The sequence below is a fragment of the Aegilops tauschii genome, chromosome 1, assembly GCF_002575655.3.
Source record: "Aegilops tauschii subsp. strangulata cultivar AL8/78 chromosome 1, Aet v6.0, whole genome shotgun sequence".
Classification (NCBI taxonomy): domain Eukaryota; kingdom Viridiplantae; phylum Streptophyta; class Magnoliopsida; order Poales; family Poaceae; genus Aegilops; species Aegilops tauschii.
In genome coordinates this window covers 308,735,074-308,806,544 of record NC_053035.3, presented here as the reverse complement: position 1 = coordinate 308,806,544, position 71,471 = coordinate 308,735,074, and the positions used below count along the sequence as shown (strand labels likewise).

At 47.5% G+C, this 71,471-nt stretch overlaps 3 protein-coding genes across 3 annotated transcripts; all 3 read right to left on the bottom strand.

The window, feature by feature from the left end:
- Positions 1-45,539: 45,539 nt before the first annotated feature.
- LOC141030123 (uncharacterized) lies at positions 45,540-47,024 on the bottom strand. The gene is made up of 2 exons (XM_073506158.1): positions 46,735-47,024; positions 45,540-45,957 (listed from the first exon to the last, which is right to left on the bottom strand). The coding sequence occupies exons 1-2, from the start codon at positions 47,022-47,024 to the stop codon at positions 45,540-45,542; spliced, it is 708 nt and encodes a 235-aa protein (XP_073362259.1).
- Positions 47,025-49,387: 2,363 nt separating this feature from the next.
- On the bottom strand, positions 49,388-50,817 carry LOC141030107 (uncharacterized). Its single transcript, XM_073506157.1, has 2 exons — positions 50,471-50,817; positions 49,388-49,811 (listed from the first exon to the last, which is right to left on the bottom strand). The coding sequence occupies exons 1-2, from the start codon at positions 50,815-50,817 to the stop codon at positions 49,388-49,390; spliced, it is 771 nt and encodes a 256-aa protein (XP_073362258.1).
- Positions 50,818-53,163: 2,346 nt separating this feature from the next.
- On the bottom strand, positions 53,164-56,912 carry LOC109754772 (protein FAR1-RELATED SEQUENCE 5-like). Its single transcript, XM_020313674.1, has 8 exons — positions 56,841-56,912; positions 56,069-56,137; positions 54,917-55,410; positions 54,600-54,786; positions 54,404-54,518; positions 53,851-54,248; positions 53,408-53,669; positions 53,164-53,306 (listed from the first exon to the last, which is right to left on the bottom strand). The coding sequence occupies exons 1-8, from the start codon at positions 56,910-56,912 to the stop codon at positions 53,164-53,166; spliced, it is 1,740 nt and encodes a 579-aa protein (XP_020169263.1).
- Between the last annotated feature and the right edge of the window lie 14,559 nt (positions 56,913-71,471).

The following is a 71,471-nucleotide window of genomic DNA, read 5'->3' as shown; positions in this document are numbered from 1 at the left end:
CGTTTCATTTGGAGGTCGTTTGATGCTCCAACGGTTAACCGGGTAACCACAAAGTCCTTTTGTGTGTTGCATCAAAACCCCCTCCAAACAACCCAAAACCCATCTAAGTCCCCTCCATGCTCTCGGTCGTTCGATGACGATCGTGTGGGCGAAAACCGCACTCCATTTGGAGTCTCATAGCTCCCTCTACCTATAAAAACACCTCCCCTCCGAAATTCGCGGTGCAACCCTAGTCCCCTTCCCCTCTCCGCAGCCGCACGCGTCCGCTGCCGCCGGACGAACCCGCCGCCGCGCCCGGCCTCTCCCGCGCTGCCACGTGGCCCAGCCAACACGCGCCGCCGCCGAAGCCCGCCAGGCCCGGGGCCGGCCCCCGCGGCCCGGTCGCCCGCCCGAGCCCCGCGCCGGCGCCCAGCGCCGCCGCCCTCCGCCCACGCGGCCGCCTCGCCGTCCTCGCCGCCGTTCTCGCCGGCGCCGCCTGGGGCCGTCGTCCGCAGCCGCCTCCTCGCCGTCCCACCGGCGCCCGACGACTCCGGCGGCCTCCTCTCTCTTCCCCGAGCTCCGCCGCCGTCTCCCTCCTCTCCTCCGCCGCGCCGTCCCTCGTTCTCCGGCGAGCCCCGATCCAGATCCAGATCCACGCCGGAGGTTGACTTTCTTCCCCCCCCAAAATTCTCTAAGTCCCGTGGATTTTTACAATATATGCTCCTGTTCATCTCATCATAACTCTCGGCATACTGCTCCGTTTTGCGTGCATGATATATCAAAATGTTTGTCTCGAGATGCTCTCCATTTTTTTCCATTATGCCATGTTCATTTGAGTCCATCTTGATGCCCAAATCTCTGGTGCAAGAGTGCTATATGCTGTTACCTGCTGCTACTTATCAGAACTTGAGGATTTGTTATTTTTGTTGCTATTGATGTGTGCATCTTTTGGGCATGAGCTCTACATGTGTTTTGATGTATGCCATACCATCTTTACAGAGGTGTATGCCTTGTATTTTTGTGATATTTGTGGTGACTAGCACAAGCATGCAAACTAGGCGTCGTGATGTTTCTGATTTCAGGGACTTAGGATTTTGCTAAGTCTTTGACTGCTGTTATTTTGTTGCTATGTATCTATGTGGCTACAGTGCGATTCATGCTCCTTTTGGTGATGTTCAGTAAGGATGTTTTGTAGATATAGTTGTGCTCTATCTTTGCTTTGCTAGTTGTTCGTTCTATTGCCATGCTGCGCTACCTACCACTTGCTATATCATGCCTCCCATATTGCCATGTCAAGCCTCTAACCATCCTTTCCTAGCAAACCGTTGTTTGGCTAAGTTACCGCTTTTGCTCAGCCCTTCTTATAGCGTTGCTAGTTGGAGGTGAAGTTGAAGTTGGTTCCATGTTGGAACTTGGATATTTTGGAATATCACAATATCTCTTATTTAATTAATGCATCTATATATTTGGTAAAGGGTGGAAGGCTCGGCCTTATGCCTGGTGTTTTGTTCCACTCTTGCCGCCGTAGTTTCCGTCATACCGGTATTATGTTCCTTGAGTTTGCGTTCCTTACGCGGTTGAGTGATTTATGGGACCCCCTTGACAGTTCGCCTTGAATAAAAATCCTCCAGCAAGGCCCAACCTTGGTTTTACCATTTGCCACCTAAGCCTTTTTCCCTCGGGTTTTCGCGAGCCCGAGGGTCATCTTTATTTTAAACCCCCGGACCAGTGCTCCTTCGAGTGCTGGCCCAAACCGAGCGATGTCCGGCGCCCCCTGGGCAACCAGGGTCTATGCCAACCCGACGTCTGACTCATCCGGTGTGCCCTGAGAACGAGATATGTGCAGCTCCTATCGGGATTTGTCGGCACATTCGGGTGGCTTTGCTGGTCTTGTTTTACCATTGTCGAAATGTCTTGTAAACCGGGATTCCGAGACTGATCGGGTCTTCCTGGGAGAAGATTTATCCTTCGTTGACCGTGAGAGCTTATAATGGGCTAAGTTGGGACACCCCTGCAGGGTATTATCTTTCAAAAGCCGTGCCCGCGGTTATGAGGCAGATGGGAATTTGTTAATGTCCGGTTGTAGAGAACTTGTGACTTGACCCAAGTAAAATACATCAACCGTATGTGTAGCCGTGATGGTCTCTTCTCGGCGGAGTCCGGGAAGTGAACACGGTTTGAGTGATGCATGAACATAAGTAGTTTCAGGATCACTTCTTGATCATTTCTAGCTTCGCGACCGTTGCGTTGCTTCTCTTCTCGCTCTCATTTGCGTATGTTAGCCACCATATATGCTTAGTGCCTGCTGCAGCTCCACCTTATTACACCATCCTTTCCTATAAGCTTAAATAGTCTTGATCTCGCGGGTGTGAGATTGCTGAGTCCTCGTGACTCACAAATTCTACCTAAACAGTTGCAGGTGCCGACGATGCCAGTGCAGATAACGCAACCGAGCTCAAGTGGGAGTTCGATGAGGAACGTGGTCGTTACTATGTTTCTTTTCCTGATGATCAGTAGTGGAGCCCAGTTGGGACGATCGGGGATCTAGCATTTGGGGTTATCTTATTTTCATTTGGATTTGACCGTAGTCGGTCTATGTGTGGTTTTTTGGATGATGTATGAATTAATTTATGTATTGTGTGAAGTGGCGATTGTAAGCCAACTCTCGTTATCCCATTCTTGTTCATTACATGGGATTGTGTGAAGATGAACCTTCTTGCGACAAAACCACAATGCGGTTATGCCTCTAAGTCGTGCCTCGACACGTGGGAGATATAGCCGCATCGTGGGCGTTACATTAACTAAAACGGATAGCATGACATAGTTTCACATATATGATGTCTATCTAAACTGGATAGCATAGCATAACATAATTCAAAGATATGATGAATAACTAAACAGGATCGCATGACATAATTCACCTACATGTTATCTAAGTAATCAGGATCGCATCATTTAATTCACATATGTGATTTATATGCTAAACAGAGGGCATTCCATATGATGTCTGAACTAAGAATATGGTGTTGAATATTGTGTATATGATGTCTAAACTATGCAATGCAAGACACCGTATGCATGATATGAGCAGTATAACCGTGCCAAGTTAGAGCATACACCTCAGTGGGGGAATAGGACTGGTCATCTGTCTCTGAATCCATCTCTGAGGAGCTATCGGGACCCAACAAGAGATCTGCTTCGACAGGTAGCACTGTCTGCTCTGAAGGCCTTGTTTTCACTCCAGATTTTTCCATCTCCCACCCAAGTGGCTGATTCACAGGAAGAGTAGTTTAATGTACAAACATTGTCGACAAATGGAAATGTAATGAAGAAAAGGATGGGCAAGATATCATTCAAATATATGATGCCTGGTTAAACAGGATGGCATTGCACATTTCACATATATTATGGCTGGCTAAAAGACATGAGACTGCATAATTCCCATATATGATATAGAAACTAAATAGGTGGCATTACAGAACATGTCTAAACTAAGCAGATGACATATATGATGTCAAAAGTAGGCACTGCAAGGCAACATATGCATGATATGACTAACATCATCATGCCAAGGTAGAGCAAACACCTTGGGGGGTAAATAGGAGTGGTCAGCGGCGTCTGAATCCGCCTCAGAACATATATCTTCCTCTGGATTACAATCTGGAGAGGGGTGGGGAGGGTTTGCCATTGAACCCACCATGGAGCGATGTCTGCATGACATTGTATTGCCGCGCAAAACTCTTCTCTTTTTCTCTACATGGTCAGCATGACTGTGTACAATATCTGACATGCATACGAAAAAAATATGGTGAGATTATGTAAGGAGAGCATGCAGAAATTTAGAGTGATGGTAACAACCAGTGGATCGACGTTTTTCCGTTGAACCAAAATAGCCCTAATGGATCGACGTGAATGTATAGTAATAAGTGATGCAACAAGTGTACAACCTCTTTGCCGTAGCCGTGTCGACCTCAGCATCATTGGGTTGGTCGCTGAAGCAGTTGAGGCAGAGGTGGCTGTCGGAGGTGTGGAGGAAGACCTGAGGAATCTGTAGACGGCGTCCAGGGCACTGCTCTGTTGTGATGGATCGTTCTGTCGTTGGAGCGGCTCCGGTGAGCCGTAAGACGTCAAGGCTGAAGCAGCACAAGACAGACATCGTCAATCTCAAGTGGGATTCTAATAGCATCTCCAATAGATGATGTAAAATGGATGTAAAATTAACATCACCAAAAACCACCTGACTACAACAAATGAGGTAAAAACTGTTGACTCTGAACTTAACTGTCGAAACTGAAATTTACTGTGGAATCTGTATGCTACTGTCGAAACTGAACGCAATGGTAGCAGAGAGGCACTTGACATGTAGTTTAGGGAGGGCCTGCAGTTCATCTTCAACCTGCACCCCCCTGAGCCGCCAGCCACCACCGGCCGAACTGCCGGCCCCAGCGCCGCCTCGCCGCCTCGAAACAACTCGCCACCGCCGTCTCGGCCAGCCCTCTAGCCCCCCCGCCCCCACCCTGAACCCTAAGATAGATAGTGGGGTACCTCTCCGGCGAGCCCCATCCCCGCTGCGGGTGGTTCTTAACTCCGGCGAGCCCCCCAACCCCTGAAAACCGACTAACCCAAAATTCGATTCAGTCGACTGAAGTGTGGCTTAATCGGAGCAGAGCAGCAGCACGAGCGAGGGGGAGAGCAGCAGCAGCAGCTGGGCGAGCGAGCGATCGAGCGAGAGCCGGAGCAGCAGCAGCAGCGCGAGCGAGCGAGAGCCGGAGCAGCAGCAGCAGATCCGATTGGTATGGACGCCGCCGCCGAAGGGGCCTCGCACTGGGGGAGAGCCGCCGTGGAGATGTCGCCCGCGGCGCCGGCTTCAAGGTAGCCGCTCCATGGGGGTGCGGGATGGAGCACCGTCGGCGCCGGGAGGTCGAGTTAAGGAGAAGGTGCGATGCAATGAGTGTACAACCTCTTTGGTGGTGCCGAGTAGGCCTCGGCTTCGTCCGAGGAGTCGGTGAGGATGCTGCGGTTCCGGTGGAGCAGGTTAAGGCGGCGCTGTGGGGATGGAGCAGCCGCGATAGACGAGGCGATCGTCGGAGCAGCTCCTTGGAGGTGTAGTACGGGGCGGCTGAACCGGCGGTACGGCGAGATGGACGACGGATCCTCATCCGGGGAGGTGGACGAGGGACGTCGAGCTGTTGCGGTGGACGACGTTGTCGGGGAAGTGGCTCCGGCTGGGCAGCGGTGACGTGGCGGACGGAGGAGGGTGGGGTTTCGCGTCTGGAGCGGAGAGGTTATGGCGGCCTGGGATTTTGAATGGCGAAAAGGGGGCGATGGGAGGGGGTGAAGCATGACTTAGGGACGCGCTTGTCCAAAATGTAGGGTATGTTACAAAAGTACCCCCACCGATTTGAACTAGCGGCCCTTTCGGCTCAGGGTTAGAAGGGGGATTTCGCGTGTCGGGATTTGGCAGCTGGAGGGAGTTTTCGCGCACGTTGTAATTTCGGGATAGCAAGGCGCGGGTTGTGAAGGCGCCAGTTTTGGGAGCACGATATCTGAATTTTTGGGATATAACAAGACGCGGGTTGAATTTTAGGGACAAGCCTAACGTGTAGTAATATTGTACTTGTACGTACCAAATCAATTCGCACTTCCCTCAACCAAAAAGAAAACAAAAAAATAAAACTATTCACACCACACAAAGAGAGAGTCTTGCCCCGTTTTACTATACAAATGCTATTCAAAGCTACTCCCTCCTTCCATCTATATAGGGCCTAATACGTTTTTCGATGCTATCTTTGACCAAATATTAGAGCAATGATATATGACATGCAACACAAAGCACACCGTTAAATTCGCCTGTGAAAGGTTCTTTCAATGATATAATTTTCACATTGTGCATGTCATGTACTATTAATCTTGTCAATAGTCAAAGGCGGTCTTAAAAATCTCATTACGCCCTATATAGATGGAAGGAGGGAGTATGAATCCATGTTATGTCCAATTAATTTTTTTCGCTTGTTGTATAATGCATGTAACCTACTCATACCAACATTTTAGTGCATTCCAAATGTCTATACTACCACTGCAATTCGAACTAAATTTGAATTCGTTTCTCTATTTCAATAAGAATCTACAATCATGATTGTTGCCAACTTCAACCATCATAGTTTCCTTGCTATCCGCCAGATATAAATCGGACGGCCTATAATGCAGGATGGCAGGCACACCATCATCAACAACTCCGTTTTTTATAAGAGTAGAGATAAAATATATTAAATGTAGTATAACATGTTCATAACCACACCATGTGTATCACCATTATATATATTCACACATGTGTCGGTTTGAAACACTATGATAAATTCTTCAAATATCCGAATTCGCTTTTTATAATGAAGTATATATGATCTCTATTCGTCTTTTACACCCACACAACCCTCTTATCTTTGTAGCTAGCGCTAACTTTCTCTTGTGCATGCACACGCCCGCATCCCTCTCACCCTCCCTCAGCATTCTCTAGCTCCATCACGCAAATTCGTCTTTTCACTTTAGGTCGTTCACCCACGGTGTGTGTAGGCCCCCAGCTCCTTCTTTACGGCACACATCGATCGACATGCCTCTCTAACCAGGTGTGCCTAGCACAAACACAAGCTTCCCCTCTTCTCTTGTCACCGTCCATGCCTCACTCCCACCACTCTTTTCATCGTTCTCGTACTCGCACAATCCTCCCCCTCGATATAGTATGCCTCTCGTACCACCTCCTACATGCATCCCTCTCTCTCTATCCTTCTCCTCGTGCCTCATTTGCTTCTAACACACACATGCATGTATACCGATCGATCTCCCAACATATACCTAGATCGACTTTAACTACCCCCCATCGATCGACGTACCTCACAAGTTATGTCTCTCCTTTCTCTAACAAAGGGCGGTTGATCTTCCTATGTAGTTACGCCTGCTTACCACAGCCACATCGCCCCCGCTCATCATTCGTGCATGCCTCCTGACCCGTCTCTCACATGCATGTGCACAGACAACAAGTAGCCATCTCCTCTTTTATTGATATTGCGGGCGTGCCCTCCGTTTGTCTAGCAAGCCTATCCCACCATTTGTTAGAAGCAACTCCACTACCACCCCCTCCAACACTCTAGCTCTGTCTCTCTCCCAACCTTATTCCTCTCCTGCACATATGCATGGATGCCGATCGATCTCCCTTAATACATGAGGCAGATCGATCTCCTTAATACATGAGGTAGGCCTCTCTCCTCCTCCACACATATACCAGCCATTGTACCTCTATAGTTAATTGGGCCTCCCTCTTCCCCACCACACACTGATAGTCGAGTGCTGCAGGTAGGTATCCATGCCACAGAGACAAACTGCACATGTCCCATCTCACGTTCCAGTAGGCCAGCCACTCTATATCTTTGACGTGGGCGCACACAAATTCGATGGCACTCTTTATCGATCGCGTGCGCGCACACACACACGTCATCCCTCTCTTCGATTCTATAGACACCTCAAGCCGATGATACCTCCACTCTCTTCTCGTGGATCGCCCCCTCTATATATATGTTATATCTAGGACTCTATTTCACACACATTGCATCTGTTACATTTTTTGATTGACCCCCCCCCAAAACTCTCAAGAACCCACACACTATATCTCTCTAGGTTTGTATCTCTCACACAACCCCATGTAGGTGGTGTACGTATACAAGAAGAGAATAGGTGCACCGTGCACGTACTCACGCTTCGTGCCCAGCCACACCCGCGCGGGTACACGGTGGAGCTCATTTCTTTACGAAATGGCAGCCCACGTGCTAATTTGAACGCCTGTAGCGGTTGTTTACCCAGGGAGGTCGTGTACCATGCGTGCACGAAACAAAGTTCGACTTGACGTGTTGCCACGTTATTTTTAAATAAAGTTATAGAGTATAAAACGATTTTTATGGAGAAAAAGGTAGTCCGCTCACTATATACAATGGAGCCTGCCTGCCTAGTTTGTCGCTCTTCAGAGTATCTCACACAAGGCTGCGGTGGCCTCTCTCTCTCTCTCACCGTTGGTCACTGATCCGGCCGCATCCCGTCCGCCGGGGGAAAGGGAGTGCGGTGGCCTCTCTCTCTCTCACCGTTGGTCACTGATCCGGCTGCATCCCGTCCACCGGGGGAAAGGGAGTGCGGTGGCCTCTCTCTCTCTCACCGTTGGTCACTGATCCGGCCCCATCCCGTCCACTGGGGGAAAGGGAGGAAGTGCATCGTTTCTCCGTTTGACGGCGCCGAGGCAGCACGTCCCGATCTGCGGTACACACCGTTCTCTCTGACCAAGCTCCAGCGTGGCAGGGCCTACGCCACCTGCTCGCAGATTCCGCCCGCCGCCGCTCACCTAGTTACATCTCGACGAGCTCCAGGTATCCCCTCCAGCCTTGCTCCACTGCCCGTCTTCCCACGTTGCTGCATGTGGATCTTCCATAGTTCTTTGCCCAAAACGTAGCTCGTCCGACGTACTTTCTGTTGAGGATATAGACCTTGGAGTCACCCGCCAGGAGGGCCGGGTTACACTAAGGGTCATTGCCAGAAGCCCGGAGCTAAGTTTCAAGATAATGGGCCAGAGATGGGCTGAGACCCGGCGATGGCTTAAAGCTCGTAGTACAATCTTTATTGTTATAGTAGACTTGTAGTGTAAGGCAAGTATTGTTTAGAGTCCGAGCCGGACACTCTTATGAGCCGGCCGGGACTCTAAGGGCCGCTGGGTGTCAACCTCCCTATATAAAGGGACAACCCGGCAGCGGTTTAGGGGCGAGAACAATCTGATCGAGAGCCGGGCATAGCTGTTTAGCTCCCTGGTTATCGAAACCCTGATTAATACCACCTCAACTGGACGTAGGCTTTTACCTTCACCATAAGGGGCCGAACCAGTATAAACCCTCGTGTTCCTTGTCCCACTTAACCCCTTCAAGCTTCCCAATTGCGATGGCTCCACGACTAAGTCCTAACCCAAGGACATCTGCCGTGACAATTCCACGACAGTTGGCGCCCACCGTGGGGCTGGCGCACGGTGGATTTGAGTTCTTGAAGGGCAGCTTCGAAGGGCTCAAGGGATACGCAGTGGGCCGGATGACCAAGAGTCGTCGCGGCAAGCTCTACATCGACGATGCGGACTGGGGCCCCGACGCCGGCTCAGTGGAGCACGGGTACCGGGTCCCCTTCGGAAGAATTCATGTCTTCATCGGCAAGATTGGAGAGCCGGGCCCCGAGCCGGATCTCCGCGCCGGTCTTATCGAAACGGCTCAGCGCGCACGACCCGCCCGGGCCCGGCCTGCCTTAAAGCGCGCTTTTGTGGGATGCATCCACGGAGGGCCCTCTGATCCATCTGGGTCTGGGGATGAGGCGGCCGCCGGCTCTGACGGCGAGTCGGCCGCTGATGATTCAAACTCGTTGTACCAACTTCAAGATGGCAGGCTCATGAGTTATTCCGATGGCAGCAGTATTCCGGACCTTTTTGAGCCGCCAAGTCAGGTTGGAGTTTTTATGGCTGGTGCGCAGCCTGTTCAGAGCCCTGCTTCCGGATCGGAAAACCCGGTGCCTTCCCCCGCTCAGGTGCTGATGGATCTCACGGATAAGATGACGGCCCTGTTAACCGCCACGGTCAACCCGGCGGATCAAGTTCAGCATGATGCGGCGGTGGCACAGCTAAAATTGGATCTGATAAAAGCTAAAGAGGACCTGGCAGCGGAAGGGATCAGGCTGGCTGCGGAGCGGGCGGCTCTCGATGCCCAGACCCAGCTGATTCAGGCGCAGTCCTTCCAACTCACGATGGATCAAAACGCGGCCAATGAGGTCATGAGAAGGAGGCATCAAAAGGCTCAATCTCGACTCCCGCCGGTCTACGATCCGCGCAACCTCTTCAACACGCCAGGTGCAGGGTCCAGTCACCCACCAGGGGTCGTAGCACCCGGGTCTGGACCCCTTGTTCAGCCACGAGTGATGGGGCCTCCCCAGGGGCCCCCCGCCCCGCCTCAGTATGTGCCAATACCCCCGGGCCATTATAATAACCCGCTGGAGAACATGGTCGCCGCAGCGGCACGGCTGGCGGCTCTGCCCGTTGATGGCGACTCTCCGACGGCTATTGAGACCCGTCGGGTCAGAGAACTCCTCCAGACTGCGCTGGCGCAGCAAGAGGCGTACTCCTACAGCCGGGATAGGATCCATTCAACCCTTCGTCCAGGGCAGAGCCCGAGTTACAGCCGGCACATGGTCTCGGCGACCGGCTCAAGTAATGTCCGACGCCATGACCCGCCCCCTGGTCATGGCCCGGCTCATAATGGAGCCTTCTACGTAGCAGACCAAGCACGCCAGGAGGTGGAGCAGGCGCCTCAAGGGATGGCTTATCAGGCCCCCCCGGCTTATCCGACGATGTCCGTTGATGCGGGTATCCCTACTAGAACAGGGGGTGTCCCGTGTTTGATGCCAGCTATCCGTAATGAACGCCTACCCAAGGACTTCAAAGGACCTAGGAAGGTGCCTAACTATACAGCAGATTTACAGCCGGCAGCCTGGATCGAGAGTTATGAGATGGCTATGGAATTGCTGGAAGTCAGCGAGGCGGCCATGGCCAAATATTTCACCATGATGTTAGATGGAACTGCCCGCACGTGGTTGAAAGGGTTACCGCCGAACTCCATCGGGTCTTGGGCTGAGCTGAAAGCCCGGTTCATTCAAAACTTCAAAGACACCTGCAGGCAATCTATGTCAATCGTGGATCTGACTAACTGTAAGCAGCAGGAGGGTGAATCCACGACCCATTGGGTTCGCCGGGTCAAAGAGATCATACATTCATCGGATAAGATGGATGCCGGCTCTGCAGTCTTAATGTTGGAACAAAACTGTCGCTTTGTGCCCCTAAAGATGAAACTCGGGCGGCTTAAGCGTGACTGTAATGATATGGGTACACTGATGGCAGCTCTTGTCAAGTACGCCGATTCCGATGGTACCAAGGATCCCCCTTCAGATGACGAAAGGGCAGGGAAGGGAAAGAAGAACGGCAACGGCAAGGGTCCTCAGTTTAGCCCGGGGAACCAAGGAGGAGGCAAGCGCAAGGCCGATGGTAGCCTAGAGTTTGTAGCCAACACCAACTCTCAAAGTAATAACCAGCGACGCAAGGGGAGGCCCCCTCCCCGAGGCGGCGGGTCAGGACCTTCTCTGGAACAGCTATTGAATGAACCTTGTCCGAGACACGGTTCTAGAGAGAAGCCAGCGACTCATCTGTGGAAGGATTGTGCTATCATGAAGGCCTTTAAAAACTACAATGGTCCGGGTGGCGGCTCAGGCGCCGGCGGCTTTCATGGCCCGGGCGGCGGGTCAAATTCTGGTCCTCAGAACAGTCAAGGGGGCTTTAATCAACAGTCTGGTCAGGGTCATCAACAGCAACAGGGGGGCTATCAGACCAACCCAAAGCAGCTTAGCGGTGGTCAGTATCACGTGTTCACCACTAGTTTGTGCAAACGAGACGAGAAGCTTCACAAGAGGGCTGTTAATGCTGTTGAGCCGGCGGTTCCACGCTACTTACGGTGGTCGGAGCAGCCCATAGTGTGGAGTAGGGAGGATCACCCTCCCCGGGTGGATAACCCAGGCCACCTGGCCTTAGTGATGGCTCCTCAAGTGGGAGGCTATAAGTTCACAAAGGTACTCATGGACGGAGGCAGCAGCATCAACATCCTCTATTATGAGACTTTCCGACGTATGGGGCTAGTTGATAAGAACCTCAGCCAGTCAAATACTATCTTCCATGGTGTGGTACCCGGTAAATCGGCTTATCTAGTCGGCAAGATCGAACTGGAAGTGGCCTTCGGTGATGAGAACAACTACAGGGTGGAGAAGCTGACCTTTGAGGTGGTCAAGATAAGAAGTCCTTACCACGCCATATTTGGACGGCCGGCTTACGCCAAGTTCATGGCGCGGCCGTGTTATGTGTACTTACAACTCAAGATGCCGGGTCACAACGGGACCATTACGGTTCACGGCAGCCGGAAAGTGGCTCTGGAGTGTGAGGAAGGTGACGCGGCTTATGCAGAGTCTGTTTGTGCCACAGAAGAGTTGAAATTTTATAAAGACAATGTTGACCCAACAGATATGACCTCTCTGAAAAAGCCAACCACGGAGAATGAACCAGCAATGAAGTTTAAATCGGCTGATGAGACTAAACTTGTTGATTTTGTTCCAGGTGACTCGTCTCAGCAGTTCAGCATCAGTGCAAATCTGGACCCAAAATAGGAAAGCGCGCTCATCGAGTTCATCCGTGAGAATAGGGACATCTTCGCGTGGAAACCTTCTGACATGCCAGGTGTACCTAGAGAACTCGCTGAGCACACTCTCAATATCGATCCAAAATTTAAGCCGGTCCGACAGTTCCTTCAACGGTTTAACGAAGAGAGGCGGAAAGCTATTGGTGAAGAAGTGGCCCGGCTTTTGGCGGCCGGGTTCATTGTTGAGGTTTTTCACCCAGAGTGGTTGGCTAACCCGGTGCTTGTACTTAAGAAGAACGGCACCTGGCGGATGTGTGTGGACTACACGGACTTGAACAAGGCGTGTCCGGCTGATCCTTTTGCTCTCCCCCGTATTGATCAGATCATTGATGCTACGGCAGGTTGTGCACGCTTAAGTTTCTTGGATGCCTATTCCGGGTATCATCAGATTAAGATGGCAGTTAAGGACCAGGAGAAGACGGCGTTCATCACTCCCTTTGGAGCCTTCTGCTATGTCTCTATGCCCTTTGGGCTCAAGTGTGCGCAGGGGACTTACCAGCGTTGTGTACAGAATTGTCTCCATAAACAGATCGGGCGCAATGTTCACGCTTACGTGGACGATATTGTGGTTAAGTCCATCAAGGAGGAAACCTTGATAGATGACTTAAGGGAAACCTTCGATAATCTCCGGGTCTACAAGATGATGCTTAACCTGGCCAAATGTGTTTTTGGTGTTCCTGTGGGCAAGCTATTGGGCTTCTTAGTTTCTGACAGAGGAATTGAAGCTAACCCGGAGAAGATCAAAGCTATCACTTCTCTAGCTAAGCCGGCATGTATAAATGATGTTCAGCGTTTGGCAGGTCGCATCGCTGCTTTAAGCCGGTTCATAAGCCGCTTGGGTGAGAAGGCTATGCCCTTATATCAGTTGATGAAGAAAACGGATAACTTTGTCTGGAATGATGCAGCTAATACCGCCTTCGAGGATTTGAAAAAGCAACTGGCAGAGCCCCCCGTCCTTGCTGCTCCGGTTGATAAGGAGCCCTTGCTACTGTATGTGGCGGCAAACACACGAGCCGTCAGTGTGGCTATGGTGGTGGAGCGTAAGGAGACGGGTAAGGAGCATCCGGTTCAGCGGCCAGTTTATTATGTCAGTGAGGTGCTTATTGAGTCCAAGCAGCGATACCCGCACTGGCAGAAGCTTGTATATGGTGTGTTCATGGCGAGCCGGAAACTCGAGCATTATTTTCAGGGTCATCCCATCACTGTGGTTAGTTTTGCCCCTCTTGGGGATATTATCCAGAACCGAGAGGCTACAGGGAGAATTGCTAAGTGGGCTATTGAGCTTGGACCTCATGGCCTGGAATATGCGCCACGCACTGCTGTTAAGTCTCAGGCTTTGGTGGATTTTATTAATGATTGGACAGAGTCGCAAGTGCCTGAGCAGAAGCCGGATAACACCTATTGGACTATTCACTTTGATGGGTCCAGGCAGCTGGAGGGCTCGGGGGCTGGTGTTGTATTGGCTTCCCCTAGGGGTGACAAGTTCCAGTATGTGCTACAATTGATGTTTCCTTGCACTAACAATGCGGCTGAATACGAGGCCTTACTCCACGGTCTTCGGGTGGCTAAGGAGATGAGCTTAAGCCGGGTACGGTGCTTTGGGGACTCAGATTTGGTGGTTCAACAAGTATCAGGCACTTGGGATTCTAAGGATCCCCTCATGGCGGCTTATCGCCGCGAGGTTGATGCCATTGCTGGGCACTTTCAGGGATATCAAGTGGAGCACATTGATCGCAGGAAGAACGAGGCGGCTGATGCTTTAAGCCGGCTCGGCTCTTAGCGAAAGCCGGTGCCGCCTAACACTTTCCTGGATGTCCTATATAACCCTTCGGTTAAGTTGCCTACAGAGGAGGACGTGGCTATCCCCGACCCGGAGGCACGACTGGTGGCGGCTCTTCATGTCATACCAGACTGGACAATGTCGTACTTGGTTTATATAACCCGGGGAGAGTTGCCTGAGGATGAAACTTTGGCCAGGCAAATAATCCGGCGGGCTAAGTCAATGATTGTTATCAACGGCGAGTTGCATCATCGCAGTGTTTCAGGGGTATTTCAGCGTCGTATTTCCCCTGAGGAAGGTCAAGAGATCTTGTGCGAGATCCATGAAGGGGATTGCGGCCATCATGCCGGCTCAAAATCCCTTGTGGCCAAGGCATTCCGTCATGGTTTTTATTGGTTGACGGCTCACGCTGATGCGGAGGACTTGGTCAGTAAGTGTGATGGTTGTCAGAGGTTCTCCCGACGGGCTCATGTGCCGGCTCAGGAATTGAGGATGATCCCGATCACTTGGCCCTTTGCGGTCTGGGGGCTTGATATGGTTGGGCCTTTTAAACGGTCCAAGGATAAGAAGACCCACCTCTTGGTGGCAGTGGACAAATTCACGAAGTGGGTGGAAGCTGAGCCAGTTAGCAAGTGTGATGCAGCCACGGCAGTTCAATTTATGAAAAAGGTGATCTTCCGCTTCGGCTTTCCGCACAGCATCATAACAGACAATGGCACTAATCTGTCCAAAGGCGCTATGGAGGAGTTTTGTCAACGAGAGCATATCCGGCTTGATGTTTCTTTAGTGGCTCATCCCCAGTCCAATGGTCAAGCTGAGAGAGCTAACCAGGAGATTCTGAAGGGCATCAAACCCCGGCTTTTGGTCCCTTTGCAACGGACGCCGGGTTGTTGGGTGGAGGAGTTGCCCTCCGTCTTATGGAGCATCAACACTACTCCTAACAGGTCTACTGGCTTCACGCCTTTCTTCATGGTTTATGGGGCAGAAGCGGTCCTCCCTAGCGACATCCGTCACGATTCACCTCGTGTGGCGGCTTATGTTGAGACGGACAATGAACAGGCGCGCCAAGTTGCTCTGGACTTGTTGGATGAACAGCGTGATGTGGCAGCAGCCCGTTCAGCGATTTACCAACAAGACCTGCGCCGTTATCATAGCCGCCGGGTCAAAACCCGGGTCTTCCAGGAAGGCGACCTTGTGCTCCGGCTCATCCAGGATCAAACAGATGCACACAAATTATCCCCACCTTGGGAAGGGCCCTTTGTGGTCAGTAAGAACTTGCACAACGGGTCATATTACCTCATTGATGTTTGGGAGCGTAAAGATTCGCGTAAATCTGAGGAGGACACCCGTCGGCCGTGGAATATCGCTCAGCTTCGGCCTTATTACACTTGAGCTACCGGCTCTTGTGGTGTACATATTTATCTCAGACATATGTATATTATGATAAGCAATAAAGCAGGACCTCTGTCCTTTTTTCTCCTCCAAATATACGTGTCATACTAATTTGAAAGGGGATCCGGCTTATGATTGCATTTGAGTCTAGCCATAAGCAGTAAGATCACTTGGGGGCTTCCTGTTCAAACATGGGTCGTATTCGAACCAAAGAGAACATAGCTGTCGATACCCATTTGATTGGCAAAGTGCCGAGCTCATTGGGAGGTTGCCTTTGGTCATATTTGAATCATAGTGTAACCCCTCTGAGAACCGACGTGGATCGTATTCGAATTAGCGTCGTTAAACAATTTTCAGAATCACTTGGGGGCTTCCTGTTCAAACATGGGTCGTATTCGAACCCAAGAGAACATAGCTGTCGGTACCCTCTTGATTGGCATCGCCACACCCATTGGGGGCTATATGATCGTATCCGAATCTTGGCTTAAACCCCTTTCGGGCCGGGTCTCTGGTCGTATTCGAACTGGAAGCTCCTAAGTTCCGATTTATCGCAAAGTCTACTCTGATTATGACAACGTGTGCATGGCCGGGTTTCACTTGCCGGCTTAATTTTGGTGTATCTTGTTAGTTGAGCATCATGGATGTCATCAAGACAAGTAAATTCGAGTTAAGATACCAACCGTGCTACCCGGGTTATGTAACCCGGAAGTATGCTTACAGGCTGTTGAGTGTGTTATCACGACTGTGTTCAGAATATAGTTAAGGACCAGTCTTTTTGGTTTGTATTCCGGGTTATCCATCTCAAACACCTGATTCTCAGGGCGGTAAGCCGCCTTGCGACTTGTGATTTGCCTTTCTATGCAGATACTTAAAGGTACTTTTAAGGTTGAGAAGGACACAGGGATAATTACGACCCAGAGAAACACAAAGGATAATTTCAAAAGTTTCCAGCATTCATTACGTGCACGATGGCACGGCAGAAATAAAATGTTGCACCTAGTCTATTACAAAATTCCTCAAGTCTCAAGGTTGGAGCGTTGTTCGGTGAACCGCCAGCCGCTTTACGATGCCTGCTGGGTTGAAGTCCCCGGCTCGTCTTCTGCTCCGGTTGATCCCAAGACCTCGAAGGTTGACGACTTCCAGTCGATGCCGCTGAGAGCTTCGAACTGGGCTTCTTCGTCAATTAACCCGGCCGGGTCAATTTCGGGGGCGAAGGTGTGCTGACGAGCCGAAGGAATCAGACTAAGAGCTTCATAGCGAGGAGTTGGAATCCTCTGATTCTCCGCGTTGTACCCCGGCTGATACTTGGTTAAGTCGGTGTCGTTCCCGATGATGGTGGCCACCGGGCGTACAGCCTTAACACATGCCGCGAAGTCCTTCTGGTCGAAGGTGGAGCCGTCTTCCTTCAAGCTCGGGTAACCCAGTGCGATGTCTGCCGGGTCTAGCTCCGGCAGGAATGCTTTGGCCCGGCTCAGCGCGGCAATTGCTCCGGATCTTGCGGAGGCTCGGCGTAGCTCCTGGATCCGCTGTGGCAGAACAGCGAGCCGGCGTAGGACTTCGGCCAGATGGGTTGGCACCTCATTGGATAGGGCCACCACAGCTAAAGCGCGCTGTGACCCGGTGTAGAGTTGTTCCACCAGGGTGTACACGGCTTTTAGCTTGGTGACCACGCTCTGGTTCAAATTGGCGCTTCTGGAACCTGTTTAACAACATCAGATGACCCGGTGACAAGGATGAATCAGGAGATGTAGACATTCTAACATGAATGAAAGCCGGTGAGGCGACTTACCGAAGATGGCAGCTACCATTTGGGACACTTGGCGCTTTAGGCTGGAGAGTTCGGCGGTTTTTTCAGAGAGTGCCGTCTCCGCCTGTTCCGCCCGGGTTACCAGTGCGGCTTTCTCTTCAGCCCAGGCCTTCCGCTCAGCATCGAATTCAGTCTTCAATTTCTCCTGAGCGGCGATGCTGGAGACAAACTTGGCATTCGCCTTCCGGGTCTCCATCTCTTGAGTTTTTAACCGGCTCTTGAGACCCGCAAGGTCCGACTCAAATTTCTTGCCAGTAGCCTGCATATATTTCCGGGTTATTAAACAGTCATTATATAAGTCCCAAGCACTTTCCAAGCAAAGACACTTGGAACTTGGGGGCTAATGCATATTGAACGTGTCTATCTACGTACTGCTGGTTCAATTAAGTAAGCCGGACTCTAAGTCTACAACATATGCCGAGTATAAGTTATAGACTTGGGGGCTAGCATGGCAAGGATCACTATGCGGAAAGTAAGAAGACAACAGAAGGTTACCTCAGACTTTTGTTGGATCTGATTGACCATGGCGATCTCCGCGTCCCGGCTCTTGTGAACCTGGCTGATGTAGCCAGAAACGAGCTCTCCAATGCTCAAATCGGTGTAGCCCGAGAGATCCAGATTCACCCGGTGGGGTTGCAGCAGCTCCCCCTTCGCGGAGCATTGGGCCAGTGCGGTCGGCCTCCCCGGCTCAACATACTCCGTCCGGGTAATTACCACGTCCGGGTCGTTAGCCGGTGGGGCTGAGCCGGAGGCCTCCGGATTAGCTGACGCTTCGGTCGTTGTCTTGGTGGTCGGGGCAGGGGCTTCAGGCGCCGTATCCATCGAAGTGGTGGCCTCGGAGGCGGCTGGCGGATCTTGAGCCGTCATCTCCGGCTCAGGCAAGTCCGGCACTCCGGCTGACCTGGTCTTTTTTGCTCTTTTGGTGAGCTTTGCCTGGGCACTGAAAAGACAGAAGTGTTAGGCATACAAAAAGTAAATACAGACAGGTAATGTAAGGTGATTGTTATTACCCGGGTGCAGTTTTGAAGGCCGGCAGACTTGACTGCATGGAGTCACCAGAAGAAGGGGAGGTCTCCTGGTAATTGGAGTCAGAAGAATTAAGCGGTTGACGGATAACACCCGCCACCGGATGAAAAAGGTACAAGTGAGAAAAGACCTCGGTGCGACGTTTCCTTGTCGCGTCGGGTAACCCGGCGGAGAGGTCGGTGTCCTTGCGGGCCCGGGTGAGACGCCGGCTTTCGTGAACCTGCTGCTTCAAAAGAAATTGAGGGTCTTGATGAGCTAATGGATGAGAAAAGCTTACTTTCCGGGTTACCCTTCGGACTTTCAGCTGTGGCAAAGGCTCCGAGTCGGAGGGGAGTAATGTTACCTCTTCAATCACCGGGTTACTAGCGCCGGTGTCATCCTGTCAATAAGCAAAATAATGGTAAAGTGGACAGCAGCAAACAATAAATATGGCAAGAGTTTAAAGGTTTAAGGGTTACCTCTGACTTGGAGCTATCGCTTAATTGCAGCAGCTCCGAAGCAGTGGGTTTGTTTCCCTTTTTGCGAGGGGTGGCTCTCTTGGCAGCTTTCTTCGCCTTCCTGGCCTTCTTGTCCGCCTCATGGTCATACTTGACCCGCCAGAATTTATCATCAGCCTGAGAAATATAGTAATGAGTTCTTAGTAAGATGACAGGTAAAAAAAATGGAAAGGTTAAAGTCAGCGGCTTACCGCTGGGGCTGGATTGGTCTTGCAGAACGGGGCTAACCCGGTTTTTCCACAGTCTGCCAGGCTCTCGTTTAATAGAGCCTTGGTCTCTTCTTCGGCAACGTCTTCTAGAAGGTCGTTGCGACTGTGCCTCTGCGGGTCATCCTTTCGCCCGGTGTACTCACACATTAAGCTGGGGCGGCGGCTCAATGGGATCACCCGCCATGAGATCCAGACCCGGACCAGGTCTATTCCTTTCAGACCGTTGCCTAGCAGGGCCTTGATCCTGTTGATCGTTGGAAGCAGAGGCTGGCGTTCCGCGGCAGTCAGCTTGTCGGATAGCGGATGAGTCGGCTCCAGGCGCGTTGGGCGAAAGCCGGGCAGTGGGCTCTCATCAGCCGGGGACGTGTCTTGGCAGTAGAACCAAGTCATGTTCCAGTCCTTGGGGTGACTTGGCGGTTCTGCGTAAGGAAATAGACAGTCCCTGCGCCGTTGGATGGAGATGCCGCCTAACTCTAGACTTGGACCGTTTGCGCACTCGGTTTGGCGGTTCAAATAAAACAGCTCTCTGAAGAGCAGCAGACTCGGCTCTTCTCCAAGATATACTTCACAAAAAACTTGGAAGTTGCAGATGTTGGATATGGAATTGGGTCCTATATCCTGAGGCCGAAGGTCAAAGAAGTTGAGCACGTCCCGGAAGAATTTTGAGCCGGGCGGTGCGAAGCCCCGGCTCATATGGTCTGCAAAGATCACTACCTCCCCGTCCCTCGGCTGAGGTCTCTCTTCGGACGGGTCAGGGGCACGGTAGGACATCACTTCCTTCCTGGGCAGATATCCGGACTTAACGAAGTTGGCCAGGGTCTCATCAGTGACGTTGGATCTCATCCAGTTGCAAGTGATGGGAGCTTTGGGAGGCATGGTGACGGTTGGTGATCTCTGATAAAGAGGAAAGTGTCCGGGTTAATTATAAGCCGGAGTTTATCATTCAAACTACAATGACGGCTTATGAAGGGGACTAATGGTATGTATTGATATGGTGGGTTATCTAAGCCGTCGGGGCATTCAGGACGAGTTGGTCATCTACAGCTTATTGCGGTTAAGTCGGAAGATACTACAGAGCATGGTTCTCTTTAAACCGGAAAGTTCTACGGCGCGTGTTTTCTTTAAGTCGGAAATATAAGCCGCCAAGATTCAAGGGCTGCAGTTTTTACTAAGTGCGGTAAAACAGATTTCATATATTACAGTAACTTTTTCGGATCAAAATGGTCGGGCAAGATGAAAATTTTCTAGACCTAAAGAAACAGAAACATGAGAAGTTCTTAAGGTGGAACATGGTCTTTAAGCAGTAAAAAGAGGATTTTTGCAGATGGAATGGATCTCGAACATTTACCGCAAAGGTTCTACGAAGAGTTAAGATCAACGGGGGCAGTGACTACAGGGGTTACTGAAACTTGCGGCAATGGTGAAGAACGCGAAGAACACAAGATTAACCCTACCACAGATTTGTTCTAGCAAGGCAGGGAAGACTCACCGGAGTTGAGGAAGAGCGAAGGTCGCCGCCGTTATCTGGTCCGGGTCAGGGTGATGCAGCGGCCGGGTCGATGAAGATCAGGGGCGCGACGGCGGCGGCGGCGGCAGAAGCTCGGGCAGAGGAACGACAGCGCGAGGAAGAAGAAGGAGAGTGTGAGAAGAGAGTGCCGGGCCGGCCTATTTATAAGGTAAGTCATAAGTGGGCGCGAGATTCAAGGAGACCACGGCGTGGTTATCTCCCCCTCACGGCGCCTCGATTTTCGCAAAGACAGTAAAAGCAGAGATCCGTTGCGGATCTGGTGGAGTAAAAACCGGACGTAATGGAGGATGACGTCACGGCGGATTATCCGGAGTCCGGAGAATGACGTCACTCCGGGTTATGGCCTTCACACGAACGGTAAGCCGGAGATTTTTTCCGTCGGCAGAGTTGAAGATTGACACGAGCCGGCTCAAGTCAATCTGGGGCCTAATGTTGAGGATATAGACCTTGGAGTCACCCGCCAGGAGGGCCGGGTTACACTAAGGGTCATTGCCAGAAGCGCGGAGCTAAGTTTCAAGATAATGGGCCAGAGATGGGCTGAGACCCGGCGATGGCTTAAAGCCCGTAGTACAATCTTTATTGTTATAGTAGACTTGTAGTGTAAGGCAAGTATTGTTTAGAGTCCGAGCCGGACACTCTTATGAGCCAGCCGGGACTCTAAGGGCCGCTGGGTGTCAACCTCCCTATATAAAGGGACAACCCGGCAGCGGTTTAGGGGCGAGAACAATCTGATCGAGAGCCGGGCATAGCTGTTTAGCTCCCTGGTTATCGAAACCCTGATTAATACCACCTCAACTGGACGTAGGCTTTTACCTTCACCATAAGGGGCCGAACCAGTATAAACCCTCGTGTTCCTTGTCCCACTTAACCCCTTCAAGCTTCCCAATTGCGATGGCTCCACGACTAAGTCCTAACCCAAGGACATCTGCCGTGACAATTCCACGACACTTTCCATATTGCATTCTTGTCCTCACACCGTTTTAGACAAACAAAACCATGTTGTTATCTTCCCTTAGGACAAGGAATATGCTTCTTTTTTGTCGTCGCATGTGTCATCAACTGTTATTGGCCAGTAATTGTTTCCTTTCTACTCGTTGCTATTGCGCCCTTTTGGTGAACTGCACAAATCACTTTTTTCTTAAGAGTGTTTTGTGCAGTTGTACTAAAATGTCACATGGGCAACGTCTCTACATTTCAATGCGACTGCTTAAAGGGAGATTGGTTTTGCTCTATCCTCCTCATCCAACTCCGAGCCTAATCTTCTCCAACTAGTTAGTCTTAAGAGAGACTGCAAAGGTGACCGGCTTCTATTTGTGTGTTTATTGTTTCATCAGCAGTCCTCTATTATCGTAATCACACTTAATATCTTTGGAACAGGGACGCTCAGCTCTATTTTAGTGGAACTGCACAAAATGATCGGAATGTTGCATGCTCCAGGCAGCTAATTTTTTTCCCAACATGCCTTGTTGATTTAGACAGAGCTGGGGGGACGTTGTTGCCAATGAAAACATGGATCAATTTTAATTTAACACCTTCTCACAACTCTGTCTTTAGTTGTGATGTAATTATTAGCTCTGATCTGCTAATAATTGACAGGCATTAGCAAGGAAGTTAGTTTTTTATTGTTTCCGAAAGAGCATTGATGGCAAGACACGCGAAACAAAAGCTGAAAGCTCACACCATTGTACAATTTCATGTCGCTGGAAAATTATTTGTATAGTACGTCAATTATGTAAACAAATGATGGAAGCTTGATAGCATTGCCAGAAGCCTCTTTATCATCCGGGTCCATGTGCCATGCACAAAATTATACTCCTTCGTTCCTAAATATTTGTCTTTTTACAAATTTCAAACGGGCATATTTTAGAGTGTAGATTCACTCATTTTGCTTCGTATGTGTACTCCCCCCGTTCCTAAATATTCTATTCGTCTTTCTATAGATTTCAACAAGTGACTACATACAGAGCAAAATGAGTGAATCTACACTCTAAAATATGTCTATATACATCCGTATGTGCCAGTCCATTTGAAATATCTGAAAAGACAAATATTTGAGTAGTCACTCATTGAAATCTTTAGAAAGACAAATACTCTGGAGTATATTTAAGAACCGAGGGGGTAGTACACAACCGCATGGGAGACTCAGCCCAGCCGTTGCGCCACATTAATAGTGAGTAATGAGCAGTCAAATCATAAGCCCCACCTTTCCCACTGTAAGTTGCTCTGAAGAAGCAACCATCAATACACTCTTCTTTGAATCCGCTCATACTACTCCAACCGTCACTGTTTATACAGCGCGCTTCAGAAAAAAGAAAAAGAAAATCTGTGGGACCAAGGCGACTAGCGATCGGCCTGAAAAATAGCATTGGTAGTTATAGCACGGCGTCTATTACTAGAGGGAATAATGCGTACACACATGCATGCAGTGCTTCCACCCCGGGTACACACATGCATGCACTTACTCCACTCTGTAGTAGTACGGTACATGGAGAGAAAATTGTGGACTTGATTGTGGTTACCATGCCCTAATTAATTGAGCATTAAACCAAACGCGTCTAAAGTCTCTCTGGTGGTGGAAATGCATTGAGACAAATGCATCATAATGAAGCGCGCCCTGTAAACTGTGACGGAGGGAGGAGTAGTATGAAGGTGCAAAACCAAGTACGCGTATGGCCAGTCGGTCAACGCACCTCCTCTTGGCATATCACTGACATGTGGGACAGGAGTGTGAGCAAACCGATCTCAATTGACGGCAAAGAGCCAACCCGCCGTTCCTTGAGAGAGACGGGGAGTGAGAACACACAGAAGGGCTCGCACGGAGGCCAAGATATATTCAAGCATGGTTGGTTGATCGATATCATTCATTACATGTTGGGCTGCCGTTTTCCACCCTTCTCCGGAATAAACGTGTACTTTATCAGAGATAAAAAAAATAAGAGTACAGACGCTCCACCATGCGGTTCTAGTAGTAGTACTACTCGTACTACTGCGCTTGGCTCTTCGCTTCTTCGTGAAGTCGAACAATGATGGTACTCCGCATGTTGGGTACTACAATGTATGCCTCTGACAATCTGACACCGAATGGACTGATGCATGTCCACCGAGGGTAGGTTGCATTAGTCAAAAGGCGTAAGCGAGCTTCACCTTGTCCTGCAAGCTTCTCCTCGTTCTGCGAGTTGACGGGACACACCAAAAAGTAGTGCTAGTCCATACTCCCTCCTTTCCGGTTAATATGGCTTAATCTTTTTTGCGGGTAAATGAGAGAGCTTTAATCATATATAAGCAGTCTTAGGACGATCAGCCAAGACACTGGTCACTAGGAAGCGAGGTACCCCGCAAAAAAAGAAGTAGGAAGCGAGGTGTTTCATCCAGCCAGCTCTTGGCCACATTCAAAGTGCAGCAAGCATGGTTCGCACGGATGCGGCGCAAGGTTTGCTGACCTGTTTACTTTGCGCTTGGCTGTTCGCCTATTCGGGAAGTCGAACAATAATAGCACTAGTAGTATAGTGTATGCTTCTGGCAATCTGACACCGAATTAACTATTGCACGTCCACCGCCTGAGCGAGGGAGAGCTTGCATTAGTCAAAAGTTTCTCCTTGTCCTGCGAGCCACCGCACGATAGCTTCTCCCGTCCTGCAACCTTCTACTCGTTCGGCAAGTTGACGGGACATAGCAAAGTAATGCTAGTCCATACTGCCTCCTCTCCGGTTAATATTGTCTTAATTTCAAACGAGATAAATACACCATCTGTCACTGTATATTTGTAAAAATACGGTCAATGGACTTCATAATACGCTCATTGCGCTCAATATATATATTTTCTGGTGTTTATACGGTCACTAGCTCACCCTGACTGAGTATGTGTGTGCATGCACGTGTAGGTTGAGCACTTGAGCATGACCGTTTGTGTTCCGTCGTGTGCTCAGACATGCATGCATTAGGGCGTCGCGCGCTTTTTTGTGTCCATGTGTACGTGTGACTGTTGCATACACGTAGGGGGAGTACGTGTAGGGGCCACTAAGGAGCAGTCAAATCACACAGTAAGTTAGTCGGAAGAAGCAACCATCATTTCACTCTTGAATGACACGTACGCAATATAAATGGTTGATATGGAGAGAAAAAGAAAACCACTATATATACACTAGCAGGAGCCTAAGCTACAAGCCTGCTTGCTTAGGTTGCTCTCTTCACAAGCATAGAACGACGGGCCTGACCCCGCAGCTGGGGGAAGGGAACAATGTTCTGCGTAGACGCGGTCGACATCGGCGAGGGAGAAAACCCACAGTCGGTGCTTCCCAATCAGGGGTCACCGCGGTATGGGCCGATGCCGCGTGCCAATCGCCCTTCTAGCTACAGCCCGACGTCCCAGGTAGTCCATCTTCCTTTTGGAGCCGGCTTGCTCCACTGCCGTAGCTCCATCTCCATGTCGATCTTTCTCTACTTCTACCGGCTTCTACTTGTGATGAGTTTATGTCTCATGAACTAGTGCGAGTACTATTATTCTAATCACACTTCTTCAATATCTTTGCCATCAGGGATGCTCAGGTCGATTTTAGTGGAACTGCACAAAAGCATCGTATGATCCGAGGGTGCCAGCCGTCTTTCCTTCGACAGGTTCTACCTGGACAGGAAATTAAATCATGTTTAGGGTTTAGGGTTTAAGTCGTAGTGAACCCATCAATAGTTTTTCTTTCGTACACGCTCTCACAACTTTTTTCTTTAGTTGTGAAGTAAATATTGGCTATGATCTGTGAATCATTGAGATGGATCAGCATGCGTGTTAGTTTTCCTTTGTATTTGATGGAATGTTGTAACGGGGCAACCTTGGAATAGGAGTGAAAATGGAGTGGAAAGTTTCCGTTTTTCCGGAGAAAAAATGGAAACAGAGAGAAACCAACGTTTCGTTTCGTTGGATCGCGCCATCGAGCAAAACCAACGTTTAAATCACGTCTGTTGTGTTCGTGTCTCACCGTCCTCCACGGCTTGACCCCACACAGTCGCTCGGCATGCCACTCACCGCAAACTGAGTATACGATAACTTTCCCGCCTGCTTGTCGATGGATCGCGCCATGGAGTACTAGCACTACTGGAAGAGATTGACGAGTTGGGGGAGGACAGCTAGCTGTAGCACGGACTCCCAAGAACTTTTTACATGCATGTTGTAGCCGGCTATTGCGACCTTTGAATGCGGAGTAGCCACGTGCACCCGGAAGCGGCGTGGGCGACGCTCTCTCGGCCAGCGCGCCGCTTCAATGCCGGCGCCAGTGAGAGGTCACGTCCGCTCTGGCCGGGCATGAATGCGGCACTGACCGTTTCGGGTGGGAAGTACTATATGGACGCAGCTTCATTGACTTAGTGCACCTGCCTTTGGATTTATGACAGGTGGGCCCAAAATGTGGCTGGCTCACCTGTTATACAGCCAAAAGCAGGTGCAGTGAAGGCACCGGAGCTTAGTCCGTACTACAGTAGTATATATATAAGCGGGAGCCTCAGTGCTTGTTTGCTAGGGTTTGCACTCTCCACACGCTCGCCGCACTACATATATGTTACACGCTGCAGGCTCAACGTTCATTTGCTAGGGTTTGCTATATTCACAGTCTCTCACCCTCTCTTCACCAGATCTAAACAAGACTGCGTTGGCCTCTTGTCTCTCTCTCCCCCCTCACAGCTGGTGAAGGAGGCGTCTGTATCCCGTCGCACCAGGAAGGGGAGGAGGTGCAGCGTTCACTCTATCACCTTCGGCGAGGGAGGCAATCCACTGCCGGCTGTGCTGATCTCTTTCACCCAGCGCCTATGCGGGAGGGCCACCGACCCCTTCTTCCTCGCCGCCGTACGTAGTGTGGGCAGATCCGGCCTCCCGCCGGACGCCTTGCCACATCCCGACGACCCTAAGGTATAAGTTTCTTTGAAACCGTCGTTGCTCTAGCTGCATGTGGATCTTTTTCGATCTGTAGTCGAATCTAGGTCTTGGTTCAAAGAGGAAAGAAGGGTGCGGTGGGCTGGAGCAAGAATCTAGGACGTGGTTCAATGAGGAAAGGAGGGGCCGAAAGTAGTATAGACTGGCTATCCAGCCGCTTTGTAGGTCGAAAAGGGAAAAAGGGGGTAACCCAGTACACACATCTGTAAGGAACCGATCTCTTTGTTGAAAAGGGAAAGAAACTAGGGGGTCGGGTAGTTTGTGCAGGACTAGATTTGCTGCCCTCACATAGGAAGAAGGTTCAAAGAGAACAAATATGGGACCAGCGCATATATGCTGCTTGGCTACATACTCTGCATCACCCATTTATACGTGTGGACGCACATGGTGCTGGCATGTCCCATACAGCTATTTTGCTGTTGTTAATCTAAGAATGCCGCCGGAAAATTGAAGCAATGCCACTGTTAAAAGTAAATTACATTTTTTAACGAATGTTGTTTCAAGAGAATGTCTCTGTTAATATGAACCAATGCAACCGTTTTAGAAATGCTACTGTCCTACTTTTTTTCCATCCAAGATAAGTTAGATGCTTCTTTCTATCACCGTTTGTTTCATCCTCCTTTATCGGCAAGTAATTGTTTCCTTTTTTTGCCTCTGTTAAAACAGGGCTATCGATTCAACTTGTTGCTATTGCGACATTTTGCTTCGCTACTCGAAACACTTATGTTTTAAGAGTGTTTTGTGCAGCTCAACTTGAATGTCACACCGGTGACTTTGCTTAATTTTGGTGGAACTGCACAAAAGGAGATCGAGATTCGTATTTTACCTTTGTCGGTCTCATGAAAGGTCAGTACAGGCCTTCATCCACATGATTGTGCAGTGTGCTTTGAGATGTTGTGCTACTTGTATTGGTACTGTTTTAAATAAATGTTGAATTGAAGCTATTGTATTGCTGTCTTTTCCCATTAAGTAGTGAACAAAAATGGGACCAACCCAAACATGATGCTTGTTGCTTTGTTACAACAAACTCTGCATCACCCCCTTTATAAGTAGATGGAAGCACATACTGTTGTTGCGCCTACTCTCCCCTAGAACTGTTTATGCTTTTCGTTAATCTAATGCCGCTGGTAAAATTAAGCAATGCCACTCTCAGAATTAATTAACTACTGAATCTTAGTTCAAAACTTCAACACTTGTTAGGAATGGTACTATCCTGCTTTGTAGTTCTTTCTACATGTTTAACCAAGGTATTGTTTAAGATAATGTCTCTGTTAAAATTAACCAGTTGCATTGTTTTAGGAATGGTACTTTTCTGCTTTGTCATTCTTTATACATGTTGAAACAAGGCATTGTTAAGATAATGTCTCAGTCAATATGAGTGAATCACACTGATGGAGAATTGCTACTCTCCTACTTTGTTTCCCATTAAGATAAAGTAGATCAGTAGATGCTTTTCTTCTGGGAGTACAAGTCATCAACCGTTATTTCTCAGTAATTGTTTCCCTTATACCTATTGTTGCTTATAGGGATATCAAAATTAAAGCTCGGTTTTATTCTGACTTCGATTTTAGTTGAACTGCACAAAATGAGCCAATGTGTCCAAGGCAAACTGCTGCATTACTGGGTCCAGTTGGTCGTTCCACTTTGCAGAAAGAAGCAGTCACTGTTTGCGCTACATTACAGAAGGAATGACCGAGAAGCTTTACAGAGTATTATTAGACACCGGTGACATGACTAGTCTGCAGAGACCATTGGCAATTTAACAACACGTGGAGTGCCCTGGGCAAAAAGTGCCCAAACAAGTACAAGAAGCTACGACAGGACTCCACGATCATAGGCATTACATATTTTAATGGGAAAAGCTTGTCAAAGTTTAATCATTGATGTTAGCAAGAAGACGTTAGTTTAATATATTGGTATTGGAAAACCTTGTCAAAATTTGCTCATTGATGTTAGCCAGAAGACTTGCATTTGATATTTTTGAGTGGGACGCCCTTGCTATGAGCAGCGTTGAGTGTTTTTCCTATTCCTGTGTTCAGTTTAGAAGTAAATAGTTACTCTGCTGAGATATTCTTGTGTTAAGAGTTTGTTCTGAATATTGTCTATGTAATGCCAGGCCTTGTATTTGATTTCAAAGTTGAGCTTGGAATGTTGTGGCATGCGGCATCACGAGCTGTTCACCGTGCCTCCTGAGAATAATGCTTTGTATTGTTTTGCATGTCGATCTAATGCCAGTGATTTGCTTGTTAAGAAGATCATCCTCTTCTGTTGTTTCCGTGCTTAAGAAGTTCATCGTCTGATGTTTCATTCATATCCTATACGACAAGTCAGGTAGGTTAGATGTGAAACCATATGATCTTCCGACCAACTCATGATATTAGGCCGTGATTGGATCGTCGTTTTCCAACCAAAACCGCTTGTAAAACTGACGCTTGTAAATTAAAGCAGATGGTCTCGGGCGAAGGCGCTTGGTTGGTCGATTTCGACTAGTAAAATATCGGAACTACTTCACACATGATAAAAACGTTGAACGACACTCGGACGATTGCTAATCCAGCCATTAGCTGCTGTTTCAGCCTTGCCCATGGATGGCATGATACGCACGTCGTGCATGTATCGTCTGGTAATGTCGTCCATATAGCAGTGCTCATAAAATATACACTAGTCTCTCAAATTACACGCGTAACCCGCCGGTTTTACTTACAGACCTCGGGCCCTCGGTTTCATTACGCCTGTATTTTACGCGTTGTTTCTGATGACGAGTAAATTACACTTGTATGTTAATACATGTTTGAAATAAACCAGAGCTCCCAAGCGCGGCCTTACCATTTCATGCCGTCTCAGTTTCTCGAAGGTGCTCATAGGTGTCCGATGATCCTGGCTTCCCGAATGAGCAGCGGGCGCTATATCAGACCATCCGTAGGGCCCGCGAGGCCCTCTCCGTTGTCCTTCGAGTTGTTGCGCTCACCGTGGCGCCGAGCATTTTTAACATCGTCAATGAACATGAGGATTCAGGAGATGACTTTATTTTGACTGGATGACACTAGGGACCCACTAGGGCCATAGCCGTACGTACGCAGGTGCCTCTGTAACACCCACGATGCGGCTATATCTCCCACGTGTCGAGGCACGACTTAGAGGCATAACCGCATTGTGGTTTTGTCGCAAGAAGGGTCATCTTCACACAATCCCATGTAATGAACAAGAATGGGATAAAGAGTTGGCTTACAATCGCCACTTCACACAATACATAAATATCATCATACATCATCCAAAATACAAGCATTTAGACCGACTATGGTCAAAATCCAGATGAAAATAAGACAACCCCAAATGCTAGATCCCCGATCGTCCCAACTGGGCTCCACTACTGACCATCAGGAAAAGACACATAGTAACGACCACGTTCCTCGTCGAACTCCCACTTGAGATCGACGCCATCATCTGCACTGGCATCGTCGGCACCTGCAACTGTTTTGGTAGAATCTGTGAGTCACGGGGACTCAGCAATCTCACACCCGTGAGATCAAGACTATTTAAGCTTGTAGGAAAAGATGGTGCAAAGAGGTGGAGCTGCAGCGGAAAAAGCATATATGGTGGCTAACTTGCGCAAATGAGTGCGAGAAGAGAAGCAACAGAACGGACGTCATCTAGCAATGACCAAGAAGAGGTCCTGAACACCTACTTACGTCATGCATAACTCAGACCGTGTTCACTTCCCGGACTCCGCCGAGAAGAGACCATCACGGCTACACACGCAGTTGATGTATTTTAATTGGGTCAAGTGACAAGTTATCTACAACCGGACATTAACAAATTCCCATCTGCCTCATAACCGCGGGCACGGCTTTCGAAAGATAATACCCTGCAGGGGTGTCCCAACTTAGCCCACATAAGCTCTCACGGTCAACGAAGGATAAACCTTCTCCCGGAAAGACCCGATCAGTCTCGGAATCCCGGTTTACAAGACATCTCGACAATGGTAAAACAAGACCAGCAAAGCCGCCCGAATGTGCCGACAAATCCCGATAGGAGCTGCACATATCTCGTTCTCAGGGCACACCGGATAAGTCAAGCTACGAGTAAAACCAGACCTCGAGTTTCCCCGAGGTGGCACTGGCCCGGGGGGGTTAAAATAAGATGACCCTCGGGCTCGCGAAAACCCGGGGGAAAAGGCTTAGGCGGCAAATAGTAAAACCAAAGTTGGGCCTTGCTGGAGGAGTTTTATACAAGGTGAACTATCAAGGGGGTCCCATAAATCACCCGACCGCGTAAGGAACGCAGACTCAAGGAACATAATCCCGGTATAACAGTAACTAGGGCGGCAAGAGTGGAACAAATCACCAGGCATAAGGCCGAGCCTTCCACCCTTTACCAAAAATATATAGATGCATTAATTAAATAAGAGATATTGTGATATCCCAACATAACCATGTTCCTACATGGAACAAACTTCAACTTCACCTGCAACTAGCAACGCTATAAGAAGGGCTGAGCAAAAGCGGTAACTTAGCCAAACAACGGTTTGCTAGGAAAGGATGGTTAGAGGCTGACATGGCAAAATGGGAGACATGATATAACAAGTGATAGGTAGCGCAGCATGGCAATAGAGCGAACAACTAGCAAAGCAAAGATAGAAGTGATTTCGAGGGGTGGTCATCTTGCCTGCAAGGTTTTCAGAGTTGTCGAAAGCTTGAAACTCGTAAGCGTACTCAACAGGTTCCTCGTTCACGAACTCGTCTCCCGGCTCTACCCAAGACAAGAACACAAGCAACGGAACCACAATCAATCACGAGAAATGCACAAGCAACATGATGCAAAACATGTATGATATGCAAGATATGATATGCAATGCATATGCGTGCTCCGGAAGGAAAATGATGCACAAGGCAGTAACTTGGCAAACCAAGCATGCCACTGGAAAGATGAGATGATTTCGGTCGAAATCGATATAAGGATCACCGGAATCGGATGCACGGTTTGCAAATGGCAAGCAAAACAAGAATGACATAAATCTGCGATTAACAGCATGATAGCACTTAAAATGCAACAAGTAATAATGCTACAGCACCCCAACATAACAACAAAGCACATGGAAGTAGTCTACAGGAGATGCTTGACAAAAGATGAACACTGAGCTACGGCTAGTTCACAACATATCAAGCCCAAACAAGCATGGCAAAAGTGCAAAAGATTACAGGTTCACAGACTTGGTGAAAAACTGGACATGGCAGAAAACAGCATCAGGTAGCAATGTTCAGAGCACGAAATCAACATGCTACAGGAACTTAACATAGCAAAACAAGGCATGGCAGTGTTCTACTAAATGCACATGACAAAAGTCCCTTACAGACCATAAGCCAAAAAGGAACAGAAGATATGATGGAAAGCATGTAAACATAGCAAGTTTCGTTATCAGGTTTCAGACTTGGCAGAAAACAGAGCATGGCAGAAATAATAATATGTAGGCCTCTTTGTGAGCTTGATGCACTCACTACAGAGCAATGCATGACAAACCAAGCATACCTACAGCAAGATGGCATGTTTATGAAGCTAAACATGGCAAGAAAAATAGCATAGCATGTATGGATCAACTACAATAAGCTTGGCAAAATTGCATATCATGTTAAGAATCTTCCAGAAATATTTTATAGCAAAAGTAGAGCAAGATTGAGTCATGCTATGGCATCCCATAATTGCAAACAATTGCAGGAATGGATCAATTACAACAATATCTACCAAAAATATTTACTGAACATCACCAAAATATGCATGGATCTCTCTGTAGCATCAAGTTTACATGGCAACAGAATTACGGCAGACAAGGACACAAGAGAAATCACTAAGTCCCTGAAATCAGAAATATTACGGAGCCTACTTTGCATGCTTGTGCTAGTCACCACAGAGATCACAAAAATACATGGACTACACCAATGGAAAGATGGCATGGCATTCTTCAAAACACATGTAGAGCTCATGCTCAAAAGATGCACAGATTTAATGATACAAAAATGACAAATCTCCAAGTTCTGATAAGAACCAGAAAATAACAGCAACTAGCCCTCTTCCAACAGAGATTTGGGCATCAAGATGACCTCTAATGAACATGGTGCAATTGAACAAAATGAAGAGCATCACGAGACGAACAATTTGACATATTACACGCGCGAATCGGAGCTACATGCACAGAGTTATAGCTATACGAACAAGGGCACTTGCTGAAGATTTCTGAGGACTTGGGAGGAATTAGAGGGTCGCGAGAAAAGTCAACTTACATTGGTTTTCGATCGGATCTGGCCGGCTCCTCGAGCTCGGGCTCGGCGACGGAAGAGGCGAGGGGCCGAGCGGCCGGAGGAAGAGGAAGGCGCTGGGGGGAGAGGAGCGTCTGCGGCGGTGGGCCGGTGGCCGGTGCGGGCGGCGCCGGCGGTGACCCGCGGGAGACGCCGGGCGGCGGCGGCCAGGGCGCGCGGCGGCGACCGGCGAACATGCGGCGGCTTGGGTCGGCGGAGGAGCGCGGGCCCGCGGCAGGCCGGGCGGGCCGCAGCGGTGGGAGGCCGGAGGCGGGCCACGTGGCGTCAGCGGATTCGCCGGGCGGCGCGGCGGACGTTGTCCGGCCGGATCGGACGCGTCCGGCGCAGCGCGGAGGGAGTTTCTAGGGTTTCGTCTGCGATTTCGTTTTTCGGGGGAGATGGAGTTTTATAGGTAGAGGGAGCTAGGAGACTCCAAATGAGGTGCGGTTTTTGCCCACACGATCGTGGTCGAACGACCTAGAGCATGGAAGAGAGTTTGGTGGGTTTTGGGCTGGTTTTAGAGGGGGTTTTGCTGGACACTCAAATAGACTTTGCGGATGCCCGGTTAACCGTTGGAGTACCAAACGACCTCCGAATGGAACGAAACTTGACCGGTAGACTCCGGGTGGTATAATAAGGCCACTTGACAAGCCTCGGTCCATTCCGAGAATGTTTGAGACACGCACACGAAAGAAAACAAGAGGGGTGCACCGGAGGAGATAGGAGCACCGGATTGGAAAATGGACAACGGGGAAAATGCTCGGATGCATGAGACGAGCACGTATGCGAATGCAATGCACATGATGACATGATATGAAAATGCATGACATGACAAAATACAAAACGAAAGACAAAACCCGACAACGGAGGGAATATCATAACACATAGCCGGAAATGGCAAGAGTCGGAGTTACAAATATGGCAAGTTACATGCGGGGTGTTACAGCCTCCTTATTATGTACAACTATATTTTTTTTGCTTTCTCCTGGTTTCCTGACATCACGGTCCCACACCATTGTCAACCTATGTAGTCAATATAAACGAGAGAATTGCACAAGGTGCGGCCGACAGCTGGGACCAAGCAGCTCGAGCAGTATTTGTGTTTTTGAGGCGTGAGTACTGCAAGTTTTTCTTGGCGATGATTTCGTTGTTGTTCAGAGGAGAGCAGGGTATTAACTGGGCGGGCTGTGGCCCGTCTAGCCCAGGCCAGATATCCAGCCCAGATACTAATTTTTTCAAGATGAAAATGGCTAGCCCAGCTATACGTCTTTTTGAGGAATACCCAGGCAAGGTCACCTTGTTATTCTCCGCCCCGCTGGGCTGCAAATCTTTCCTAGGAGGGATGCATTAGGCTTAACAGGAAAATGGGCTTTAAAAAGTAATAAATGGGATGTAATTATAAAAATTGGGCAGTAACTATAAAAAATGCACCAAACACGAAATTAGTTTATAAAATATTATTTATGGATTTTGAAAATCTTAAATTTTCATTGTTGCGCGCGCAATGTTTCGTTGGATTTTTACGTAATACAAATTCATATTTAATCTCACTAGAAATTTCGGGATAAAAATATTTCGGATCCCATCAAAATGTGGGAAATTTTATTGAATTCTGTCTTCAACGGTTGGTTGAAATTATTAATCGTTGTCCTAGCTAGAAAATGGGTTGTACTTTTAACAAACTGTAAATGGGCTGTTGTAAATTCCATTAGAATTCAAAAATGGGCTGTACATTCTTACAAAACGCAAATGGGCTATAAGTTCTCTGCCACACACTTGTGGGCCTACTAAGTGACGCGTCCCCTAAAAAAAAGTTGACGCGTATGCAAGCCTCTGTCAACTTATTATAGTCAACACACGGTTCTAGCAGCAGTGGCCGTTTGATGTCTATCCAATGGATGTCGTGGTTCTTCTTCAATCCCGGATATTCTTAGCTTCGGCCGCCCAAAAAATGATTCCTCCCCCTTACATCTGGGGCGCACCGTTTCGGAGGCTGACCTATGGGCCTCCTAAGTTGGAGCGTACCAAGGGCTTTGTCACTTAGTCAATATAAACGATTCTAGCTTCAGTGACCGTACGATGTCCATCCAACGGCCGCAGTGCTTCTTCAACCTCTGGTCTTCTTGGTCCAGCCGCCCAAAGCAGCGCCGGTCGTGCCGCCTGCTCCTGCCTCCCGTGGCCGGCTGTGCTGCCGCGGAGGCCTCACCGCCCCCATACTACTCCCACCGCTGGCCAGGCCATCCCTCCACTCACCCACACCCCCTGTTATTCTGCGGCGACGGCAGCCTCACACCGCAGCCGAACCAGTGAACCCTCGTACTCCTCTCCGCGCGGGCTTCCACTGCTGCGTCTTCCCCGGCTCCGCGTCGTCCCCTTCCTAGGCCTCACCGTCGTCCACCGCCCTGGTGCTCTCGGCGCGGCGTGGTCAACGTGGTCAACGACCGACTTCCATCGGAAGAGTACTGTACGTGGAGAGGCTGACAGCTGGGTCCACGGCGGCCGCAAGGAAGTGCCTCCTTATTACGTGCAAAATAATTATCCCACCACCTGACAGCGGGGACCCACCGGACGGGCCACCAGTATTTTGCGAAAAAATCGTTTCCCCCTGACTGCTGCGACCCACCGGACGGGCCACCGTATTTCGCGAAAAAAACGTTCCCCCCGCTGTCAGCTCGGACCCACCGGAAGTGCCTCCTTATTACGCACAAAAAAATGAATACTCCCCCAGCTAGCTGGGACCCACCTTGGTGGGAGGCTGACTTGTGGGCCTACTAAGTTAACGGGGACGAAGGGCTTTGTCAACTTAGTCAATATGAACGATTCTAGCTCCAGTGACCGTATGATGTCCATCCAACGGCCGTACTGCTTCTTCAACCTCTGGTCTTCTTGCTCCAGCCGCCCAAAGCAGCGCCGGTCGTGCCGCATGCTCCTGCCTCCCGTGGCCGTCTGTGCTGCCGCGGAGGCCTCACCGCCCCCTACTATTCCCACCGCTGGCCAGGCCCTGCGGCGACGGCAGCCTCACACCGCAGCCGAACCAGTGAACCCTCATACTCCTCTCCGCGCGGGCTTCCATTGCCGCGTCTTCACCGGCTCCGCGTCGTCCCCTTCCTAGGCCTCGCCGTCGTCCACCGCCGTGGTGGTCTCCACGCGGCGTGGTCAACGTGGTCAAGGAACGACTTCCATCAGAAGAGTACTGTACGTGGAGAGGCTGACAGCTGGGTCCACGGCCACAGCCCAGTTTTTTTGTGATTTGCCAAGTAAGTCGCTTTGTCAGGCCTGTTGGGCTGCAAATCTTTCAAGACGAGGAGAGCTTTCATTCGGCTGGCCGAGAAAATGGCCCATCAGTAATGAGAAATGGGCTGTACATTCTTTAAACACATCAAACCTGCAATTAGTTTCAAATATCTTTTTTTTCATTTCAAGATTTTAAATTACATTAAATTTTATGCGTGGAGAATTTGTTGGATTTTATATTGATATACATTTATTTTTAAAATCAGTTTGAATGTGAGTCGAAATTTCGGGATTAAAAATAGTTTGGACCGCACCGAAATATGCAAAATTTCGTATAATTTTTTAACCGTGGCCACAATATGGGCTGTAATGCTAACAAAAAGAATATGGGCTCCAAAACAACCTTAAGAATTAGCAAATGGGCTGTAAATTATTAGAAATAATGGCAGATGGGATGTATGCTGTTTTTCACAGATTTGAGGCTTTCCTAAAAAAAGGTTGACGCACAAGCACTGACTGTTGGATGTCCATCCAACGGCCGTCGTGCTTCTTCAATCTCTGCTCTTCCTGCTCCAGCCGCTCAAACAAGCACCGGCGGGACTGCCTGCTCCCTCCTCCCCGCGGCCGGCTGTGCTGCCGCGCAGGCCTCACCGCCCCACCGTACTCCCATCGCTGGCCTAGCCATCCCTCTACTCACCCACGCCTGCTGTTATTCTCCGGCGACGGCAGACGAACCAGTAAACCCTCGTACAGTCGTACTCCCCTCCGCGTGGGAAACAACTGCCGAGTCTTCCCTGCCTCCGTGTCGTCCCCTTCCTAGGCCTCGCCGTCGTCCACCGTTGTGGTGCTCTCGGCGCGGCGTGGTCAATGTGGTCAACGACCGACTTCCATCGGAAGAGTACTGTGCGTGGAGACGCTGACAGCTGGGTCCACGGCCGCATCAAGGAAGTGCCTCCTTATTACGCGCAAAATAATTATTACTCCACCTGACAGCGGGGACCCACCGGACGGGCCACCGTATTTTGTGAAAAAAAAACGTTTCCCCCCTGACTGCTGGGACCCACCAGCTACACCTTCGCACGCAAGGAAGTGTGTCCGGGCAAAAAAACAAAACGATTCGCCCCCCTGACTGCTGGGACCCACCAGCTACATCTTCGCACGCAAGGAAGTGCCTGACAGTCGGGACCCACTTGGTCGAAGCGTACGTAGCGTTGTCATTCTGGTCGCGAACGTGTTCGTACATATATACTGGTGGATCTAGAGGCGCGCACGTGTCGTAGTAGAGGTGCGCACGTAGCATGTACACGTACGTACAGCGGCCAGGGTGCAAGAAAGAAAATACGGCCACGTATGTGTACATACGGGCGGGGTCTCGAACGCCTACTCGCGCATACGTACGGCGAGGGCTCGTTGACATGGCTGGGTCGGAACGGAGAAACAGCGTCATCGTCGTGTTCATGGGGACGCAACGGAATGCGTCGTGTTCATGGGGAGGCAACGGAATGCGTCGTGTTCATTGGGAGGCAACGGAATGCGTGGGAGCCAACCGGCTGGGTCAGAACGGAATGCGTGGTCGTGTTCATCGGGAGGGCTTGGACGGAACAGGCGATGGAAACGAGGCCTGGCGTACCGCACAACGGAGGAAACAGACCTCCTACGTTCGGAACGGGGTCCTGTTGATCAGGAGGGGTGTGGCGTACCGCAAAACGGAAGAAACAGACCTCCTACGGTCGAAACGGGGGTCCTGTTGATCGGGAGGGGTGTGGCCTACCGCAAAACGGACGAAACGGACCTCCTACGGTCGAAACGGGGGTCCTGTTGATCGGGAGGGGTGTGGCATGCCGCAAAACGGACGAAACGGACCTCCTACGGTCGAAACAGGGGTCCTGTTCATCGGGAGGGGTGTGGCGTACCGCAAAACGGGACTCCACGGGATACTGTTCATCTCCACCGTCGACCTCCTCCACCCTCCACAGGCTACCGTCGACCTCCTCCAGCCTCCACGGGCTCCTGTTCATCCAGCCTCCACCGCACGCTACTCCACCGGCTACTGTTCAACCACCCCTCCACCGTCTACTGTTCATCCAGCCCTCCACACCACGGGGTCCTGTTCAACCACCGCTCCACGGGCACCCCTCCACCGTCTACTGTTCATCCATCCCTCCACACCACGGGGTCCTGTTCAACCACCCCTCCACGGGCACCCCTCCACCATCTACTGTTCATCCAGACCTCCACCACACCACGGGGTCCTGTTCATCCAAAGGCAACGCCACCGCTCATTGTTCATCCAAACCCCCCCGCAACGCTCACTGTTCATCCCAGAGGCAGCATCGATCGGCTTCAATTAGCAGCAGTAGCAAAGGAATCGCTCGACCAGGTTCAGTTAACAGCCATCGATCGATCGCTCGGGTTCAGTAACGCGTAGCCTGCAGTGCAATCGCTCGGGTTCAGTTAGAGCCCAACGCCTCGCTTGGGTTCAGTTAGAGCCAACGCCTCGCACACACACGCGTACGTGTATGAGAGAAACACGCATCGCTCGGCCCCTGACCTCCCACCATAACTGGGAACTCCCCGAAATTTTCTTCGCTCTCGCTTCTACCAGGGTTTTTTCCATCATGGACGGCCCAAAGAATGTCATGCAGATGCGTCTCCGGCCCGCCCAGGACGAAAAGCCCATTTTCTGTCATGATTTTTTGTCATAGAAGTAGGAGCCCACCACATCTATGATGATACCAGGTTTTGTCACAATTATTGTCATAGAAGTGTCATATGTATGACAGAAAAAAAATCGTTCAGCGCAAAATGTCACGGATGTGTCTTTTTTTGTAGTGCATATTTTAAGTAATGTGTGTTCTGAGCTGCAAAAGGTCCCAACGACTGTTGAGCGTCTGAGCTGTATCAATGGTATCCTTCATGAAGGTCATCAATTTAACGCTGAGGAAGCAGTGGACTATATTGAGATGGAGAGAATTTTTATTGGTGATTGCGTGACGGTGTTGCTGATCTAGTTCAGAGCTCGGTTCGTATGTTGAACAACATGAAGCGTTTCAAAACTATGCAAGACTCTCGCTGCAAGCCATTTGAAGAAAGTGCAAAAGTTGTTATCAGGCAGATTGAGCAGGATGAGGCTGCTGCCACCGACAGCAGGGCTGGTGATGGTACTGAGGCTAATGTTTCTGATCACGAAACAAATGATGTTGGCTTGGAGCGCCCTGTTGTTGATGTGAGTCAGTCCTCGGTGTTTGCAATTTTTACTATCTTGTTCTACTGTCAGTATTGTAGTTGAACTTTCTCATCTTCATCTGTTTATTAATTTTTCTTCCATGCAGATTGAGCAGGATGAGGCTGCTGCCACCGACAGCAGGGCTGATGATGGTACTGAGGCTAATGTTTCTGATCACCATACGAACGATGTTGGCTTGGAGCACCCTGTTGTTGATGTGAATCAGTCCTCGGTGTTTGTATGTTTTTACTATGTTGTTCTGCTGTCAGTATTGTAGTTGAATTTCCTGATCTTCATTTGTTTATTTATTTTTTCTTTTCATGCAGGAGACCAGTCATAATGTTGAGGCTGCTGTTGACCGTGGAGTTAATGATCCATCTACTGATAAGTGCAAGGTTATTTGTATTTTTAATTTGTTTATTCATATTTCTTGAATTTTCATGCGCACCAATGTGCCTTGCTTGTTCATATTATTTTTGATTGTTAGTTTTGCTCATATTATTCACCTTTTCTAAATTTTTATTTCTTCAGATGACTGATGTTGAGCACGAGGCTGTCGTTAGTGGTGGAGATGATGCTCGTGGTGTTCCATTGAGTAGTGGGCACGATGCTGGTACCAAAGTTGCTGATGAGGATGTTCGTGCTGCTAGCATACTTGATGCCAAATCGTCTGGTGTTGGTATTGCTGGGAATGAAAATGTTCCTGATTGTGAAGATTTGCCGCCAGAGAATTTCCCGCCTGGAGGTCTTGATTATGGTGATGCATTGCAAGATGCTTCTAGCGTGGAGGAGGTGCCATCCGAGGATGATGATTTACTTCTGTCGATTTCTTCTGGCCCCTTGACGCAGGAGGCGCTCGTGTCATCCCAGGATTTTCTTTCTACAGACCCTGAAAGCGCAGCAATATTGGTGTCCTCTCAAGATGTCCCATCGTCAAACCCTGAAACTGGAGGCATATTGGTCTCATCACAGGAACTACCGTCATCGTCAAACATTGATAGTGCAGGTAAGGACTTGTAAATGAGGCGTACTTCTCAATTTTGGCATTTTGGACATGTTCACTTGTAGTGCTTGAACTTATTATTTTTCTTCTTTTTCTGCAAGCAGAAAGTGGTAATGTTGTTAAGGTTGATATGTTTTTCTTCGCTGTTACGAGGTTGCGCACGAACCGTACGAAATGGTTAGTTTGGGATTTTTCCCGTACCATTTTTGTCTCTTTTTCTTTCTCTCATATGATTATTGTTGTTGTTGCAGTAGTTTTAATTCATGTAATCTTTTGTGTTTTTCTAGTCACAAGCCGATGTATCAAAATAAAGAATGTGATGCCAGTGTTGGTTCTATTGCTAAAGCGTTTGTCCCCGCTGGCATGCTCAACTCACACAGTGCTGACATTGTTTTATATTCTCTACGTGAGAAGTACCGAGACACTGACAACTTGATAGTTCCCAGATGGGTGACGGTCAGTATTTTGCTTTGTAGATAGGATGATAACTTGCTTTGCCAATTTTCTAACTGTTGTTTTTCTTTTTGTACAACAGACCAAGATCCGTGATGGAAATATTGATTCCAATGTGCTAAATTGGTTCACGAGATCGGGTGCTGATGGTTTTGACCAAGTAGGTGAACTTGAACTTTTTGTACTCATGAACTAGAACTGTCCTGTTTTCTTGCAAGTTTGGGAAGTGGGGGAATGAACTTGAGCAGCCTGCTTTAGCCCTGCACTTATGAATGATGTGTGCTTCTTTTTTTGAAGCTGAACTTATTGTCGCAAGGAAATTGAACTGATATGTTTGTTGCAATTTTAACTTGAGTAGCATATATTTTTTGTAGTGTTTTGCTTACTCAATTAGAACTTATGGTTATCTTATTTTTGTTTGTACTTCTGAATTTCAATTTCCTTCTTTTATTTTATTGTTTGGAGGCTGAATTTTTTGTTTCATTATGATTTGTTAAATTCATTTTTCCTCTGCGATTTTTTTGTCAGCTTCTCTTCCCTACTTTTGATCCGCCGTCCTTTGCGGCTACCATGAAGCCTAGCGAAGAATCTGGGCATTGGTGCTTGATTGTTCTAAATTTGAGGTTCCATCGTTTTGAGTGTCTTGATTCACTACGCGATGAAACCTGGAGTGATGCAGTTAGATTCTTAAGGACTATGACAGATAACATAAAGAAGCTTTGGAGGGAGTCCAGTGTAGACAGGGCCAAACCGTTCTCGCCGGTGCATATTGATGGTTTCTCTTGCGAGTTTGTGCGGGTGCCACAGCAGAAAAACACGCGAGTATTCATTTTTAATGAGTTTTTGTTAGTTGTTTTCGTTGCTGGGAGGGTGGTGTTCCTTTATTTTCGGATTTGTGATGTACCCATTTGTTTTTTCTTTTGTTAACAGGCATGATTGTGGATTCTTTATGCTACAAAGCTGCAAGACCTATCATTGCCGGGAGGATGGTGTGATTGAAATGTTGGATTACAGCCACGAAGACATTCTTGACATTAGGAAGACTTTTCTGTATACCTGCGCAACTAGCGATGTGTTTGATGTTGACTTCCGTGGTTTGTTGGCATCGAACCCTGTTCGTAATGCATGACCTTTTGTATTTTTTTGCAGCTTGTACTTCTTGATTGGTACTGTCATGAATTATGTATTTGAACTTAACCCTTGATGCGGTCTTTTATTTTTTATTTTTGCAGGTGAGTGGCTGGATCTTGATGAGCATGACTACAGGATCTTTGGCAGCCAGTTCTCAGAGCTCGAGCGCGTATCTATTGATCTTAGCCAGGGGCGTTCTCCAGAAAAGACAAGGTCTGGTCTTATTAAGGGGCGGTTGGGAGCTCTGAAAGGTTCTACGGCTGCTTGTGCAGAGAGCCCCTCTACACCCAAGAATCCCATTGTGGAATTGATAGACAGCGATGATGATGCGTTTGACAAGATTGCTGGCATGGGAAGAGTCACCAGGAGCGCTGCTGCTGCCAAGGGTTTATCCCCACTTACTGGAATAGTGGCCCGTAGAGCTGGTGGTGCTAGGAAGGATCCTGCTTTGGATTCTGGCAATGTTACAAGCACGAAGCGTGCACCCAGAGAGTTTTTCTCCCCTATGCAGTAGCTTCACCCTCATAAATTCCGTCACCTGGACAAGGCTCGCAAGTTGTATAATCTGTTGCTTAGCGATGAAGCATGTGAGAAGTATGCCGAGTGAGTATCTCTCATTACGTTTCCTCTTCTTTTCCCCTGTTATTTGTAACTGCTAGATAAATATGACCTGAACTGTTACTTTTTATACAACTTGAACTGCTATGAATGCCTTATCTTGCTTCCCCTGCTTTTTTGTTCTTGTGTGTGCTGCAGGAATACATTCTCAATGATACCTCAGCCTGGTGATAACGTTACTAGCTTCACTGGGAAACGCATCTGGGAAGTTTTTGCACCTGGGCAAATGATGGAGGGTGATGTAATGGACTTCCTCATTGATGATTGGAAGAAAGATCTCGATAGAAATGTTGATTTTGTGTCTGGGAAAAGGGTATTGCTGAGTCCATATTTCATCACGGTAATCAATCAGATCATTTGTTTCTCTTAAACAAGACTACCCATTGTTTTACGAGTTTTAATAATACTTTGCTTGTTGATCCTTTCCCCCTGTCTATTTCTTTCTGGGCTTTTTGCAGGTTGTGCTTGACTATACGTTTTACGGTGCTGAAAATAAAGTGTTTAATGTGGAGAGTGCAGCGAGAGATTTCAAGAGCTATGTCAAAGAAAAGGAAGACTTGCTCACTGTCGACCTTGTGAGTTCTACTAGCTGATTTTTGGTTTTAATTGTTTGTTGTCATGCTGTTTTTTATTTTGAATATTTAACATCTCTGTTTTGGTCATTTGTTTTTAGATCATGATGCCTCTATTCAAGCCTATGGTTTTATCAAAGGATAAGAAAGTGAACCACTTTTCCTTATACGTCATGAATCGGTACCGAAGTAGCGTCGACATCCTTGACTCTTGACCTTATCCGAAGAACCATCGTCCTTCAAAAGACCTATCATAAAGACTGCGAGAAGATTGTGAGTGACATTTATTATCTGTACTGGATTAATTTTTCCGCGTCTTTGTTTCTACTTTTCTGAGACCTGAAAATGTGTGGTTTCTTTTCTTTTTTACAGATCTCCAGGATGGTCCAAGTAATGAAGGCTTTTTATGGTGATGCTCAGTATAATGCGAGCAAGCAGCCCAAATGGGAGCTTTTTGCAAAGAAACCAACGTTTGTGAAGGTTCCACTTCAAGGGGCGAATGAATGTGGCCATTGTACTCTGAAGTATGCGGAATGCTATGACGGTGAAAAGATCATTGGGAACATTCGAGAAAATGATGTGGGTTCTAGTTGAGCTTTTCACTTTTTCTGTGTTTGGCTTATTGTTTATTCTTCTTTTTAATGTGTCATGATTTTTAATAATTTGTTTTAATGTTTTGCAGCCTCGTATTGTTGATTGGAATGCTGAGGATCTGTATAGAGTTGTGTTCAGCCGGAATAACTAGCTTCTGGTGACTGAGCTTCCCAAGGAGTTTCGGCCTTTGGCTCCTGGTGCATAGAAGAAATGGTCATCATTTGCGTAGTGAAATGGATAGTTGTGTGATATGTCTCTTGAAAGCATTGTAGGCTTTGATTGTAGTGTTTGGATGTCTAGTCAAGTACTATGTAATTACTGGTATATTTTGTGTTGTGTTTAAGTGTGGCACAACGTTTAACAATCTTTTTTTCCATGATGATAATGTGGTCGAATATCTGTTTTCACTTGTGTATGATTCATTTGGAATTCGTTTTGGCTAAGTTCTATTATTTTGTACTGAAGTCTTGTAAACAAGTTGAACTGAAAACACCTTTTCCCAAGTTCATTACGAGTTGTTGCTGGAAAAGTGAGATTTATTTGGTTTTCATCTGTCCCAACCTAGGTTGGACCTTTATAGTTTCTGTACCCTCTTTTCTTGTACTTATGGTATAGTTATGTTGGTACTGAATTGTAATGTCGTTCAGCGTAAGGCTTTTAATATTTGGTGTCACGATAGCACTTGTGGATCTAGCGTGAGTGGAGTGACGCTTCCTTGTTATATAGAACTGATTTCATATAATGTATTAGAACTGAAGTTTTTTTTGGGATTGAAATTATTTACGACCAAGTTGCTACGTGATCTCTAGCCAGATTTTATTCAAGTATAAGAAATTTAGCAAGATTTGAGAGCCAAATTTTTGTTTGAACTTCTTGAATTTTAGTAGTTGAACTTCATAGTAAAATTTAAAGCACTGGTTTAAATTAGCTACATTTAACAGAAAGCCGTATAAAGTTCATAATGACTTCACTAGTCAATGTGGGCTGATGCTTCTGTTGTTTATTTTTTGTTATTTTTTGTCCTTGGTTGAACTGTAATCTATTTGGTTGAGTCTTGGCCATCTTTCTAAAGGCATTAATTGGTATCATCATAGCACTTACCGAATAAACTAAGTTGTACTGAGATTTCAATTGTGCTAGTACTTTGATCATTTTATTTTCTTGTGTTGTTTGAAGCTAGTGCCTCACTGGTCGAACTGATATCTTTTTGATTTAGTTTTGGCCTTCTTTTTTCTAGGCTGTGGTTCTTCTCAAGGCAATGTTTGGTATGATCATAGTACTTGCCTTAAGTTGTACTGACATTTCAGTTGTACTATTACTGTTTATTCTTTAGTGTGTCAATGTTTTATGGAATGTGAACTGAAGCTTCCCGTTCCTTTTTATATTTTTTAGAATGAATGTACCGTTGTTCAAGTGTACCAGAACTCTCAGTCCTAGCATGCTAGTGACTGGGAAATACGTCCTGATTGTTCCTTGCTTTTCCTGTTGCAGTACTCAGTAAATTTCTAACTACTATTAGCACGATGCTGTTAGTAGTGAATGTTGTCCTCGACTGAAACTTAGTCTTTTTAGTGTTCTTCTGAAACTAAAAACTGATTTCTTAGTGTGATAGTACTACCGTAAATGTCTAAGCTGTACTGAGAGTCCAATTCTACTATTTGCTGTTGTCCTTAGTTAGTCTGCCACTGTTTTTGTTTTTTTTGGTGAAAATATCTATGTGTGATTTTTGTTTCTACATGACTAGTTTCAACTTCAACCTACTTCAACTTCAAATGATGGATGAACAAAATAGGAAGCTAGCAAACTTGTTGAACGACATAAGCAAACGATGTACATGATAGACATAGGCAAACTTGTTCAAACCCTGACAGACATAACATAAGGTAGCTGGTTCAACATAATGAAAGCAAACTACAAATCTGAAACAACAATGTTAAGGACAGGCAGAAGTGCGAGCAACACGAAGGCAGACTTTCATGCATCTTCATCCTGCGAAGTTGAAGTGGTAGTAGGGGTCAGCCTCCTGCTCTTTTGAAATATCCCAACCTGTCACGATGTTGTCGATTGTCTTCCATGACTTGTACGTGGCGTACGCATCTATTCCTGCGTACGTGATGAGGTTGTCTGGCAGCGGGCTGGTCCCCCACAGTTTGTGTTCTCCCTTGTCCATCTTCTTCTTCATGCCGCTGTAGAATGGGTGGATTACGCCGCCTGCAACATCGGCCAAGGAGTCGTAGTATTTGCTAGTCTTTGGATCTTTCCACTTGCGCTGCATGTCAATGAAGTTGTTGGAGTTGATCTCCAAACCAGACTTGTTCAACATCCGCTTGTCACCTCCAATGCTGAAACCGACAAATGTGTACAATTTCTCCTCCTGCAGGAAGTCTTTGAGGCGCTTGGGCCTGCAAGGGGGGAGACACACATTTAAAGATTAGTCTTCTTTTTTGAAGATTTAATTCTTCTACTTTTTGGTTTTGAAAGTGATAATCCATGAGGTAGATGCTTATATAGTATAAGTCATGGATGAATGTAGTCCAGAAACTAGTACACAAAGTCCTGAAATTAAATTCAACTATACCATGTTATTTTTCTTTTTTGTTATCTTCAGTGCTTCACCAAATGCTTCACCACATTCAAGAATCATTTTACGAGATTCAATGATATATGTGCTGCTTGATTCAAGTTTAGTTTTCTTTTTTGTTGAATAAAAGACCTATACCAGTGCTTGATACATCTTTGTGCATCAATTCTATATCAAGTTCAGAAATTAATTTGAGAAACATGTGCATCAAGATATGGACCTATACCACTTCACCAAACATCTTTTAATACATCAATTATATAAACTATACTAGTGCATCAAGATCAGAATCTATGCTAGCAAATCAAGTTCAGAAATTAATTTGGTGCATCAAGTTCAGAATTCTATAAACATTTTTTCAGATGCTAATCTGGTGAAACAATCCACTTCACAGTTTCAAAAATGCATGTAACTTGAGAAACATGTACTCGTGCATCCACTTCACAAACTATAGTAGTTCATCTAGTTGGGAAACTAGTTTAATGAAGTTTTTAGTGAGTAGTAATAGTACAATCGATGAATGAACAGTAGTATGGGTTGCCATTTTGCGGCTGCTGCGATGTGGTACACCAAGCAGAGTTCCTCGACGCACAACTACAGTACTGGCGCCATCTGTGGAGGTTCATCATCGCTGGTGAACTCCACATCAACTCCGATGAAGCTCGGATACAAGCCGCCGCCCTTCATCCTGAGCCTGCTCATTACCTCGTCGGCCTTGTCTGGTTCGCTGGTGCAGACGATCTCCATCGTCTCTTTGCCGTGGAGGTCAACCGTTGTGAGGGTTCTGGTGTACTCGCGCTCCTTGCTGGGGACGTGAACGTCGACGAGGTTGCTGCTCTTGTCCAATGGCTCGCCATGATGACGCTTGGCGGACGGTTCCTCCGCCATCGCCTTCCTGCGGCGACTGTGGGCTTGGGAGAGAGAAGTTTGTGGTTTGTGTGCAGTGGAGATTGAAGCGGCAATGGTGGTTTCTGGCAATGAGGCAGAGATGGAAGACATGGGGTATTTTGCAGTGCGTCGACGGGGATGTGTGGGAGGCGGTTCGTCGGGGGCGTGGGTGTGGTGGTCGTGGGGGTCCCCGTTTGCAGTCCCTTGTGGCAACCGCTCAGTGGGTGGCGCGGGTGGTGGCCTGGAAGAAGCAACCATCCAATTCAACTGGTTTTCCTGCTGCACTGACTTGTCTTGTCAAGCTCTACTTATGACCTGCTAAATCCCACTTGCACGTCTCAGGGGTGGTGATGATGGCATTTTGGACTGTTTAGGTGACGTATGCTTTGTGATGTTTTTCCGTGAGGATGTTAAGTATTGTTTTTCCCTGAAGTCTTATAAACTAGCCCTCGGAGTTGTTGCTCAAAACTAGTACTTATTTTATTTTCATCTGTACTTACCTAAGTTAGGCCTTTATAGTTTTTGTATTCTCATTTTAGTGCACTTATGGTTTAGTGCTGTGTGAACTGAAATGTAATTTCATACAACGTGCGGTTTTGAAATTTGGTGTCGTAGTGGTGTGAGTGGCCCGACTGATCCTGCTTTTTTAGTACTAGTGTCATATGTATGTTTGAACTGAGTTTTTTTGTTTTTTTGGGTGGTTTGGGGGATTGAGATTATTTTACGACCAGATCGTTCGTTGAGGTGTGTACAGATTTTATATAAATTAGAAATTTAGCAGAATTGACAAATAAATTCTATTTGAACTTCTTTTTTTTAGTAGTTGAACTTGTCAGATTTTATATAAATAAGAAATTTAGCATAGTTGACAAACATTATATGTTTTGAACTTTTTGCATTTTAGTAGTTGAACTTGTCAGATTTTATATAAATAAGAAATTTAGCATAATTGACAAACATTATATGTTTGAACTTTTTGCATTTTAGTAGTTGAACTTGAAAGTAATATTTAATTCGGTTTTTTAAATTATGTACATTTAACAGATAGGCTATTAAGTTCTCTTCTTTTTAGAGGTTCATTGTTTTTGTATCATATTTTCTCCCTTTTTTATCATCCGTGGTGCAGAGCTAAAATTATTTTTATTTATATTTTTCGTATTCAAAGTTATTTCCTGCGAACTAGTATTTGAATTTATATATTTTCGAACATTTTTCTTGTAGTTTATATTTCTTTGCCTCGCCCTCTGGTTTGTTTAACTGGCCTTATTGGTGGGGTGTTTGTAAACGATGCAGGCTATTGGGCCGTTTTCCGGCCCAGATAGCTCGTCTGCGCGGCTGTGCAGTGTGGCGGGTGCATGCGCTCTGGGTTTAGTCCCACCTCACTAGTCGAGGGGGCTCCGGACCTGTTTATAAGCGCAGCCGAGGCTCACTGGTCGAACTCCTCTGAATACTTACCTGAGCGCTTATACACGGCGCTCGCTCTCTCTCTTGACCCGTGGGCCCTGATCGGTGGGCCCTGCGTTGTGCAGATTACTAGGGATTCGCCTATGGGCCCGAGTTCAAGTATCTAGCAGCGTCAGGGCCTGCGCCTGACCTTGGGCGGTCAGTTTTTTCTTTTTTTTTGTTTGAATCTAGTACTTGACTCCACCAGTAACTTGGACTGAAACTTTTTGTTCTAGTTCTTGTCAGTTTTGTGTAAGTGTAATCTAAGATGTACTTGCGTGTAGACTAAGTTGTACTGATAGTCCATTCATAGTAGCGCTTACGGACTGATGCTTCTATGTACTTCTTATTGTAGTAAGTATGTACTGTCCGATCAAGTGTACTAGTACTGTCATTCTTACTCTGCAAGCGACCAACATAAGTATGTGCTGATGCTTCTTAACTTTTTCTATTTGTAGTACTTGTTAATTTTCTAGCAGCTACATATGAATGAGAACACTACATGAAGTACTAAGAATTTTTGCTTCAACTTTTGAAGTTTTGTTAAGCAACTCAAATTGTGCTGATTGTTCTCAACGTTATGTTTTCTATACAATACTGGATCGAAACTAGACATGGAACAACGTTGTGTGATTAGTTGCATCATAACTAGTACTTTAGAGCAGCCACAAAGTTCCATTCAGAAGCTACTTTTCAATTTGAAATGATGGATTAACAACATACGAAGCTACCAAACTTATATAATGAGATAAGCAAAACATTGTACTTGATGACATAAGTAAACTTGTTCAACCATGACAAGCACGACATAATCATACTGGTTCAACCCAACAAGAGCAAACTACTAATTTGAAACAAGAAGATAAAAGGAAAGCACAAGCGGAAGGAAAACTAAGGCAGGCTCTGATGTATCTTCATCCCTAAAAGGGGCAATAAGGGTGGTCGTAGAATTTCGCATCCTCCCGCTCTTTTGCAAATTCCGAACCATCGGTGATGTAGTCGATCATGCTCCATGACTTGTACGTGGCGTATGCATCTACTCCTGCGTACTCGATGAGGTTGTCTGGTAGCGGGCTGGTCCCCCACAGTTTGTAGTCTTCCTGCGTGTTGATGTTCTTCTTCATCCCTTTGTAGAATGGGTGAATGACGTTGGCTGCAACATCAGTCAAGGAGTCATACTCTTTTCCGGTGTATGGAACTCTCCACTTGCGCTGAATGTTGATGAACTTGTTGGGTTTGATCTCCAAACCGGACAACTTCAGCTTCTCTTTGTCGCTTTCAATGCTGAAACCGGCAAATGTGAACAACGTCTCATGCTGCAGCAACTCGTTCATGCGCTTGGGCCTGCAAGGGGAGAGACATTTTTGAAAATTAGCATTACTTTGATGTTTGAACTATTCATTTTTGTTTTGTTTTACAAGCGATGAATCCATGAAGTAGATGTTTATGTAGCATAAATAATGGATGAATGTTATTCAAAAACTAGTAAACAAAGTTCTGAAATTAAATTAAGTACATCATGTTATTGTTCTTTTTGGATTATACATAGTTTCAGTCAATGTTGTATGTTCTACTTTGGTAGTAGTTTAGTTTACTTTTGTTGAATAGGATAACACATAACCAGTGCTTTACCAACTCCTTAGTTTATTTTCTTATGAAAATAACATTAGATCAAATTCAGAAAATACTTCACTACATCAAGTTCAGAAACATCTTTTTAATACATCGAGTACATAAACTACAATACTGGATCAAGTTCTGAAACTACACTAGTCGATCATCTTCAGAAATTAATCTTCCGCAAGATTTTCCAAATAGTAATCCAATGCATCAGGTTCAAAAATACATTTATAGTGTATCTACTTGAGAAAATGCAGTAGTGCATCCACTTTTCACAAACCACACTAGTACATCTAGTTGGGAAACAAGTCTGATGAGATTTTCAGGATACAGTACTAATAAAACAGATAAACCAAACAGGGCAAATGAGTAGGATGGCTCACCATTTTGTGGCCGCTGCGATGTGGTACACCAAGTAGAGCTCGTCGACGCACAACTGCAGGACTGCTGCCATCTGGGGAGGTTCATCTTCGTTAGTGTAGTGCACACCAACGCCGACGATCCTGCGAAGCATGCCACCAAGCTTCCTCCAGAGCCTGGAGATCACCTCGTCGGCCTTATCTGGTTCGCTGGTGCAGACGATCTCCAGCGTCTCCTTGCCGTGGAGCTCAACCCCTCTGAGGGTTTTGGTGCACTCGCGCTTCTCGCCGGGGACGTGAACGTCGACGATGTTGCTGCTCTTGTCCGACGGCTCGCCTTGATGACGCTTGGCGGACGGTTCCTCCACCATCGCCCTCCTCCGGCGGCTGTGGGCTTGTGAGAGAGAAGTTTGTGGTTTGTGTGCAGTGGAGATGGAAGCGGCAATGGTGGTTTGTGGGGATGAGGGAGAGATGGAAGAGAATGGGGTTATTTGCAGTGCGTCGACGGGGATTTGTGGGGGGGGGGGCGGTTTGTCGGGGGCGTGGGTGTAGTGGCGTGGGGTCGCCGTTTGCAGTCCCTTGAGGCAACCGCTCAGTGGGTGGCGCGGGTGGTGGCCTGGAATAAGTAACTGTCCAAGTCAAATGGCTTTTACTACTGCACTGACTAGTCTTGTCAAGCTGTACTTATGACCTGCTAAATCCCACTTGCACGTCTCAGGGGTGGTGATGACGGCATTTTACTGTCGCACTGATTCGTCTTGTCAAGGTGTACTTATCAGCTGCTTATCCCACTTGCATGTGTCAGGGTTGGTGATGATGGAGGTCTGTACTCCTCTACTGTGGTACTTGGACTGGTGATTGAAGTGTAATTGAACTTACCAAATACCAGTGAGACTATGTGTGATGCTAATGTTTTTTAAAACAATTTTGGTATTTTTTAAAGGATTGTTTATATCAAGATCTCTGAGTATTTTTTACAGATAAATTAGATTTTCATCAGTACAGAATGTATTATATTCGCATTTTGTTTGAGGTAATTATTTTTATGTACTGATGGTCTTTCTGAATTGGGACTGGCAGAAGCAGAGATAGCTTTGTTTTTTCAAAACGATGTTTTTTTGAGGTGTTCACGGGTGTGTTTATTTTACTCTGCCTTTGTACTGACGACTGAGAATTATCAGTACTGATGTACTATAAGAGTTTAAATTTTCCTTAAATTTTTTTGCTGAGTTACTGGTCGACAGTAGTGTTTCCGTCAGTACAAATGTATTTGTGACTGCATTCAAAAGGATTATCAAATGGTTTACATAATAATGTCACTGCTCCAGCGGGCACAAATCACAAATTATATCAGTACTGATGTGTACTCTACCTTTGTACTGACGACTGAGAACTATCAGTACTGATGTACTATAAGAGTTTAAATTTTCCTTAACATATTTTTGCTGAGTTACTGGTCGACAGTACCGTTTGCGTCAGATAAATCCAGATAAGTTTTTTCAAATGTATTTGTGACTGCATTCAAAAGGATTATCAAATGGTTTACATAATAATGTCACTGGTCCCGCGGGCACAAATCACAAATTATATCTTAACTATAGTACTGATCAAGAAATCGACGATAAAGCTAAATAAGTTTTGGTAACGACAGTGTTTCTGAAATGTTTCCTCATTGTGTGCCGAGGCAACTGAGACTACAAGCTTATTTTTTAGTTGACGCAGCAGCATAACCACTATGTATTGTTCAGTCTTGAGCTTCTCCTAACTGGCCCCGAATGTTGTGCCTTGCCGGCGCCCTTTCCTGGTTGAGCCTTGGCAGCTTCATCGTCAGTTTCAGTTTCCTTGTCCCCGACACTGTCATCTTCATTGTCTTCGTCTGATTGGTCATCATTCTCATCAAACTCTTCTTCTTCATCGTCTTCATTTGATTTTTTGGAACTCTGCACCTTGCCCTGTGTCTGTTCAGCGCCACTGACCTCCTTGCCCACTTTGCACGTGCGGGCATTATGCCCATCAGTTCCCCCACACTTGCGGCAAGTGTAGCTGTTACGTGTGTTGTCTCCATTGGTAGAAACCTGGGTGGCTCCAATCTGCTTGTGCAACATTTGCTTGTTGACAGTGCCATCTGTGCGGAGTGGGCATGTGCGGTAGTTATGGTTGCTCACGACGTTGCAGAATCCGCATGCCCTTATCCCGAGAGGTTTGCCGTCCGGGCCAAATTCCACGCGCTTGATGGGGCGTCGCAACTTTTTGTCTGCTGCTTTCGCTGCTTGCGTTTTACTCTTCCTCCCCTTTGTGTTTGAGAATATGGGTGGTTTAATCACCCTTTCCCGCTGCTGCCGGTAGGATGTCCTATTGTCATGTCGTTCGCCTACAGCACCATCAAGCTCATGATCGTGCATGTGAGCATGTTGCTTCTCTTGAGTGTGCACGTGGGCAAGCTCTGGTTGCTGCTGCTCCTCTTCCTTGTTGTCGAACGGGTCAACAGCTCCCAGATGGTTCATCTCGGATAACATTGTAGCAATATCCTGCTCAATGGCTTCATTGTCCGCAACACCTCCATTTTTAGCAGAGTGCATGGCGTTGAGTTCTTGTTCAAGTTTGTCCAAGACGACCCGTGACCTCGCCATTTGCTCTTGGCTTCTCAGGCTTTTTCTGTGCACCCTCATGTTCAGCGTCAGCAGTGAGCTTTCAATGCAGTATTGGGATGCCTTATTTTACGCTACTATCCTCAAGTCATTTCTGTTGAATGTTGGCTGGATGTTCGGGCGTTTGGTGTATCTCCTGAGGATGTATTTCTCTGGAACGCTGGCAGCCCTAATTGTCTGCATCATGCACAGGACAGGCACGCAGAAAAGACCTGTATTTTTTTGGAAGAGGTGCATGTTTTTTGTCATTTCATTCGAAGAAAAACTTTGCAAAAAAGTAGTATAGTATGTAACATCTTGTTTTAGTCCTCACCTGTGTGGTCCCATAGCCTGCACTCGCACTCATATGTTTCTCCCACGAGGTCTGCAACCACCTGGAACGCGTGCTGAGACCACGCAGACAGTTTTTGCGGGTTGTTGTAGCGCACGAGGTACTTTGTGGGCTCTTCCGTCTCTGTCGCCGTGAAGAGTGTGCTCAGTTTTAGCCTTTTTCTAATCTCGCTGTACACAGCTCGTGAGTAAACCTTTGCCATCTGGGTGTCAAACCCATAGAAGGTCAGCGTGTTTTGTTCCTTCTGCACATGCAAGAATGATGACCAAATTGTTAGTTTTCTCGCAGCAAAAACTTGTCTAACTAATAAAGTTTTACTTTAGTAAGCATGTTTTTTTGTCTCACGACAGGTGATAGAGCTATACCCTGTTACCCATTGTCTCTTGGTTCTCTGTCTGCCTCCTGGTTTTGACGCAGGAGTTTACCTGGCTGACAAACCGGTGTAGGTTTTGTCTCTCACTTACAAAGTTCTTCTTGAGCACATAGTTCATGCTCTCACTTCGCTGTGTGGATGTCATTTTGGCGCAGAAAATTTCTTTGAAGTAGGCTGATATCCATTTCTCATGCTCGTTCCACATGGCTACCATCGTGGCATCATCATGGAGGTTGTACCTATCCATGAGTCCTTTCCAGGCATCCTCAAACTCAGTTGGCATGAGGGGCCAGTTGAGGATTGGTGTGAATTCATCCTTAAAGTCTTCGTGCAGGTAGTACAGGTATGCGAGGTGTTCCCTGTACTTCTTCATAATGTGCCAGCGGCACAACTTGTGTACTGTGTTCTCGAAAGCATCTGGGATCGCCAAAGCCATTGCCGAGCACTGGTCTGGTAATGAGAAAAGAGACATGGAGTGGTCAGCAGATGGTGGTGCATATATACCAATAGAACTGACACAACATTTTTTACTGTGTTATTTTCCTTTTATTTTTTTGGGGGGAGGGGGTGGTGGTGGTGATTGGGGGTGGTTTTCGCGGTTGTACCTGTGAGGATGCATGTAGGAGCCTTCCCTCTCATGCACCTTAAAAATGTCTTGAACAGCCATATGAATGAATCAGAATCCTCATCTCTTATCAGGGCGAAACCAAAGAATGTAGTCTATAAGTGGTTGTTAGTACCGATAAACACCCCAAGTGGCATATGGTACTTGTTGGTCTTATATGTGGTGTCAAATGTTACGCAGTCACCGAAGTCCTGATAGGCCCCTCGGCAGCTTGCATTCGCCCAGAATATGTTCTTAACTCTGTCGGACTCATCGAGTTGCATGTCACAGAAGAATTCCCTGTTTATAGCTTTCATCTCCCTAAAGAAGTTGACAGTCTTTAGGACATCGTCCACATCATCCATCCTTGAATTCTTTGCTTTCCTGCATATTAAAAGTTCATTCAAAAATGCATGTTGAACTGGCGTCAGGTCATGCGTTGCGTAATATGTTTGTACTGACAGAGGAAAAAAGACGGAGCCGGTTTATGGGAGGAGAACAAGTTTGTACTTACAGGTTAATCAGGTCTTTGGCTTTCATTTCGAGGAAGTAGCTACCAGGGTCATCACCGCCCAGTATGCTCATGATTTGCGCGTGTTCAATGCCTTTGAACTGCAGGTACTTGACGTACTCCAAGATTGTTTTGTCAAAGTTTTTGTGGGAGTGCAAGAAGACAAGCATTTGCGGAGTGAGCTGTAGCCTGTGGTTGTGTTCCCAGACTATCTCTTTTACGACAAATGTTCCATCCTTTTCCTTCTCCAGCCTCATTTTAGCCCCACAGTTAGTCCTGGCTGTCGTTTTGTTCCGCTGTCTATTTGCTTCAGACACCTTCGATTCATAGACTCCATAGCACGTGCAATAAAGGTAGGCTCTGGTCTTAAACTTGGGGCCTTCCCTGACAGCAAAACCCGCGTGCTTCGCATAGACGTTGTAGAAGTTCTTTGCTTCTTCGAAAGTTTCATAGCGCATCTCTAGTCTTGGCAGAATGTAAGCTTCAATGTTAGGTGGCTGCACGCAACAGTGAGCAAACAAAAACGCAGTTATGAAAATGTTAGATGGGGTGGTCACAGTACCATGGTATGGACTGTGCTTGTATGTTTTTTTCTATATGGATACTTACATGTGTATAGCTCTGTGCTGCCTCCGGTGTTTGCTGTTCACCCTGGTGTATGGGCGCGGGTGGTGTCACCCTTGGCACATGCAGCAATGCATCTCTTGGTGGGAGCAATGTTGACGAAGATCTCCGTCTCTCATTGTACGGCCGTCTCCCCTCAGATTCGTTGTGAGGTTGCTCCCATCTATATGGCTCATATCTTGTACTTTGGAACCTGCTAGAGCGGCCAAAATTTCTATCTCTTTGGCCTGGTCTTCCCGTCGCAACCGCTTTTGCAGCACGAATGATTGATGTTGACGGAGCGACTGGTGGAAGCCTTGTTGCAACCCATCCACGACTTCCTGTCCTTGGCTTTCTGCATGCGCTAGGGAAGGAAAACATTTGTTGTTGGGGATATTGTTGGCCTTGTTGCAACCCAGGAGTGACAAAGCTTGTATTCCCAGATATTGGTGTTTGCTGCATAGAAGAACTTGTCCGTGCTTCTGATGATTCCGGTGTATCTTGAAATCTGCCTGTATTGTTGAAGTATCCAGGTGGTATTTCTGGTGTTACCCAACCAGGTGGTGCCCCATATCTTCTTGGCTCATCAAATGCTCGCTGCGTGTGCCGCCTTGCATGCTTCTGCAATGACATTCAACAGTTTTGGGATTAATCTTTTCTGCATTTTTCTCATATACATGCTATGGGTAACATGTCATGCACTGAAGACAATGTACAAGTTGAACTTGCATCGCTGGTTGTTATTTAACCTTTTGTTCTCTATTTTGTATCTGGTTTCGTTTTCAGTCGAACAGTATAATCGTACATGTTCAACACTGATGTACTGTCTTTTAGCACTGCTTGTAAACTGAACATTGAAATTCAGAGATGTATGGATATGCATATATATAAAACTGATGCATGTCTTCTCTTTTGTTCATCTATAACTTATGCAACTACACTAGAAGTACTCCTAGTTTATGTATCATTGAACTTACTGTGTAACATGTGTATATTTTTGTTCAACAACATTCTTTCACTAGTTCGAACTGACGCAACTACACCGCATGTACTATTAGAAATAATATCATACAACTTGCAGTGGTAGCTGAACCTTATATAAAGCCTAGTAGCTCCTTGGACTGATGCATATGTTTATGTTTTTTGGCTTTGAACTGAAGCTAGCATATTAGAGGTACTGACAGTAACCTCGACATCCAAATTGTGCATCAAGTGGCAGGGGTGTAATGAACTGATCAAGCATTTGCAATGTACTATCATGTTCTTCTTCATAGCAGGACTGATGAACTGATGGACTGACACAAACGTGGGAAGCAGACATTACCTCAAGTGGACTGACTTCTTCTTCTTCCTCTCGTGGGCGGCGTACTGTCATGTTCTTGGGAGGCGGCGCCATTGATGCAGCTCCTGCTTGTGGTGGACGTCGGGCGAAGAGGTCCCGGGAGGCAGCACCTTGCGGGGATCACTGCCCCGGAGAAGGAGCCCCGGCAAACAGAGGGAGGCAGGAGGCGGGGATGACGGGCCCGTCGTTGGATCCGGCGACGGAGGGAGGCAGGAGACGGGGATCACGGCCCTGTCGATGGATCCGGCGACGGAGGGAGGTAGGAGGCGGCGGATCACGGCCCCGTCGATGGATCCGGCGACGGAGGGAGGAAGGAGACGGCGGATCACGACCCCGTCGATGGATCCGGCGACGGAAGGAGGCAGGAGACGGCGGCGGATCCGTCGCCGGACAGTCACGGCGCCGCGGGCTCCCTCGCTCCGACTGTCGCCGTCGCTTGCTCGCCCACGACGGCTGCCTCCGGCGGAAGAAGGCGGGTTGGGTTCGGGCTGGGTCACGGGGATTCTACGGTGGTCTGCGCGTCGCGCCTATATAGGGCGGGGGGGGGGGGGGTAACAGAATATTATGAAAATTTATGTCGGTCAAAAAAGAAATTTCACATAACGTAAAAATATAGTATAAAATACACATAGAAATGGAATTTTTTTAGTTTCATGACTCATATCTTACTTTCTTGTACATAATTGTGTGTAGTGTATCAATATGAATGTAATTATTCTTAGACCAAATGTAATTCTAAAAGTAACAACGTAAAAAAAATCTTCGGTGTAAAATAACTTATTATGCACCCGAATGATGAATAGCATTACTATACATATATAGCCAAAAGTGTGGAGCTAGGATCAGACTCACAAGGTGTCGGTTGTATCAATCATTCCTTGGCCTTGTTTGTGTCCATACAAAATGTGCCTACACGCGGCAAACACTGACGTGGAGAGCCCCTGAACACTACACCTATCGCTCGCGTACAGTATTTTAAACCTAGACTTGACACACATATTTCTATTAAAGCCTAGTAAATCACTCCAGAATTATGACTATCTCATGTAAACAAGCCATGGTTCGGATTTAGTTGCACATTCGCAAACATTTAGGTCTCATTATAGTGTGCTAAATGCTAACCAATGAGAGCCCTACAAAAGTCCACATGCGAGTTCTCTACTTGAATGATTGGTCCCCCACAATTATTATTTTACCAAAACAATGATCCATATATATAAAGATAATTGGGGATACTGATTCACCATTCCCCACACCAAACGATCCAAATTGAACAAATTTTTCTGTGTCCTTCACAAGACCCTTGCAAAAGTTCTAGTTCATTGGTTTGGCTTTAATCATTGTGAGTGTTTTTAGCACACATATACTTATTATGTAAGAGAGATTGTCACACTCATAAGGCATATGTTATTAACTTCTAGACCATGAACCGCAAGGCCACCCTAGTATTTTTGGGGTACATACAATTTCCCTGCATGATAAGAGGTACTTTCTCTTATGTTGATCTGACTGCCAAAAGAATTATGCGCAAGAATATTCTCTTTCGTTCTAAGGAAGATATGTTCTCCGTTGATATCACCATTGGTGGGTTGTACTCCTTTTTCTGAAAGGAGCTTTTAAACCGGAAATTCACCTTGGCACATGGGAGCATATGCTCCTACCATAAAATATTTCAAAATGTCAAAAAATTCTGAACAAAAATTTCATGCGAACATCTCGATATTCTATGTGCGCACGCCAAGTTTTGTGGAAAACCGACATTTTCTGTGGCTTGTGTAAAAAAGACAAAGAAATGTCTCGTGAAAAGCCTTTTTTAACACCGAATTTTGTCTTTTTCACACGTGACACAACAATTGTAGTTTTTCCGCGAAACGACTTTGTGAGTATGTAGAATGTTGAGATGTACGCACAAATTTTTTTTTCAGAATTTTGTGACATTTCAAAATATATCTAGAGCACATTTTAAAAACCAGGAGCATATGCTCCTGGGTGCCAAAAGCCCCTCTCCTTTTAAACTAGCTCTTACAAATTTCTGCCCTTGTGGGGGGCACTGTGACGCCCTCGATTCAATCGTACACTAATCATACACGCAAATGTGCACGATCAAGATCAAGGACTCACGGGAAGATATCACAACACAACTCTAGACACAAAATAAAATAAATCAAGCTTTATATTAGAAGCCAAGGGCCTCGAGGGCTCGAATACATAAGCTCGAATACAGAAGTGTAAGCGGAAGCATGCATCTCTGAGTACAGACATAAGTTAGACAAATTTGCCTTAAGAAGGCTAGCACAAAAGTAGCGACGATCGAAAAGGCAAGGCCTCCTGCCCGGGAGCCTCCTAACTACTCCTGGTCGTCGGCGGTCTCCACGTAGTAGTAGGCATCGACGGTGGCATCTGGCTCCTGAGCTCCGACATCTCGTTGCATCAACCGGAAAGAAGAAGAAAGGGGAAAGGGGGAGCAAAGCAACCGTGAGTACTCATCCAAAGTACTCGCAAGCAAGGATCTACACTACATATGCAACATTATCAAAGGAAGGCTGTATATGTGGACTGGGCTGCAGAAATGCCAGAATAGAGGGGAGAGCCTAGTCCTATCGAAGACTAGCATCTTCTGGAAACCACCATCTTGCAGCAATAGGAGGGAGTAGAGTAGCATAAAGTAAAGTAGTAGTAGTGTTATCAACCTCGGCCAGAGATCCTTTCTCAACTCCCTGCGAGAAAGCAATCCCAGAGCCATACTATCCATTTCTCATATCCATGTCTCATCTCAAGTATCCAGTTCTAGTTGTATCGATCGGGATACAACTCCAAGTGTCCGTTACCGTAGGACAGGCTATCGATAGATGTTTTCTTCCCTGCAGGGGTGCACCAACTTACCCACCACACTCGATTAACTCTGGCCGGACACACTTTCCTGGGTCATGCCCGGCCTCGGCAAAACAATACGCCGCAACCCGACCTAGGCTTAATGGAGAGGTCAACACGGCGGACTAAACCTATGCCCCCAGGGTTATGGGCCATCTCCCCGGGAACTCCTGCACGTTGCGAGGGCGGCCGGTGAGCAGACCTAGCTACCTCCTTCAAAAAGGCAGATGCTTACGCAGTCCAACCTGGCGCGCGCCGCTCAGTCGCTGACGTCTATTAAGCTTTGGTTGATGTATACGACGCTGAACGCCCATACTATGCCCACGTGATGGTTAGTGCTATCAGGCCAGAGGCCCCTCGGATCAAATATCCAAATCATAGTGGATTCAGAGCACGTGGTAACAAGCAGAGACTCACGAAAGATGTGACCCCGTTGCCCCGTCTCAAGGACTTGCGGCGAGGGCTAAGAATGCCCGGCCACGCCTCGTAAGTATCTCGCGGGCACCTTCCAGGTCAACCCGACTCCACATCACTTGCGGGTACCCCTGAGGGTCGACCCGCCTTTCCAAGTAACAGCTGTAAAGTCCAATTATCCGTGTGTCCAAACATCAAGGGGAAAACCGAAGGAATCACCCCCGGTGAATTCCACTCGATGTAATTATAAGGGTGAACGTAAGAGGAAACACCCCCGAGGTTCACACTTGAGGGGTTGCACGACACAGTCGTATCGGAAGTGGTTAAGGCGGAATCACCCCCGATGACCACGACCGAATAGCTACACTATAGGGTTAACATCAGAAGTGTTGTAGAGGTCTCACCCTCGTCACTCGATAGTAACCCAGTAGTGTCGAGCAACTAAGGGGAAGTGATGTGCGGTGCCGGGGCCTGGTCTTCGATCCCGTTGATCGGGTCTTCAATGATGAAGTAGGGGCAACAAGGACAAGGTGAAGGTCACTGATGGATCACTAACCAACCTATACAAAGAAGTTTAGGATAAGCAGGTAGGTAACAATGAGTAGGTTACAAAAGCAGGCTATGCATCAGAATAGGAGCAAACAATAACAGTAGCAAAATCTTATGCAAGAATGAGAGAGTGGAATGGGCGATATCGGGATGATCAAAGGGGGGCTTGCCTGGTTGCTCTGGCAAGGAGGGTTCGTCGTCGACATAGTCGATCACAGGGGCAGCATCGGTCTCGGGGTCTACCGGAGGGAAGAGGGGGAAGAAACAGTAAATATAAAGCAAACATAGCATCACAAAGCATAACAAGATGAATAGCAGAACTAGGGGTATTCTAACGCAGTTCTACGCGTTGCAGACGGAGAGGGAAAACATCCGGAGGGTTTTCCGGTGTTTGGCGTTTTTTGGACAAAGGATAAGAGGGCGAAAGTTCCATGTTCAGCATGCTAGGGGCATGTGACAGATGAACGTACAACGTATTCGGGTTGATCGGATTTTTCTGAGCAACTTTCATATATAAAGCATTTTCATCGGAGTTATGGATTATTTTATATGATTTTTTGAAGTTTAAAACATTTTCCTAAAATTCCTAGAATTAATAATAATTCAAAAATAAAGGATAAAAAGCTAAACGCACCCAAAACTGTACCCAGCTATTCAGCCCAGAGGCTGGCAGTGGGCCAGGGGTGCTGAGTTAGCGGAGCACGGTCAACAGTTGAGCAAGTCAACATTGACTGGTCAACAGGGCCAATGGGACCCACATGTGAGTGGCTGTTAGTAATTAGATTTTATTAAAAATCAGTTTAATTAACAGGGGGCCCACATGTCATACTTTGGAGATTTAAACATGGTTTTAGCCCTATTTTAATTAAGTTAAAAAGTGTGCGGGCCCGGGCTGTCAGTGGGCGGGAGTTAGGCCCTGGTTAGTGGTGGTGGTTAGTGGCTAACCCGGCAGGGCCCACTTGGCAGTGGCCCGCACAGGGGCACGCCGGCGATGGATACAGAGGGCGGCGGTGGGTCGCCGGACTCGCCGCTCCGGCGACCCTTTGGTCAGCCAAGAGCGGCTACGGTTCAGGGGCGACGGCGCGTGTCGGTCCTCGGTGGCTGGCGACGCGGGGGTTGCCGGAACCCACGACGACCACGACGTGCAGATGTGGCTGAAACCGGGCACGGGTGAGCGCAGGCCTCTGCGAGCGGGAGAGGGCGGCGCAGGCGCGCGGCTGGGCGAGCCAGCGCGTGTAGGACGCGGCGGCCAGGGGGGGAGTGAGGCGGAGGCCGCGTGGGGCGAAGTGGCTACCGGCGGCAGCAGGAGGCAGCGGCGAGCGGCTGTGGTGGCGCGAGGCACAACAGCAGTGGGGCGAGGCCGCGGGAGAAGCGCGCTGGCGGGTGCGGTCGACAGGGGATGGCGACGTACGGCGTCAGGACGGGGGAAGCGGAGCAGTCGGGCGGCGGGAGCGCAGAGCGTGGCCGGGTGGCTAGCGTAGGGCTAGGCGAGTGCGCACGGCGTGCGGGACCTAACGACGGCGGCAGCAAAGCAGAGGGGGAGGGGCACTCGCGCTAGCGAGGCGCGGGCGGAGCGCGACGCCAGGCAGCGGAGGAGACAACAACTGCGACAAGATAAGGGGATGAGGAAGAGGGCAGTGGCTCACTGCCGTTGCAGGGAAGGCCCGGGGAAGATGGTGATGCAGTGGAGGCGACGGGATCAACGGCGGCATCCAGCGGGTCCGAGGAAGAGGATGACGGAGATCCGGCGATGCAGCGTCGCCCGGCTTGCGCTAGTAGAGGACGAAGGCGAAGGCGTCGGTTCTTCCATGGCGGGGCGGGGCGCGTCAGGCGTGGTCGGCTCCGGTGTCCGAGGCGGAGCCAAGTCCAGAGGGGAGAAGAAAGGGGGAATGGATCTGGGAGGAGGGTAGGTGAGTGGGGGAGTGGGAGAGACCGAGGTGCCGGAGTGGGGTGGCGTGGCCTTATCCCCTCGTGCATCGCTGCCGAGGACGAGGTTGGGCGGAGCCGCACCCCTGTTCCGACCCCGGTCGGGGGAACATGGGAAGGAACGACCCATGGGGGTCGGTGGGCTGGGTTGTGCACTGTAGCAATGGGCTACAAGTGCACAGTAGTAGATAGGCCTTTTCCTTTTTTATAAATAATTTTCTGTTTTTGCTTTTTTCAGTAGTTTCTGCATTTTCTTTTAGCCACGAATGACTTCGCAAAAATATGCCACTGGGCAAAACAAATTCAAAGAAATATTGTGCACTGCCACAAAAAGTTTGGAATCTAATTGAAGCTATTGGAATTTTGCATAAATGGAAAAGCAATAATTTGCAGATTTGGCACTGTTTAAAATTGCTATAGTCCATCTTGGCTTGGAGGTGATGTTGTATTCCTTGACAATTAAATGTTATGGAATTTTGGGTAAAGAGGAACTACTTGCAGCAACTTTGTGCAACTCCATATTTCACTAGCAAATTGAGTTTGATTTGAAAGTGGAAATTTCAAAGGATATTTGAATCAAAGGTGATCAAGCATTGCTTAGTAAAATGATTAGCTTAATCCCAGAGGGTTACTTTAGCATTACACTGGGGGTGTTACAAATCTCCTCCACTACAAGAAATCTCGTCCCGAGATTTAAGGGGTGGAGTACGGGGAAAGACTCGGAAAAGACGGAGCTCAACACAAGATTGGTACCTGGGGCTATCTTAGTGGATGTGGCATAGAGGCACCTCTCGAGTCGAAACTCAAGAAAGACGTCGAGAGCAAGGTAAGGAGGTGCAATAAGAAGTTACAACCGAAAGGACAAACGATCGATACCTGAACAGCGTGTGAGAAGGGGGTTGAGAGTATCGGGTATAGATCATCTCTCGGGGGTGGCTCGTGAATTACATACGAAGGCAAGTGCAAAGGACACTTCAAAATCAAGGATGTACATGAGGGTCAGGTTTCGATCTTGTGGAACTGTGGGTTATGGGCCCACCTTGTGGTTCAAAAGTGGGAAGGACGTTGACATATTGCACGGTCATGGTAGCACGGCATGTCAGAGGATAGCCTGTCAGTTATGTTGGCAACAACGTTGGTACCAAGGGCGAGGGACGAAGAGAACCATTTTCCTGCTCGTTAAGACGAGGCGGACCAATAGGCAAAGTTCTCATCCATCGGTGGTTACCGAATGTCATCAACAATAGTAACAGGGTCTCACTGACAAGGTTGTACATCGGGGTGTTTTATAAGCAGGGATTTATTTCTGTTTATGTCATATAGATCACAAGAAGGTTAAACAACCCAATGGAAAGGAAAATGAAATTATCGGATTAGTCAGACCAATGGAAAGCAAAATGTGTTTCGCACCAGAATTGGGATTATATCCTTCCCAAGGGGAAGCGGAGCAGGATATACATGATATGACAGCAAGTTTAAAAGCATTTAGATAAAGGGGGGAGGGAAGAATCATGATATTACCCATACAATGGTGTTTGGATAATAGATCAAGAAACATTCGACAATGTGCTTCCAATGTTCTTGTTGATATTCGGAATACCTCAGTCATGCTTCGAGGTAGCATTAACATGGTGTTCCAAGTAGGGGTTGGAGTTGAAGATCACATGAAATACTCAAAGAACAATTGCAGGAACAGCAAGGAGTCCAAGGTATAACCAAGACATTGTCAAACATGTGTTGGAAAGAAAATAAGGGGGTTGTCGATGACAACTCAAATCATCGAAGGTCAAGGATGGTATTTCTTATCCGAATTCGATTGATATGCTGGAAGAGCTCTGAATGTTGACGAGCACGACACAATTGTCGAGAGATTTCAGGAAGATGTAATCGATCGGCGATGACATCAAGTCAAAGGAATGATGAAGTGAAAAGTTATTGGAACCATGGGTACGACACAAACTCGATAGCAAGCTTGCTATTCAAGGCAAAATGGTATGACGAGGAAGATCGACATAAGCTTAGCTCATCGTCAAAAATTTTGTTCCGGGAAGAAGGACCAGGTAGCACAGTTAAAATTTAGCACGATAATGACATAGCCGGCCAGGCTAGGAATGATGTGACGGAGTATGACTCCAATTAAGAATTTACAAGAGGTAGTGCAATGACACAATATCCTCGAGATAACATGAGGCAATACGTGTAGGTAGCTCAAATTAGAGGTTGGACACGTGAAATGACTTGCAGGAGACAAGTATTTTAACTTGTTCAGGAAATGGAATTAAAGGGGGGAACATCATGGTCAGAACCACGGTTGCAAAGGACCAAACATAGATACCGTATGAACTTATAATAAGGGGATTATTATATCACAAGAAGCTTCCATGATAAGTTCCACATCGGGTCCATGGGCATGAACACAAAGTTCAAGGTCGACTCCCACTTCTTCAATGCATAACCTTCCATTCACTTCTTGCTTTCAATGAAGTTGTAGTGTTGAAATGTTATCTGGCAAAACACCAGAAGAGTATGATTCGTGAAAACTCTCGGGTTCACATGGATAAAGGAAAGCATAGGTTCAACCCATAGGGGCATCTTGGGAACATATACCACAAACTCCACGAGTAAAATAACACAAGCTCGAATGCAGAGCATGGTTGATAACGCAGAGGATACAATTTACCAAAGGCTTTATGTATCTGAGGAAAGGCTCCAAGAGGTTATTAAATATGAAGGACGTTGTCAGATAAAATCCAACAAAGGATCTGGCGGTCCACATAGGATCTAATGTGAGTATCGGTACTCAACCAGAAGAAGAAAGAATGCAAAAGCTTCGGATTATAGAAACATCTGAATAATTCGATGCTTTAAATGCAAAGCAATCATGATTTCAAAAATAGAAGATCAGAAGCAGACGCTCTGATCAAAAGATAAGTAAGTTGAATGGTCCTAGGGATACAATTGACGGCAATTTGATTGGTCAAGAAACAACTCTTGGTCAAATGACGTCCAAGCCGGAAGGATGAATTCTATGATCCGACTGAGGATTGCGAGCATCCACAACATATTGAATCAACAGACTCAAATGATAATGACAAAGGATGCCAATAAGATTACTATACTTATGGGATTTAACCATAATGCAAGCAAGCAAGAATTTCAAGAGCAATAAGCTGCTAAGGATTTTCGGAAGATCGAATAGGATTTCGAAGATTTTTGTGAAACACTCAAACAACCGGGGATGAAGAATCTTCGGTAATTGAAAGGAATTATTCGTAGGGGTATTCATGTGGCAAAGAACTTCAAGGCAATTGTAGAAGGGGTTCTCGGGACAATGGAGAGTATTTCGGGGCATCTTTTAGAAACAAGAGCAGCTAGGGACAAAGGTATGAACGACAACTGTATGTACTTATCCATAAGGATATATCGGTGGTAGGGAATTGCAAAGGCGTGGGCACAAGGGTCTCGGAAAACATCAAGGAGTATCTTCGGAATCTTCTAATGAAGCAGGCGATCATCTGGAATGAAGCGGCTCTCCGGTAGGAAGTGGTTATGAGAACCTAAAGTTAGAGTTAGTAAAAAATTTAACCCGAATAGAAGAGAGATCAGAATCGCACAGTATAGACAAGGAATAAAAGATCCTAATACCACCCAATGACAACGTGGGCCCGTAAGCCACACAGCCATGTTAGTAGAAGTTTTTTGTAGTGACTACACTCAACTTCGGCCAAGGAGTTGGAAAGGGGGCTACCTACAGGCAGTCGGCTCTCATACCAACTTGTGACGCCCTCGATTCAATCGTACACTAATCATACACGCAAATGTGTACGATCAAGATCAAGGACTCACGGGAAGATATCACAACACAACTCTAGACACAAAATAAAATAAATCAAGCTTTATATGACAAGCCAGGGGCCTCAAGGGCTCGAATACATAAGCTCGAATACACAAGAGTCAGCGGAAGCAACAATATCTGAGTACAGACATAAGTTAGACAAGTTTGCCTTAAGAAGGCTAGCACAAAAGTAGCAACGATCGAAAAGGCAAGGCCTCCTGCCTGGGAGCCTCCTAACTACTCATGGTCATCGGCGGTCTCCACGTAGTAGTAGGCATCGACGGTGGCATCTGGCTCCTGGGCTCCGACATCTGGTTGCATCAACCAGAAAGAAGAAGAAAGGGGAAAAGGGGAGCAAAGCAACCGTGAGTACTCATCCAAAGTACTCGCAAGCAAGGATCTACACTACATATATAACATTATCAAAGGAAGGCTGTATATGTGGACTGGGCTGCAGAAATGCCAGAATAGAGGGGAGAGCCTAGTCCTATCGAAGACTAGCATCTTCTGGAAACCACCATCTTGCAGCAATAGGAGGGAGTAGAGTAGCATAAATTAAAGTAGTAGTAGTGTTATCAACCTCGACCAGAGATCCTTTCTCGACTCCCTGCGAGAAAGCAATCCGAGAGCCATACTATCCATTTCTCATATCCATCTCTCATCTCAAGTATCTAGTTCTAGTTGTATCGATCGGGATACGACTCCAAGTGTACGTTACCGTAGGACAGGCTATCGATAGATGTTTTCTTCCCTGCAGGGGTGCACCAACTTACCCACCACGCTCGATTAACTCCGGCCGGACACACTTTCCTAGGTCATGCCCGGCCTCGGCCAAACAATACGCCGCAACCCGACCTAGGCTTAATAGAGAGGTCAACACGCCGGACTAAACCTATGCCCCCAGGGGTCATGGGCCATCTCCCCGGGAACTCCTGTGTGACGCCCCCAATTTGACCGTACACTAATCATGCACGCAAATGTGTACGATCAAGATCAGGGACTCACGGGAAGATATCACAAACAACTCTACAACATAAATAAGTCATATAAGCATCATAATACAAGCCAGGGGCCTCGAGGGCTCGAATACAATTGCTCGATCATAGACGAGTCAGCGGAAGCAACAATATCTGAGTACAGACATAAGTTAAACAAGTTTGCCTTAAGAAGGCTAGCACAAAAGTAGCAATGATCGAAAAGGCAAGGCCTCCTGCCTGGGACCTCCAAACTACTCCTCGAAGCCGAACTCCATGTAGAATCATCCTCGGGATCTCTAGCTCCTGGACTCCAGCATCTGGTTGCAACAACCAGGTATAGAAAGGGGAAAAGAGGGAGAAAAGCAACCGTGAGTACTCATCCAAAGTACTCGCAAGCAAGGAGCTACACTACATATGCATGGGTATATGTGTAAAGGACCATATCGGTGGACTGAACTTCAGAATGCCAGAATAAGAGGGGACTAGCTAATCCTGTCGAAGACTACGCTTCTGGCCACCGCCATCTTGCAGCATGTAGAAGAGAGTAGATTGAAGTCCTCCAAGTAGCATTGCATAGCATAATCCTACCCGGCGATCCCCTCCTCGTCGCCCTGTTAGAGAGCGATCACCGGGTTGTATCTGGCACTTGGAAGGGTGTGTTTTATTAAGTATCCAGTTCTAGTTGTCATAAGGTCAAGGTACAACTCCGGGTCGTCCTTTTACCGAGGGACACGGCTATTCGAATAGATAAACTTCCCTGCAGGGGTGCACCACATAACCCAACACGCTCGATCCCATTTGGCCGGACACACTTTTCTGGGTCATACCCGGCCTCGGAAGATCAACACGTCGCAGCCCCACCTAGGCTCAACAGAGAGGTCAACACGCCGGTCTAAATCCTATGCGCGCAGGGGTCTGGGCCCATCGCCCATTGCACACCTGCACGTTGCGTGCGTGGCCGGAAGCAGACCTAGCCTAGTAGGCGTTCCAGTCCAATCCGGCGCGCGCCGCTCCGTCGCTGACGTCAAGAAGTGCTTCGGCTGATACCACGACGTCGGGATACCCATAACTACTCCCGCGTAGATGGTTAGTGCGTATAGACCTAATGGCCAGACTCAGATCAAATACCCAGAACTCGTTAAGCGTGTTATTTGAAGTAACCGCGAACGCCGACCAGGGCCAGGCCCACCTCTCTCCTAGGTGGTCTCAACCTTCCCTGTCGCTCCGCCACAAAGTAATAGTCGGGGGCCGTCAGGAACCCAGGCCGACCTCTACCGGGGTGGAGCCACCTGTCCTTTCAGCCCCCTCATCAGAATCACTTGCGGGTACTCAACGAGCCGACCCGACTTTAGTCACCACATGTGTCATGTATATAAAGTATATAGTATATACCCGTGATCACCTCCCGAAGTGATCACGGCCCAGTAGTATAGCATGGCAGACGGACAAGAGTGTAGGGCCACAGATGGAACACTAGCATCCTATACTAAGCAGTAGGATAGCAGGTAAGGGTAACAACTGTAGCAACAATGACAGGCTATGCATCAGTATAGGATTAACCGAAAGCAGTAACATGCTACACTACTCTAATGCAAGCAGTATAGAGAAGAATAGGCGATATCTGGTGATCAAGGGGGGGGCTTGCCTGGTTGCTCTAGCAAGAAGGACGGGTCATCAACACCGTAGTCGTACTGGGGGTCACCAGCAGCCTCGAGGTCTACCGGAAAGAAGTAACGGAGGCGAACACAATAAATAATAGAGCAATCAAAGCATCACTAAGCGTAACATGGCAATACGCGGTGCTAGAGGTGACCTAACGCAGTAGGAGGTGATACTGGCGAAGGGGGGAAACTTCCGGGAAAGTATCCCCGGTGTTTCGCGTTTTCGGACAGATGAACCGGAGGGTAAAAGTTGCGTGTTTGCTATGCTAGGTATGTGTGGCAGACGAACGGGCTGCGTATCCGGATTCGTCTCGTCGTTTTGAGCAACTTTCATGTAGAAAGTATTTTCATCTGAGCTACGGTTTATTTTATATGATTTTCTAAAGTTTTAAATCATTTTAGAATTTATTTAATTTATTTAATTCAACATTATCCAGAAAAGTGCCTGCTGACGTCATCATGACTGGGTCAAACTGACGTGCGGGACCCACCTGTCATTGACTGATTAATTAATTAACTAACAGTTTAATTAGTTTAGTTATTAGATTAGTTTAATTAATCAAAAATTAATTAGGTTAATTAATACTTTAATTAATTAATTATTTTTAATATTTTATTATTATTATTTATATTTATTTATTTTTTAATTCCCTTTTTTTTTAAACGTTCAGGGGGCTGGGACCCTACTGCCAGTGGCCTAGGAGGCCACTGGAACGGGTGCTAGCGGGCGAACTCGACGGGCGCGGGCAAGGCGCTGCCCGCCAGGACGCGGGGTGAGGCCGTGGCCCAGGCATGACCAGCGGCCACAGCCGGGCTCCGGCGCGGCGGAGGCAGACCCAGGAGGAGGGCCGCGGCCAAGTGCAGAGGAGGGGGGCGCGCTTGCGGGGGAGCAGGGAAGGCGACGGAGCCGAGGGCGCCAGCGACGGGGCGAGCGGTGAGTGGTCTGCGCGAAGGCGAGGGACAGCAGAGCGGCGGAGGCGGCCACGGTGGGCATGCGCAGGGCGGGGCGTGTGCGAGGCGAGGCCACGGTTCAGCGAGGCGAGAGGGGAGAGGAGGTCGGGCCTCACCACGCGCGTAGGGAAGTGGCAGTGGGGCGTGACGAGGAGGACGGGGACGTCGCGGCGGAGGGAAAGAAGGCCGGCGAGGTGGAGGAAGCAAGCCGGTGATGGAGCTCCGGCGACTGGCGGCGGCGGCGTCGACGTGCAGGAGGTGGCGAGGCGTCGGCGTTAGTAGGCGCCGGGTCGACGAGGGAGGAGCTGCAAGGAGGCCGGGAGGGGCGGCGATTGGCGCGGCGATTGGAGCGGAGATAGTCCGACGAGGGGGTCCGAGAGGCGACGGGGTTCGGCGTCGATCGGCGCAGGGGCGCCCGATCTGGATCGTGGCGAGAGAGGAGCGGGCGTGAGGGGAGAGTAGGGTGACTCGGGGGATAGGGTTTGGGTTATGAGGCCATATAGGCCAGGGGAGGTTAGGTGGGCCGGAGCCCAGTGAAGGGGGGTTCCCTTTCCCTTTTTTTGTTTGTTTTGTTTTCTTTTACTTTTTCTTATTTTTCTTTTCTGTTTTCTTTTAGTTCCTCTTTTATTTTAGTTTTATAAAAATTATCACTAGCACTTAAATTAATACTTTTAAATATACTATTGCCACATTAATTCCCAACCCAAATTAAAATAGTTTAATATTTTATAAAATTCACAAGGCATTTATTTTAATATTTAAACCTCTATTTTAATTATTTTGAACACTTAAACATTTTATTAAAGTTAGGTTTCTCCACCATTATTATCTATGCAATATTTGGTTCACTCCGAACATTTTAGTTTTAATATTTGAAAACTTTTATTGTTTGCTTGATTTTGAACTTTGAATTTTGGACCGGTTTTGATCTAACGATAGATTAGCAACAATAACGGAGGTAACGTGGCACCATTAGCATGGGATTACTGTAGCTTAATTACCCGGGCGTGACAATTCTCCTCCACTACAAGAAATCTCGTCCCGAGATTTAAGAGGGGAAGTAAGGGGGAAGGGATTTGGTCGCGAAATTCTAACGAGGCTTCTCGATCTTGGTTGCTATTCTCAGAGAGGTCGATCCATTATGTTGATGTCTTCATTTCTCTGCTCCAGGTCATCATGATGAAGTTGGCATCCTTTCTCTGGGAACTCCATCGTACTTACGAAAGAATAAAGGGTGGGTATATTCCAGGAGAACGGACCTCTGCAAGGTTGACTATCTGGTAGCTAACATCGGGGAAGGTGGCGGAAAGTAACTCTCGAATTGAAACTTATGGAAATATCGAGAGCAAAGTAAGGAGGTATCCTGGGAAGTTTCGAGCGGGTAGGCAATCGTTCGATGCCTGTTACAGGGCGTGAAAGGGGTTCAAGG

Bases quoted from the DNA above. Each gene is read 5' to 3' on its own strand.
- LOC141030123 (XM_073506158.1), bottom strand. From the start codon at position 47,024: ATGGCGGAGGAACCGTCCGCCAAGCGTCATCATGGCGAGCCATTGGAC. The intron at 45,958-46,734 runs GTAGTTGTGCGT...CCCCCCTTGCAG, and splicing joins CCACAGATGGCGCCAGTACT to GCCCAAGCGCCTCAAAGACT.
- LOC141030107 (XM_073506157.1), bottom strand. From the start codon at position 50,817: ATGGTGGAGGAACCGTCCGCCAAGCGTCATCAAGGCGAGCCGTCGGAC. The intron at 49,812-50,470 runs GTGAGCCATCCT...CTCCCCTTGCAG, and splicing joins ATCGCAGCGGCCACAAAATG to GCCCAAGCGCATGAACGAGT.
- LOC109754772 (XM_020313674.1), bottom strand. From the start codon at position 56,912: ATGGCGCCGCCTCCCAAGAACATGACAGTACGCCGCCCACGAGAGGAA. The intron at 55,411-56,068 runs GTAACACCAGAA...TGTTGCGTGCAG, and splicing joins ATGGGGCACCACCTGGTTGG to CCACCTAACATTGAAGCTTA. The intron at 53,670-53,850 runs GTAAACTCCTGC...TTGCATGTGCAG, and splicing joins TACACCGGTTTGTCAGCCAG to AAGGAACAAAACACGCTGAC.